This window comes from Equus asinus, chromosome 24 (assembly GCF_041296235.1).
Source record: "Equus asinus isolate D_3611 breed Donkey chromosome 24, EquAss-T2T_v2, whole genome shotgun sequence".
Classification (NCBI taxonomy): Eukaryota; Metazoa; Chordata; class Mammalia; order Perissodactyla; family Equidae; genus Equus; species Equus asinus.
The window spans coordinates 68311578-68383666 of NC_091813.1; the positions used below are offsets into that span (position 1 = coordinate 68311578).

A 72089-nucleotide genomic window follows, 5' to 3' on the forward strand; every position below is an offset into this window, starting at 1 on the left:
AGAATTTTTATCCTTTATGAAATAGCTGTGAGTATGGTTGACATGAACTCTGTAGTCTCAGTTGGCTTTGAAGCAGGAGCAAAAACAAAATAAAACAAGAATCAAATCACACAAGGAAAACCAACGTCCACAAGCACCCCCGAGAGTGTTCGTCCCAGCACATAGACTGCCGAGTCCGTGAGCTCCAATGGCAGGTTCTGTCACTACAAAGCCTCTGGTTCGATGACATTTTGCTGCAAGGCAATGAGTGTTCTGTGTTCTTGGTCCAGGTTATATCTCGCGGTCGGAGGAGCCTTGTTCTTCCTTCCTTCCTCCTGAAGGAGCTGTGACTTTCTGCGAACCTGAACGTTGTTCAGTGACTGTTGCTGGCTAGTTGCCTAGAGAGCCGACCCTGAGGGGGGCCATCCCTATGTCAGCCACCTCTGTGAAGGGAGATCCTCCTGGAAGCATTTAGCTGCAGGGGGCACCAAGGAAGGGGTGCACAGACTAGCTCCTGGGAGCAGAGGGAGGCCGTGGAGGGGCGGGGCGCTCATCACCTCTCCCTGGACTTGCACCCCCGGCCAGGGGCCATGAGGCTGTGAGAAGACTTGGTCAGCCGCCAGTGGACCCTGGGAGCAGGCGTGGCCTAAGATAGGTAGGCACAGGGGGTGTAAGGGGGCAGGATGCGGGTGGGCAGCACTGGGCACAGTGACTAACCCTATTCCATCTCTGAAAGCAAGGCAGGCCACTGATAATGCCATCTCCTGTGCAGCACGGCTCCCTGCCCTTGGGGGAGGGCGATGAAGACGTGACACACTCTCCTCTGGGAAGACTGCGGCATCAGAACGAGCCATTTTTGGATATAAATGTCAGTGGCTTTGCCTGTGGCAGCTCAAGGAAGACATAATTGCCCGAGCTGCCTCCCTCCACCCCTTCCCTGCACTGCACCACCCACCTCCCTGGAGGCTGGTCCGGGGCTGGAGCGGAGGGGCAGATGCAGAGGCTGCATGTGCTCACGCTTCTCCCCCTCCCTCAGCGGGCGTCCCCAGCTCCGACTTCTCGGAATTGGGACCCTGAGAACAGCGAGGGACTCAAGCAGGCCGAGGGGAGACCATCTGCCACGGATGCAAAGGCTCCTTGGGCGGCCCAGGAACCGAGGGCACCATCTGAACAAAACCCAGGAGCCTTCGCTGTCAAAGACACACTCAGTTTATGCATTCTGAGATAAATTCTGGGCTTTTCTAAAATTTTGCTGAGGATTTCAAAATTGAATTCTTAGGCACTGCCTCCTATACTTTCCATGACACAGACGTGACACAGAGGTGTTTATGTTTACCAACCCCCCATCAGATATGCAGGGTCTTTGCTAAATCCTTGTAAACTTTGAAACTTTAATAATAGTTCTTTTCTATCCTACCTACCCCCTACCTCAAATGGTATTTAGAAGGCAGACTTAAATAGAAATACCCTATGACCCAGCCATCCCATTACTGGGTATCTATCCTAAGAACCTGAAATCAGCAATCCCAAGAGTCCCGTGCACCCCTATGTTCATCGCAGCATTATTTACAATAGCCAAGACGTGGAACCAACCTAAGTGCCCAGAAACTGACGACTGGATAAAGAAGATATGGCATATATACACAATGGAATACTACTCAGCCATGAAAAAGGACCAAATTGTTCCATTCGCATCAACATGGATGGACCTTGAGGGTATTATGTTAAGCGAAATAAGCCAGACAAAGACGAACTCTATATGACCCCACTGATAGGTGGAAGTTAACATATAGACATGGAGAACCGATTGGTGGTTACCAGGGAAAAGGGGGTGGGGGGAGGGCACAAAGGGTGAAGTGGTGTGCCCACAACATTGCTAACAATAATGTGCAACTGAAATCTCACAAGGTTGTAATCTATCATAATCTTAATTAAAAAAATAAATAAATAAAATAAATAAATAAAAGGCAGACTTACTGAAGGTTAGGCATCTGCTTATGCCACTGTGTATTTGTTTTTCAGATTCTATGCCAACCAAACACGGCTTCCGTCAGTGAGCACATGTTCTACATTGAGCGGTATTAGGACATTCAGAAAACGCATCCGACTGACAAGTCCAGAGTTTACTCTGGTTCTTTTAAACATTTGAAGTGAAAGTGTCAAGGTTCACAAGGCTGTGTGCCCCCTGTGACCGAGTTGAAGAGCTGTCATTACTCCTACGGTCGTAGACACTGCTGCTTCCTAATTCCAGCCCGATGCGCATCTCACCGGACTGTCCACCTTCCGCTGTGTTCATCTGGTTTTACTTCCTAACTTCAAATACATTTTTGAATGTTGCCATCTGAGCTTGTACACTGTGTCTGTGCTTAGAACACTATAGGAAAGACACCATTCATTTAATTCTCACCACTCCATCCTAAGTACTTTTTCTGCGAGGCTGTGGTCTTTAAAAACGCAGTAGCCCAGAGGCCCTTCTGCTGAGGCTGTGCCCATCACAGAGAGTAAATGTGCTCATAAGAGAACTTCTGCATCGTTCTTTTTAAAATGTCAAAGTAATACATGTCCATGACGAGATCAGAAAACGTGAGCAGAAAGAAAAACCATGCATTTATATGTATAATTTATAAATATGTATTGGTAAAAGTGTACATGTATCTTTATAAAAATGTGATGCATTTTGTCACTTTTTAATATTTTCCTGCCTAACATAACATGAACATGTTCCTTTATTCTTATAGCTGCCTAATTTTGCCTTGTATGGATGTAACAATATTAATTTATCTTTTATTGTTAAAGATTTGAATTATTTAAAAATCTTTATTATGGTAAATGCAGTGATGAACATCTTATAGTTACATTCTTGTGCATTTGCTCAAGTATTTTTGTAGGATCAATTTTCTGGAACCTAATTTCTTTTTGACTGTAGCTCTGCCCATGGCCTCAACCGGCCCCTCTTCCATGGGACCTGGCTTTGCTGACACAGGAGATGGTGTTGCCTCTACCGGATTCTTCACATTAGTTCCTTTGACCTCGAGTCTTCCTTTCAGTTATATCTCCAGAAATTTCTCACTTGGGGTCTCCTATTCCTTTTCTAGAGGTTATATGGGGCTTGGTTAAAGTTATATTTGTCATTTCTCCGTTCCCTCCTCCCTCTCAGCGTTGTTCCTTTGTCCTCTCCTTCAGTGTCTGAATTTCCCGGGATTCTGTCCGTGGCTTCCCTCTGCTGTAGCCCACGCTCTCCCTGAGCTGATCCTCCCTCTGATTCTAATTTATGAGGACAGTTAACTCTTGAGTTGTATCCTTTCCCTCAATCCTTGGACATATATTCCCAACCACCACCTTGGCATCTCCACACGTGCAGGTATCTCAAAGCCAGTAGTCCCCAGACTAAAGTCATGCTTTATTCCAAACTCCCAGCAAAACAGAAACAAATACAAAAATAAAAAGCAAAAGCAACACAATCCCCCCCAAACAAACCAAAACAACTCATTTTCTCCTGGTGTGTTCTCTTTTGTAAAGTGAAGGCGCCCACTATCCACCATCACACAGTCGTCCAAATTTAGAGTCAACTGACATTTATTGATGGCATCAAATGATAGTCTCCTGCATAAAACTCTCTAGTGGCTTCCCATTGTCACTATAGTGTAACCCAAACGCCTTACAGCTGTCACGAGGCTCCTGGTCTTTACCCGCCCCCTGCCTTCATCGTCTTCCGGGCTCCTGCTGGCTCACTACGCCCAGCTGTCTTCTTTCTGACCTCCTCTCAAAGAGCAAGCGCAGGTACATCTCAGAGACTCAGCTTATGCGTGGCCTTCCCTCAGTCAAGAACCCCTTTCTGATGGTGCTTCTGGTGTTGTAACTAAACACTGCCAAACCCAAGGTCACCTACTTGACTCTGTGTTTTCTTCTGGAAGTTTCATAGCTTTACATTTTAAATTTAGGTCCAAGATCCATTTTGAGTTAATTTTTGTGAAAGGTGGAAGGTCTTTGTCTAGAATGATTTTTTTTTTTTTTGCATACGGATGTCCAACCGTTCAATGCCATTTGCCGAATACATTATCCTTTCACCACTGAATAGCCTTTGTGCCGTGATCAAAGGTCAGTTAACTTTGTTTGTGTGGGTCTATTTCTGGGCACCAATTCATATAATTCTTAAGATTCATGTATTGATACATTCCATCAGCAAATGTTTATTGAGCAACTACTATATGATAGACAAAGTTTCAGGTGCTGGGAACCTATTAGTGAAAAAAAACAAGACAAAACCCCTGCCCTCATGGAGTTTACATTTTAGAAGATTCTGGAATAGATTACATATGAGAATGTTTTTAGAGTCATTCCCATTCCTTCCCCATGAAGCACAGTTTGCACGTGAATGCCCGTGTCTTCGCCCGTGTTTCTCGGTGTGTTTGTTAGTTCATCACAAGTTTGGCCCAGGGCTGCCCACTGCCAATAGGAGGAATATGAGGCCGTCCCTCTTCTCTCCCCTCCTTCACTCCATTTTCACTTTTTCTACTGTTGAAAAGCTCATTTTTTAGACTTTTAGACTTTTTACGATTTTTAGTCTTAGGCGTACCGAGACCTTGAGTGCAGTAAGTAATGAGTTATATTTCACAGCTCACTCTGATATGTCCTGCAGAGACATCTCCATTCCAGGGGTAGCTGCCCCAGGGTGGTCTGGAAAACTGGGATGAGAACAGACAGTATTTATTCAGATTGGGGGTGATATAGGCAGTTTTCACAATGCCAGCTGCTCTCACTCCATCCTGTGTCTGTACCTCAGACTGTGGCTGTCTGGTGATGTCCAGCCTGGTCCAGCAGTCAGAAGGGGGTTGATGGAAACAGGATGCCTTCTGAGCCTTGTTTGTGAGCAGTATTCCCAGTCTGACAACCCCAAAACTTCGTTAAGGAAAAACAATAATAAAAGGGACTTTCTTAAAGCAGGATAGCAGCGAGAAGGGGAAATGAAAGAAAGATGCCATTTCTAGACGACTCAGACTCATTTTCTGGCAGGGTGAGAGCTCTGAAGTGCCTGTCGGGGGCGAGTGCCTCGGGGGGAATTTCTAAGCTCCTGTGTGTTACATTCAAGGAGAGGCACTACTTGGCTCCCCTTAGCCACCCGCAAAGGGCAGGCCCATGGCAATTTATGACAACCAGAGCGTGAGTTACTGGCTAGTGAACTGCCTGGAAGAAAAAAGAAAAAAAAGGGAGAAATAAAGAGGATTCCAAATACTGTTTTTTCATACTAGACATTTTGAGGTAGAAATGTCTTCGAGATCATCTATTCCAACCCCGGCCGCATGGAGGAATCCTCTCTGCAAAAGGCTCAGCAGAAACCAGCCTGGACTTGAACCCTCCCTATGACAGGGAACTCAGTACCTCATGGAGTTAAGAATGCAGAGCTGCCAGCTAATATAGAAAGCCCCTCCTTGCTTGGGACTGAGCTCTGCCTTCTAGCAACTCCCAAATATGAGTCCTAATTCCATTCTCTGAAGCAACAAACGCATGTGAGTATCCTCATTCATAGGAAGGCCTTTGCATATGGCGGCTATCAGGACTTCCCTAAATCCTGGATTTCCTCCACACGTCCTGTGTCCTGGCTGTCAGCTCCTCTCTCAGATGTTTTCTGGTTGGTTAAAGCCTTAGTTAAAATGCGATGCTCAGAATGAATGTAGACAGCAGATTTCTGAGACTCAGGTCTCAGATGATGTGGGCTGCTAAGAAGAAATATTAGCAAATGTCCTAATTATGCTTCTGTTAATGCTGTTTTTGGGGGTAAAGTTAAATGTTTGAAGTCCATCACTATGCCTGGATTAAAGGTGTTTCCACCTGAAAGTGTTGTTTAAATCTGTCATTTCACAAATCCTTCATTTTGGAAGCTGGTGGCAACAAACTGGCAGGAAATATGAGACTTAGGAAAAGCAAAGACATCTATTTGCTAATGGTCACTACAAAATGCATTGGTAACCACGGCAAGCTTATTATGAGGGGAACAGTTAGCTGAAGTGTAAAGGCCGGGCACTTAAGACCCTACTCCTTCCTTGGAGATCAGCTATTGGCTGCTGCATGAGGACGGATTTGTCCGCACTATGCAGTTTGGTCGGGGGGCCTGCCTGCCCGATGTCTGATTACTTATTCACTCCTCGGTGACCGTGAGTGGGAGAAGGTGCTTGCATTGCAGAAGCTCGTGCGCATCCCGTGTCCCCTCGTCTCCTGCCGGGGCTCAGGCATTCACTCTTTGAACATCCGCGCTTCTCAGCAAGGCCAAGCTGTCCAGCACATGCCTTTCGCCGTGGAAACCCAACTAACCAACCCATCAATAGTTCTTTCCTGTTCAAAATTTTAAACATAATCGAAACTTTGGAACCTAAGAAGCTTTGTAAACAGAATATAACCCTAAATAGACTTGCTTCTGACTTCCAAGGGAAAATGCCTGTCAGCTCTCATAACTCCAGATGCCTTGACCAGTGGTGCAAAGCTGACAGTGGTAAAGGAACCTGTGAAAATAACACGAAATTCAGGCCTTTAGGGTTCCACTGTTGTTTTTCTCAGTTAAATATACATGTGCTAGGGCATGTGTAATAAACATGCTCAGTTTAAAGAGGAACCATCCAAAGAGCATCCTGCTTCTGCCATAGTTGGGGAACAGCTCCTCTGAAGCCCCAGGGAGCTCCACCTGCTCCCATCCCCTCAGACCACGGGGGAACCACGATCCTCAACTTCCTGTTAATCACTCCCTCTCTTTTCTTTATGGTTTCACCCATATATGATTCATACCATATCCATTCATACCAGTATACGAATAGTGCTTAATTTCATATGTTTTAGGACTTTATATAAATGGAAATATCCTTTGTATATTCTTTTAGGAATCTCCCTTTCTGCTCAATCTGTCTTGGGATTCATCCACGTTGCCATGGAAGGCGTAGTTCATTCATTGTCACAGTTTTCTCCTGCTGATAAACATTAGTGTTCTTTCAAGGTTTTTTTAATGAATAATGCGTCCGTGAAAATTCTCGTCTATGCCGCCTGTGATTTTGTTGCCACTGACATTTATCGAGCATGTATCTCCTGTCAGGCGCTCTTCTAAGCACTTGAGAGGCACTAATTCCTTTAAACCTCCCACACCCTGCGAGGTAGGCGCAGTTATTATCCCATTTCATGGGTGAGCAAATTTGGCCCAAAGAGGTTCAGTGACTTTTCTAAGGTGACAGCCTAAGAAGTGACAGTGCTGGACATTGAACCAAGTGTCTTAGCTTTGGCGTCCGTACGTCCAATCAGGACACCACAATGATCCTTCTTCTGCTAATCGATCACTCAGACAATTTGAAAAATTCTAAGGCTTATTTTCATTTGTCCATATGTCCTTCTGTTAGTCAAATATCCCAAGTTCTTTTAAAAGCACAAAGCCAACAGATTTAATACAGATCCAATATCCTATGCTTCCTTTCGGGCGTTGGGATGAAAATTCCCATTGTTTTTTCCCCCCCTCACATCAAATATTCTGAAGTGTCTGCATTTCAAGTCAATTTCAGGTTGGGGAAGTGGGCACTTCACGAGAAGAAAGAATCCTATGTAAACTCTCTCAACTCTATGAGACATTTAAGAGCAGTGGCTAATTCCTGTGTCCCACAGAAGTCAGTTCCAGGGGCAGGCAAATGGCGGTGGCCTTCATCCCCATCAGTGTTCATCCTCTCAGCGGGCTGGGCATGAAAACATAAGTGTGAGCCATATGTCCATCTTCTGAATTGATGGGGGGCCTGCAAGGACCCCTGGATCCAGAGAATGACAGACTGAGAAATCGAAGGAAATCTGTTGAGGAAGTAAGGGAGCGAATACCTCATGCGCTTCCAAGCTTAGCAAAGTGCCAGAGGCAGAGTTTTAGGGAAACACATGAACAGACAGCCTTTCCTGAGGACAGAAGGAGCCTCCGACAACCGGCATGAACAGAACACGACACACCAACCCTCACCCTCCTGAAGGAGCCTTGGTTGCAGCAGTGTTTTCAGAACCTTAACCCAGCATCCCTTTCAGAAAGGAAAACCAGCTGGAAAACTTGTTACAGATGGAAACTACTCACGTACCAAAGAAACGTGGCAGCCGCCACAGGCAGAGGAGTCGGCAGGAAGGTGAGTGATGGACACGAAGGTTTATGCAGGATGTGCAGCGACCGCCAAGGCTGCCTTCACACACCCGTCGCTGAAGATCCCAGAGACTTCAAGAGGGGAGTTCACAGCAGGGAAGCCCAGGGGCGTCCCACCCCTCAAAGGAAGATAGACGACCACCAACAGTCCCCCAGCCTCTCTGCAGAGGCAGTGATTTTCAGGAAGCAACATTTGGGAGGGGTTCAATTATCTTTAAAGAACACACAGCACTTGGCTCTTAAAAACTCCAACTCTAGGTTGCTGTTTGATGAAAAACATTTTAAAGCATTAAGTTTAGAAAAAAATAATTCGTCATCTGCCATTTCAGTAGTTCTAGTTTGAATGAGGTTGGTGCTTCATAAAGTTAATCTAAGGATAGTTAAAGTAAGATAGTTTGTTATATATTTTTGAGTGAAAAGAGGAAGTTTTAAAAGAATTCAATATGATCCCTCTTTTTGGGAAAAAACTATACAATATATGCATTGAAAGCATCTGGAAATTTCCACACCAGCGTTTATCAGTGTCGGTACCATTGACATTTCGGGCCATAACTCTTTGTTATGGGTGCTACCCTGCTCATGTCGGGACAGTTAACAGCTTTCCTGGCCTCTCTCCACTGGACGCTAGCCGCCCCCTCCCAGGGTTGTGACAATCAAAAATGTCTGCAGACATTGCCAAATGTCCCCCCGGGGGGGACAAGTTCACCCTCAGCTAAGAATCATTTCTCTGCCCTAATATGTTTGTGTGGTTAAACCTGGGTGGGAGTCTTTCAGGTCATTTCCATTTTTCCCCTTTATTTTTAGTTACTCTACAACGAATATGTGTACATTTATCTTCTATAGTGAAAAATGAAGCTACTATCATGTACACAACTATAGCACTATTCATTAAACAATTATAGGCACACGCATTTGAGCAAAGTCTGAAAAAATTGTGGATAGAAGATTTATGGAAGGTATGATACGGGAATCACAAAGGAAATAGAGAAAAACAGTTCTTCGAAGACGATTTAGCAAAAATTCATCTCAAGATGTGGGAATGGTAAAGTGTGGCCCAGAAAGAGCTTGACTGATGACCGGGGGCAGTGACCCTTGCGGATGGAGCCCTGTTTGGTGTTCTCATTAGATTCCGCAGGCTGAGCAGACCTGTGCTCCGGGCTGCATAAGCAGTTCTTCTCCGCACTGATTGCTTTTGAGTTGAGCTGGGCCCAGGGCACCAGACCTCTCCTATGTTGTAGGCTCAGGGAAAAGGGTCCCTCTTCACATACTTCCTTCCATCACAAGGTGTGGCACTAGGTTTCACTCACTTTGTGTGTAGGGGGTTATTTTCATTCACCCAGTTGTTTAGAATTTATGGGGTGTGGAAATAGAGCCACTAATAGATGTTTTCAGGAGGAAAACCTACCTCCTGTGGAAGAGGTGTGTAAAATCCTAGAACTGACGAACAGCCAGGGAGAGGATGACGGTGCCTGTCAAAGGTTCTGATACCTCCGCTGCTCAGCTCCACGTGGACCGCAGCCCTGGGGATGGGGTTGGAGGGGGTCCCAGAGCACGACTCTTAGAGCTGCGGATGCCCTGGCCACAGAGGTGGCAGGAGGCACAGCGGCTGTCACCCCTACAGATACACTGCAGCACCTCAGAACGTGCTCTCGTTCCCCACAAGAGATACCCACCGTACGCTCACGTTTGGTTATGTGTGAGTGTGTATGTATATATGTTGCGAAGTGAGAAGCGACAACATTTAAAAAATGCTCAATCCCTCTGACATGCTTGGAATGACAAGAGATGTGAAAGCAACTCAGAAATAGATTCCCTTTTACGAACCCACTGATGGATTTCAATCGGAAGGCATGAAGTAGGAAGCAAATTACTATTGTACTTTTAGGTGAGAAAAACAAAGGCAGGCAAACTCTGCCTTTGAAGCAAAATACTCATCTGTCTAAAAGGCTTCTCCTTCTGGGGCTAGGCATGCACTCTGCAGTGAATGGTGCCAACACTCGCTCCGCACTCGCTGTGTGCCGGGCTCCGCTCTGAGTGCCTTCTGTATTCCAGCTCTTCATCCTCAGAACCACCCTGGGGACGGTCCCCGTCTCCTGGGGGAGGACACTGTGGGACACAGCAGGTGCTCAGTAAATATTCTGTGAATGGAATGAATAAGCCAAACTACCACCAGTCACTTTATTTTCTCTTTGCTCTTAGTAACAACTCATTCTTTCCCCTCCGAATTTCTTTCACAGTCAGTATTACACATTTGTTCTTCAAAACTGGCAGAGTCATTTCTACAAAGACTCAGAAGAACAGAACACTCTGGTTAATAGAATTATGCTCTAAATTAAACCATTAAATCAGAAACTGTTTGGATTTGTGGACAATCTCAAAAGACCATGACTCCAGAATCCATCTCTCTTACCAGGGATGTCTGCCTGTGCCAAAAACACAAACAAGGAGATACGGATGACATCTGTTTTCCTGAAAGAGCATCGATGGCTTATGAGTTCATGATGAAAACAAACACACATGAAGGTAAATCATAGGAAATTGCTGTTTCTGCAGGTCAAGAACATCAAATAGTAACAATTTTATATGGTTCAACTTAATAGATTCTGTCATATTTTAATGCAGTGTGACGGTACAATTTCATTTTTTAAGTGAACGGTGAAGGAGAGAACAGTTACTGGAATTTAACTCGATGGTGTTGTCTTACGGTGCACTTCCGTTCCCACAGTAAATTATGTCACATTTTTAATACGCTCTCCCTTACATATTAATTTAACTTATTTCTATTGTAAGTCCTTGTTTATCTATTAATTTTAAGATTATGTGGATAAGGGATATTCATTCATACATATTCCAAGGAGCCTTTGAGGCATCGCCCACTCAAATAGAGTATTTAATGTTAGTAACAGGTTTCATGCTGCTAAACATGTTCTACTCTATAGACGATGTAAATATCTTTTTAAAAAACACATTTCCAGAAGTAAATGTAATATTTTATTATAAAATGTGACGCTTTCTTTCAGGTTAGTCCCCTACTAAGCTATTGAGAGGACACTTTCTGACAACAAAATATTAATAACAATTTATGTTTACACTCCAGAACTTCTCATAAAGTCTTAATATGGCCACTTCAAGTAGCCCAAAGTGTGTGATATCAAGAAAACCTGTGCCCAACGTGCTCCCTCTGCCCGTGGACTGCCAGGATTAGCTAGTGAGCCAGGGTCCCTAAGTGTAACCAAGTTACCACCATTTGGTAGTATTTGTATGTTTTAAGTATCTCATCTTTCTGGCAATAAACCAAATTCTAAAAATTATAAAAGGAACGGTCCTCATGAAATGTTTTACAGTATGGTACACTATACCCTGGGTAAACATGCAGAAATTATATCTTCTGCAGAAGTGTGCTTGTCAGGAAATGATAAACAGAGAGGCCATAGGACACCCACCTGAATAAATTCTGCATCCAACCTGGCAAACATTTTTGGATACTAGCTGGGTACAAAGCGATGGGTCCGCCCTGCAAGCTAGGTCCCCCGTTGCTCTAAGAGACCCACATGCATGAACCAACCACCCACAGGAAGCAGAATGACAGCAGGGCTGGAGCCTAGAGAGAAGAAGGAGTTCTCACTGACACAGAAGAATCGGATTCACGTCTGCCATCCCAGGCCTTTGTGGTCCCGGCACTCCTGTGCTCACTCAGGAGCCTCGTAACAGGGATCTGCAGGGGGAAGCTGGGCGTGAGTCCTCCACGTGCATGCACAACCCCCACTCCTCCATGAACTGCGTGAGATAGGCCTCACTTTCCTTTGGTGGCCCCTCTGGAGCCTGGTCTGCATAGAGTCTGGGCAAAAGGCTGTCCTCCAGGAGCTCCCTGTGCTCAGGTCGCTCACGTCTCTCTGGGTCGTGTTCAAAGCTGGATATTGAAGGTATACACAGCCAGCCGGTCCGAGGGTCCCAGTCGGCCAGTGTGGTGGCCGGCTCTTCCTCTGGCCCCTGTTCCCTGTCCACGTGCTCCTGCGGCAGGTGGTCCAAGTCTCTGAGCTGAGGGGCGTATGAATACAGCAGTGTTTGTGGGCCTGCGTCTGCTGAAGCTGTCTGTTGCTCAAATAATTGTCCTCGTTGGGGCCCCTCCTCCTGAAAATTGAGCTCCTGGTCTGCAGGTCCCACACAGATGTCAGCAGGTCTTAGGCTGTATTCATATTCAGCGACTGCCGGATCTGTGGCTGTTGTTCTGCCGAGTGGCTCTTGCTGGGGTAGGGAAGTACCCCTGGCGGTTTCCTCAGAGTCACAGAGAACGCCCATCAAGTGGGAAGAGTACCCCAGGTGTTTCACCTCGACTTCCTCCTGATGGGGCTCCCGGTCCTCGCTGGGCTCTCTCAGGGCCGATGCATCATTGCTCTTTTCCATTACGCGTACATCCTTAAGAGAAATTTTAGCATCCTGCAAAACACTGAGGGTGATAAAGTTAATCATGATTTTTTCAGCAGGCACAAAGAATCTTTTGTCAAATTCATTTCCATAAATCAAAATCTATAAAGAGAGAAGAGAAGAGCTTTTACCTTTTCACTTTAGAGAGACAGTAAAAACAGCTGTTAAGTAGAATTTATACTGTCATCAGCTAGCTTTAAAGACCTATTCTTACCCACTCATGGAAGGGAAAGTGATGTTCGGAATACACAGAAAACTTGCGCATGCAGGTCAGGGACCCAGACACGCAAGACGCAAACGGCAGTAAAAAGTGGCTCCCGCGGGGGCATTTATCGTCCAGGGACGCGGCTCTGACCGCCCTCCTCTAGACGGCTGAGGGAATTCAGGGGAGTTATCTAATTTCTCAAGCCTTGGTTTTTAATTCTGTAAAATCAGAATTTCTGCCACAAGAGGAGTGGCGAGGACTGAGCGTGAGAGAGTTTTTAAATTGCCTTGTTGATTATAGTTTACTCCGTCCTTGTTAATAAGCTGTGGTCATCTGGGCTACCAGCCCTTCCTGGCTGTTCTCTGGACGTGAATGAGGATGGGCATGAAAGCTGACGTAGAAAGGGAGAGAACAGGAGGGTGTGAGTACTCACACCCCTATGTCCCATTCTACGACGCGATAATAAGGCCTAAAAAGGAAAGCCACCTGCCAATTTGTGGCAGATAGAGAAACTCTAAACCATGTTGGGAAAACTCGTTAGAGACTAAATTTGCTGGGGACACGTGGAAGGAGCCCGTGTAGGCTGCCAGTGATGAGGTGGATTACAATTCTCATTGTCCGCCCTGAGCCGTGAGTTCATTTAGCATTGCAAAATATGCAATGCAGCTTTATTCTTCTACAAAAGTTTTGGTTTCAAAAAGTCACATGCGGTCAATTCCTCTGTGAATTTTCCTCCCAGGAGCGGTCTCCACATGCCATCAGAAAACTAACTCTGAAACCTACAGGCAGGCGGAATAAGAGAAACATTTTAAAGCCAAACTAACAGGAATATGTGTGCATGGTGTACATAAGGACATACGTTTTAATAATTCCCAAAGAAATCATTTTTATTGTTAAAATAGGTTCAGCCCTTTGGAAGCCTCAGTGTGTGGTGCAGAGTGTGAGGTTTGTTCCTCCGTCTACTTTCTTGCCTTTCCCTGCTGTGGATGGTTAAGTCCTGGCCATTCTCTTCCTACATGTGTGTCCATTCCACGTGTTTGTCCCCACTCTCCTCTTAGACTGCCTTTCTCTCTCCACTGGACTCCTGCCACTGTCTCCTCGCTACTCTCCTTGTTTCTGGTCCCGCTCCTCCTAAAGTCGTCTTAGACCACCCCCCAGCTGGATCTAAAGCACAACATCACCACACTGCTCCCAGCTCAAGACCCCACAGAGAGTTCTCTTTGTCAGCCGAATAAAGCCCGAGCTCTCTGGAATAACACCCCAATTCTTCGGTCACCTGGCCGTGCCACCCACGCTCCCATCCTGGCTTTCCCAGCTCCGCATCAGGACCTCACGGTTTAGCAACCCTAGGTGGCTTCCCGAGGGTCCGCCCACCTTCATCCTGCTGCTTCCTCTGCCTGCAGCAGCTGCCCCGACTCCTGCTCACCTTTCCTGACCAAGCCCAGGCGTGAAGCTTCTCCTGATCCAAGTGGGGCTCCCACGCCATCCCCGCCCGCCCCCCCCCAAGAGGCCCCAGTGCTGGCTTTCATCTTAGCCTTCATGAGTCCTTTTGAAATCCTAGCCCCTAGCTAGACTTGAACTCTGGAAGGGCAAAGATCACGACTTAATCCATCTGTGTACCCAAGACCTAGTCTAATCTGGTCCTTGCATATAGAATTTTTGTTGAAGATAAGGAGTCTTTGTCTTTGCTTATGTTACTGAGTTAATCTCATATAGAAGTGTTTTTTAATTCAACTCTTTAACTTTAAGCCACTCTGCCCATGAAGCGCCTCCATGTCTGTCCTCCTGGACGTGTGTTGCTGTCCAGACTCCTGCCACCCGAGGACTCACCAGATTTGCTGGGTGTTTCTCTTTGCCGATGCGGGTGTATCTGTACAGGGAGTAGCCCATCACAGAAAAAAGCGACACGGTAACAGATGCGGGCAAAACATACCAGAAGAGGATTTTAACCTTCAGCGCTGATGCTGGATCTGTGAGAAAAGGAGAGGGGGCGTAGACAGTTGTGATTGGGAGAACACTGGCCATGTCAAGAGGCTCTGGGCACGTCCCCTACATTTAGGAATTCAGTTTCCTCGTTTATAAATTGACAAGCTTGAGCTAATTGTTATGAAAGGTTTCAGAATTCTTACTCTCTCCGACAGTAGATGGTCTAAAGACTCATCTCAACCGGTCCAGTAAGGATGCACCAGCAACCAAGTCAGCAGATAGCCCAGCGTTCCACGTCTGGCTGTGAGATTCATGCTGGTCCTTCTATTGGAAGGTGAGTGTGTCTGATATTCAGGCAACTCACAGCACTTCAACCCAGACAGCAAAAGCCGCTGTGAAGATCCCATTATGCTGCCCCCCTTTCCAGCCCACTCATCAGACTCGGTCTCTCCGTACTCAGCAGAGGACGGAATGTAGGTGTCACCTGCTACGCGACTAACAGAACCCTCCTCGTGTGGGTCGGCCAGACTGTCTGGGTGGGTCTGGAGCGTGGGGACGTGTGTCGGGGGTGGCTGAGCTGGTGTGTGCTGAGAATGGCAGTAACTCCCTTCGAGCTCTTGCTGCTGTAGTTTCGTGGCAAGTAAGAGTGCACAGAGGAGGGGGACACCTGGTGACCAGGTCTAACGAGAGCAGCCCATGCCCACCATGGGTCAGACTGCGTAGCTGATACATAGGGCTCAGTGCCACCAACTCGTACTTGTTAAGTCCTGCGGGCTACTTGGAAGTTGTGATGGTTAATTTATCTGTCAATTTGGCTAGGCCATGGGACCCAGCTATTTGGTCAAACGTTATTCTAGATGTTTCTGAGAAGGCATTTTTTAGATGAAATTAGCATTTAAATTAGCAGACTTGAATAAAGCAGATTACTCTCTAATGTGGCTGGGCCTCATCTAATCAGCTGAAGGCTTTAATAGAAAAAAGACTGGCCACTCTGAGGAAGAGAGAATTCTGCCAGCAGACTGCCTTCAGACCAGCACCCCAACATCAGCTCTTCCCTGGGTCCAGCCCGTGGCCTGCCCTGCAGGGTGTGAACTTAGCTGCCCCCGCCATCACGTGAGCCACCTTCTTGAAATCACTCTCTACCTCGATGGATAGACAGATAGATGTGAAGATTACATATTTACTGGTTCTGATCTCTGGAGAACCCTAACACAGCAGGAGAGAAAGAAGCAGCCTTAGCACAAATTACAAAATTTCGGGCACTTTCCTTACAGACTAATAAAATCAGCAAGAGTGTCACGGGAGCATTCTAACCACGCAGACGTCGGATTCTCTTGATGCCCAGGCCCAAGAGAAAGCGGCAAAGTCACTGTCCCTTTAACTGCTTAGTTAAAGACTGGAAATAGAAGTGTCACGGCCAGTGAGGGTGGCCAAGAACAGCCGGGGGAGAAGTCCAGGTACGGGGGTCCGACCGCAGGCTCGTCTCCCCCAACGACTCCTGCAAGCGCATCTGTGACCAGGCCCCATGTGGAAAGGAGCCAACACCACAGTGTAGACGCTGCAGGCACTGAGGGTTCCCGGCCCCGACTTCAGGCTCCAGCTCGGTCCAGTCCTCTCACTACAGCCCCGGCCTCTGGACTGAACCTGCCCTAATTAAAAAGAGCCCTCACAACCATGACTGGTGTCACTTAGTGTGCGCAGCACGTCTGTTGTCATAAACCAATAAGCTGTATTGGCGTTTTTGGGACTGAGGGACTGTGGGAAGCAGAAATGTTCTTTCAATAAATAGACCCCAGGGGCTGGCCCCGTGGCCAAGTGGTTAAGTTCGCACGCTCCGCTGCAGGCGGCCCAGTGGTTCGTTGGTTCGAATCCTGGGCGCGGACATGGCACTGCTCATCAGACCACGCTGAGGCAGCGTCCCACATGCCACAACTAGAAGGACCCACAATGAAATATACAACTATGTACCGGGGGGCTTTGGGGAGAAAAAGGAGAAAAATAAAATCTTAAAAAAAAAAAAAATAGACCCCAAAGAGGCAAGTGATTTTTTGAAAGAGTAGGCCCTCAGACAGTGTCTTGGGCAGGTGGCGGGAGCCATGGAAGAGCTGGGCTACTGTGGAAAGGGCAGCACCTGAGGTGGAGAGTGGCCAGGCTCCTGCAGCTGCAGCTCCGGCAGCTCCTGGGAAGTGATCAGCGTCATCTGCTCATCGGCTGCTTCAGCTCTGCCAACCGCTTAATGGTTTCCACGGGAAATTCATTCCCACCATTTGGCCACTGATCAGGCTGTTAGTACACAGAGCACTCTTCCAAATACAAAAATGGTTTCTTCAGTCTGCTTTGTTCTGCCTTTTGCTTGTAGCCTTTTAGTTTTATTTGACATCTGGCAGAGAACTTTCATTTGAAAGGGCAAGGTGTGATTAGGATTGAGATTCAGAAAGAGAGCTTTTGACTCTGGATATGTACTCACAGAATTCTCTTTTTATTGCTTGGGACAGTTTCATGTTGGAATGTGGGAGGCGTGAGGGAAGCGGAAAATGGGTTCTGTCCCCACTCCCCTCCCAGGGCAGGTGATGGAACTGAGGCTGTGCACCTGCCCTAGGCCAGCACATTTGGAGGAGAGAAGCCGAAGAACCGCGGATGAAGAGCTGGTCAGTGAAGGTAAATGTGAGGATTTATTTTCAACTTTCAGGTTTTGAATTCAAGGTCCTCTCACTCTGGGGAAGAACATTAAACGAGTGCCGGGCTCCTAACTGTCTCCTAACAGGAACAAGACTCTCAGTCACAGACCCCTAGCAGCCGCATTCAGAAGACACGAGAAGGAGACAAATGAAAGGAAGGAGAGAGAAGCGAGTGTGGGAGGGAGGGGTTAATTACTGATCTGCGGATTCCAGAGCTCGTATGGCCAGCGAGCAACATCTGGACACTGCCTGCAGAGCCCGGAATTTGTGTTCCCAAGGGAACGAAAGATTCTGTTTCAAAGGGTAAGAGATCTGAACAGACATTTTTCTGGACAAGATTTACAGATGGCCAACAGGCACATGAAAAGATGTTGAACATCACTAATTATTAGGGAGATGCAAATCAAAACTACGAGATATCACTTCATGCCGTTAGAACGGCTATCACTGAGAAGACAGGAAATAGCAAGTGTTGGAGAGGATGTGGAGAGAAGGGGAACCTCATACACTGCTGGTGGGAGTGCGAACTGGGAGCCACTATGGAAAACAGTATGGAGATTCCTCAAAAAATTAAGAATAGAACTACCATACGATCCAGCTATTCCACTGCTGGGTATTTATCCAAAGAACTTGAAATCAATAATTCAAAAAGGTATCTGCACCCCTATGTTCATCACAGCATTATTCACAATAGCCAAGATTAGAAGCAGCCCAAGTGCCCGTCAATGGATGAATAGATCCATTCACACACAATGAAATACTGCTCAGCCATAAAAAGGAAGAAACCATCGCTTTTGAGACAACATGGATGGACCTTGAGGGTATTATGCTAAGCAACAGAAGTCAGAGAAAGACAAATACATGATTTCACTCATAAGTGGAAGATAAAAACAACACACATAGATACAAGAATTGGTTGGTGGTTACCACAGGGGAAGCGGGGAGGGAAGAGGGAGAAAGCCGTGACAGGACACATGTGTATGGTGAAGGATGGTAATCAGTCTTGAGTGGTGAACATGATGTAGTCTACACAGAAACTGAAATACAAAAACGTACACCTGAAATTTCTATAATGTTATAAACCAATATTAACACAATTTAAAAAAAGTATTTTTAGGATAATGTTTTGTTTCTAGCAATAAAATTGTCTGATGTTCATGAAGACCACAGAACTTCTACTGAGCAGAGTGATTATAATTTTAAAGAAGAAAAAACATGTGTGTACAAATTCCTAATTGTTATTTTCCAAGGCGGAGGCTTCTTGGCGGCGTGCTCTGGGACAGCAGCTGGGAGTTCCCTGTGGGGTGAGAGACCCCTGACGTTGGCCCAGCTCAGGCAGAGTCCCAGGCCGCTCAGAGCATTCCTGGTGATGGTCGTTTCTGTCTCCACCTGTTTCTGGTAGACACGAATCTGCCAAAACCTTGTCTACACTGCCATACTTCCTTCCAGATTTATTCGAGTTCCTTCCTCAGACCAGCCGGGACTTTTTAAGCTTACCTTTCAAAGTACTGACACACTGCTTCTCAGAGGGCTGAGCAAGGCGAGGAGGCCCCGGGACGAAGGACGCCACGTGGACACAGTACAGAGTGTCTGGCTCCAGCCAGCTGAGCACCAGCATCTGGTTGGTCACACACTGGGACCACTAGGATAGGGAATTGCAAACAGCAGTTAGAGCCAAGGATTTCCAGCACCACCCCAGACAAATGACTCCAGGAGGAAAGAAGAGACTGGGATACCGTTAAATCCTTTACTGTCACTACAAGCTTTCTTTCCAGCAACAGCTTTAAAATACCCTTTCCTCTGGGTCACAGAGTGTGGGCAGGACTGGAACAATTCTAAATAATAACACAAGGATGGATTTCTTATTCAGCTTTGTCCTGTGTTCTTGCTAACATTTTTTCCTTTCTTGGGGAGTGACTGACAGATGTCATGCAAGTAAAAGTTCTCCACCAAAGTGGGGTGGACGATCGCCCTACACTCCAACAGCAACCTCACACCCATTAACAGAGCATTTCTGTAAAGGAACTCTGCAGGAAGTTCTCTGAATTTCTACACATCAGCTTCAACGGCATCCTGATGGCATCTCTTTCCAACTTCACATCTTCCCAGGTTCTCATGCAGAGAATGGAAACATCAGGGCTGCTTGCTCCAGTATTGGCTGTGAAAAGCGACACGGATTCATTCTATTTCAGACTTACCGTTTTATTTGCTTTAGTGTTATATATGGACACGTTAGACTTCAGATTAGAATAGATTTGTTGCATGGAAATAGAACTTTCTTCTGGATCTTTCTTCCACTTCTCTGGAGCCGTCAGAACAATAGAAATGGATTTCTTGTCAGTAGTCAAAGCAACCTCTGGTGGGCCAATTCATGCTTAAAGGGGAGGGGAGAGGGAATTATCATGTTCAGACGTAGAAATCACCTTGGATAAAGTTTCAGTACAATCCTACTGGGGTCAGCGCTCTGAAGCCCACCCGCTTATTCGAGATGCCTCAGAGCGCTCCAAGAGGGGCCCAAGTCATGCCTAATCTTGAAATAGTCGTTTCACACGCCCTGACACAATGTTCAAACAGCACACGCAAGTGTTGTATGGCTTAGTTCCTAGTCACAGGGATAAACAGTGCTGGATGGTGGAAATACGATTGAAAGTGTCTACAACACTCGCGTGACTTGAAAAGTTGATGATAAATAAACTTCACATGATTTGGTAAGTGGTAAAAATCAGACATGGAGAAATGAACTGCTAAAGACCTTCGGAGACATGATTGGAATGATCTAGAACAGAGGTTAGCAGACTTTTACCATAAAGGTCCAGACAGTAAACATTTTAGGCTCTGCAGGCCATGCGATCTCTGTTGCAACTATTATTTACATAAATCTAAAAACTTTTCATAGCTCTTGGCCTCTAGGAAAACGGAAGGGGAGTTTGCTGCATTTGGTCTGAGGGCACAGTTTGCTGACTTCTGACCTGGAAGGGCACCGGGAATGGCACAAGGCTCCAGCTCCAGGACCGAGGAGAGCTTGTAATTTCCTTATGGCCCCTCTGAGTGGGTCCTGCATGGCTGCTTCGACCACGGACCAGGGAACGGAAACATTTAAAAAGCAAATGCCAGGGAGCTGTTGCCTTAATTCTGAGCTTCACCTAGAAATTATGTCATCCTACTAACGAGTTTATAGCAAGACGAGCCTTTGTTTGGTGACCAGAACAATCTTTAATCAATCTTGTGGACATATATCAATGGTTTATAAACCCAAAACATTTAAAAACAAATCTGTCAGTTCCCCAAATTGCACAGTCTCCAGTGAATAATAAAACAAAATCAAGATTTGATAATATTGACATCTAGTGTCAGTTTCAGATCTGGGAGAGATCTCAGAGATCACTAGGCTAAACCTTTCGCTCTGAAGACGAGCCTCTAAGATCCAGTTGGGGGGAAGCACGAGGCTGTCCACTCCCCCAGCTGATGGGTACAGGGCAGGACAGAACCACGCGGCCCCCTGGCCTCCTGGCGAGGGCGGCTCTGAGGCTGAGACCGTTACACGGAGAGGTCGGATGAACTTGATGTTAATACGTGTTTAACAGACAATTGTGTTACTTACTTTCTAAAAAAGGATAGAATCGTCCAGTTTGTGCCCCTTTGGAACAATTCGTTCCCCAAACGGCCTTAACTCTGGCGTAATACTGATGTTCGTAGTCAGAGGTTTCAGCAGAGAGGTTGCAGTAGGTCCTGAGGATATTTCTGCATTCGGATTTACTCAGCCACTTCTTTTGCCCGTATCTGCTGAGGAGGAAATTAAATTGATAATGAGCTGCCCTCTGCTTTACAACAGGAGAAAACCAGTCATGACACAAAACTGAGTGGAACTTAGGGCCTCCTCTTGAGAACAACAGAAGTGCCTGTCATGGAAATAAAATGGAAGCTCCTTTTGCTGCTGGCAATTTTTTCATTAGCTGTCAGGAACATGAGTCAGACTTTCTGTAATTACCTTTTCTGTGAATTATAACGTGGATGGTACATTTTGAAAGCATGTATTTCATTATTATTCTTGGGCTACAGTAAAAATTTTACATATTCTGTGGTCAATTCTTCCAGTAATTGTCCATGTGAGTTTTTAGTCCACCAAGCATACTAGGGTAAGTTTGATGGTTGTTTTAAGAAAAATTAGTCATTTTTTTTCTTGGAAGAAAAATTATCTTGACATTCTCATAAAATGTAAAAGGCGACTCGCCATCAAGTGTTCTGGGGAAAATTCGCTAGGTTGGAGTGCGTATCAGAATCTCTATTTTCAGTAATGATAGTGATGATGATGATGATATGAACTAGGATGTTCATATCGATTTTCCCTCTCCTTTAATGAAAACACAACACCCATAGCAAATAGGGAGGGGGAAATACTCTTAGCACTTCTCAGGTGGGAGAGACTGAGGTACAGAGAGTTTAAGCAACATCTGGTGAGTCAGTAAAGAGACAGGGTCACCCGGGAGGCTGCTGAAGGGATGGGAGCAGGTGTGCTGGGTTTCAGGAAGCTAACTCTGGTGGCAGCGTGGAGGACGGACTGGGTTAGGAGAGGCACCCCGGGAGCAGGTTAGAGGCTCCTGCGGATCCAGGGGGCAGGTGCAGGAGGCTTGGACAAGGATGGTGGCAGTAGAATGAACGATAGGACAAAAGGAAGACATATTCGGAGTCAGGACTTGGTGATCGAGTGCACGTGAGAGATGAGGGAAATGAAGGTATTGAGGACAACGTGTCTTTCTGTCTGAGACAAACGTGTGGAAGAGTGGTAACATTTACCAAGGAAAGGAATACCGAAGAGGAGTGGGTTTGGGAAGGGGGTATGGGGGTAGAGAAGGAAAGATAATGAGTTCCATTTGGGACATGCTGAACTCAAGGCGTGTAAAAGATGTGGGCCCTGGGGCTCAGGAGAGTGTGAGAAGGAGGCAGCAATTTTGAAATCAGTGGCATAAAACTGCTCATTGAAGGCACAGGCGTGAATGAAATGATGAACGCAGACAAAGCAAAGCCTAAGATAGGCTCTCAGAAGCATCGAGATTTCAAGGTTGAACACAAAGTGCACTTAGTAACAGCAGCTACAGAGGGAGCAGAAAAACAGACATCACAAAAGTCAGGGAGACAGCGTGTCTTGAGAAGGAAATGACTTTTTCAAGAGTTGCCAAAGCTTGAGAGTGTCTTCCCTTCTCAGAATACGGCAACAGATTCTTGAAAGTAAAGACTCCTGTTTCGTAAGTGCCACACCTGCCAGAAGACGTTAGAAACAGAGTTCGATCTTGTTGACCAACTTGACCATCCTAGTGGTCACCACTGCCTAGGGGCTTTCAAACTTTTTCTGACTGTGAGCCACAGAAAGAAATACATTTTACATTGTGACCCAGCTCCCCAAAACATCCCTATATCTAACATACTAGAACACAGCTTTTACAGGATAATGCCTAAGCGTTATTACGTGCCATGTCTTCGGTTGTTTTCCATCCAATCCACTCCACGCCATTCCAATCCTTTCCATGAAAAATAATGCTCGTTACGTCCCTCTAAATTGACTTCATGGCCCACCAACAGGTCTTGACTTGTGGTTCGAAAAATATTGCCATTGCCTGTGTGACTCTCCCTCCTCAAACTTCCTTACTCTGCCGAGGGCAGGTTGCTTCCCGCGACAGATGTTGATGAAGGAGAAAATGCTCTTTACTAAATTCTGGACAAAATGCTTTGCAAGTCTGACAAGCTGATAGACATGAATCAGTCAACAAATACTCTAGTAATGATGCTGATGCACAGCAAAGAGTCATGTGGGGCCTCAGAGGTCTGATTGTTTTCTGGTGATGGCAGGAAACATTCATGGAGTGCCTACTGTGTGCCGGGCCTGGTGCTTAGGATTTGCACGTTTTATCTCATCTAATTATCATAACGACCTTAGACTTATGTGCCATTATTTTCATCCCATTTTACAGATGAGGAAACTGAGGCTTGGCGAGGTTAAGGGAGCCCTCCTGGTCACATGACTGGTAACAGGCACATCCAGGATTGGAACCACTTTTCCCTAAAGCCAAAGCTTGTGCTTTCAGTGCAACGCTGTATTTTCTTCATTGAATTCTTTTGGCAGATATAACTTAAACTTTTGTCAAAATTTCATCTTTTAAGATGTGGTATATATACACAATGAAATACTACTCAGCCATAAGAAATGATGAAATCCAGCCATTTGTGACAAAATGGATGGACCTTGAGGGTGTTATGCTGAATGAAATAAGTCGGAGGGAGAAAGTCAAATACCGTATGATCTCACTCATAAGTAGAAGATAAAAACAACGACAAACAAACACATAGCAATGGAGATTGGATTGCTGGTTACCAGAGGGGAAGGGGGGAGGGGGGAGGGCAAAAGGGGTGCTTAGGCTCACGTGTGAGGGGATGGACTATAATTAGTTTTTGGGTGGTGAACATGATGTAATCTGCACAAAATTCAAAATATATTACGATGTACATCTGAAAGCTATATAATGTTGTAATCCAATGTTACTGCAATCAAACAAAAAAAGAAAATAGAAAAAAGAGACCAGAAGACTCACAAAAGTATTCTTGTATGTCTGGGTGGTAAGATTACAACTAATTTAGATTTTCTTTCTTATAAATTTAAATATGTTACTTTCAATACCCAGTATGCCTTTGTATGATAAATATATGTACATATGTATGTAATAAAAAAAAATTTCATATTTACTTGGAAACAAACTTCACTGAAAAGTATAAAAGTATAATACATAAGCTGTCGGAGGTTACCCGGCTGGATTCCGGCCTGCTGATGGACCCGGACTGTCTGACTTGGCACTGAGCATGGACCCTGTCCGTGAGATGTGGCCCTGTGTACTGTGCGCCTTCCACTTGCATGCGCATGTATGAACTCCAGCACGGCAAGTTTCTTTCCCAATATTCTTTTTTGAAGGTTGCACAATTTAAATAATCTGTTCTCATAGAGCAGTGACGACTCTCCCTATTTTTTTTTTGTCCTTTTCTGAATCACATAAACGTGAAGGACAGAGCAAGCTCTTTGCTCCACCTAATGGAAGAGGAGGCCAAGGCACCTCAGGAGCCGTTTCTCTTCGCAGAGGGACGTCTGCTATCCTAACACACCAGCTCCTGAGAAAGTCCTTGGAAATGAGAACAGGGTTCTAGATAAATGAAGTCAGTCTGAGGAGCAGCTGAAGTCTGTCACTGTCGTTAGGGGTCAGAATTTTCTTTTCAAAGACCAAAACGACATTATTCTTCTTTTTGTAAATATGGCGCGTGTTTTTTCTTAACTCAAACAATCAGAAAAGTATAATCAGAGAGAAACAAATCACCCTGACACCCATCACCCTGAAACGTCTGGTCCACACGCAGCTGGACATCTTGTTATGCTCACAGATACACAGAAGAGGGATCAGACAGCTGAACACATAGCCAAAAACAAAATCATCCCGTACCTGTGGTTTTAGTCAAAGTGGTACATTTAACTTGATTTGAACTTTAATAGAAAAAGAAGTTGATGTGAAATCAAAGGAACTGGTGCAGTTCAAACGTCTGATCACCACAAAAGATAATAGTTCTAAAAGATCTTTTACATTGAGAAAATGATTTATGAAAAATATTGAGAGTTTAGTTATCAAAATGAAATTTTTTCATTTTATATCACATTTAATGGCTTCCTACTATGAAAGTCAGTACACCTCCAGTTTTTCCTCACCTTCTGATTTGTTTATTATTGTTTAGGTTCAAACATTTTCAAGGGGCTTCGATAGCCGTATCCCCCATCACTCTTCGGTCCTAGTTTGGCACTGAGATGGTCTCGGGGCACGATGCCGGTCTCTCGGCCCTCATCCCGCCCTTACTGAGCTCTTTGTCGAGGCTCATCCTTCTCTCTTGGTCAGCCAGATGTTATCTTTAGTTAGTGGTTTGCTCCCCTTAAGAAGGTCTTGGGGAAGTGTATCCCGATTTTCTACCTGCTTGAAAATACATCTTGACTTGATAAGAGGCTCAGGCCAGACCTATTTCTCCTTCAGAAGATGCATCACTGTCTTCCGTTGAGTGTGGCCAGACAGAAATCACCCCATCCTTCGCCACTTGAGTCCTGCTTTTGGTGGGATGACCATGAGTCATTTCATTTTCTTAGAGTTCAATAACTTCACCAGGATGTCCTTCTTTCCTAGACACAGCATGCATTTATCAGTTCCAGATAGTCATTATTACCTGTTCAGCTGTTACCATCACTTAGCTGTGACAGGATTTTCATCTCTATATAACGTTTTTTATTTTCCTTTTCCTAAGCTCTGCCCACTTGCTTAAAAAAAGTTCTTCCTCTTGTCTTAGAATCCCTTCTTTGATTGTTATTTCTTCTTTGAGCTTTACCATTAGAGATCATGTTGTTTATGGACTCAACCGATGGACAATTATTTGTCTGAACTTTTCTCCTATTTCTACGAGAAAGCTTTCAGAAACTTTTAATTTGTGCTCCTTTTTTGGCTTTCCCTTCTGGTAATTATGGCTAGATGTTGTGCGGGACTTTCTGAATGGGGCCAGCTGCTTACTGGATATCAGGTGAATGAGTATGAGAGTGAGGATCTGTCACACACCTGCTCACCGAATCTTACTCCCTCTGTCAGGGAGCCTGCCCCCCTCAGGGTTTGGACTGCAGAGGCTGATGTGGCTCCGACACATCTGTAAGGCCATGGCCTCTCTGAGCTGCCTCCCAGCCATCGCCACCAGCCCTCCCTCCTGCTCCCGTCTCACGCGGGGCTCCTCCCTGGGCTGCGACTGAGTCTCTACAATGGAGACGTCACTTGAAACTGATTTCCCCTTCAGCTCCTCCTTCTCTGACATTTCGTGGCACCAAACTGGGCTGTCCCAGTGGGGACCTTTCCTCAGTTTCTGATGGTGGAAATCCTTGGATTCCACATCCTTAGATTGTTAGGTGAGCCTCTTAGCACTGGGACATTTCTTGCCGTGAAATTATTTTCTACTGTTGGAGTTTGAGAAAGTATAGGTTTACTTTCAGCCTCTGCAGTGTTTTCTTTCAGATTTCACAATATTTGGCTGGTATGCTTCATAGTTTGTGGCTTGGGGTTGTGGCCAATTCTTTCCTTTCTGTGAAGATGGGCATTGTCAACTGTTTTGCAATCCTTCTCGCTTGCAATGAGTTTTGAGGGGGAGGTGAGGAGTGAAAATGTCTATTCGTGACTCTCTTTAACAGGAGCAGCCAGTTGCACAGAATGCTGCACTGAGTTCCACTTTAAAATGTCTAAAATTCCAATATGTTTGGGCATTTCAGAGAAGAAGGATTTTCTTGTTTGCTCAGCCACAGAATCACATTTTGACCAACTTCTTTTCTCCATTTAACTAACTTCCCCTTCCCTGAGCACCCCCCGATGCTTCTGTCTCCATGAAGAAACTCTTTTCTAATTTAATCTAACAAAACATAAAAAGAAAATCTAACATGAAATCTCTAAAACTTTCTTTGCTTCAAACATATTTAATAAGTAGATGGTTTCTCTTTGCACATTAACAGGAGCCTGAATCTCGTGTTTGTAAATTCACCAAAAGGAAGAGAAACAACTCACATGAAATACCGCACAGTGTCAGTAACTTCGGCTCCTTGTAGGCCCTCTGGCGGACTCCACTGCAGGATATTCTCCATGTTTATGGAGGAGAAGGTGATATTTGTAGGCTTAGGCAGACCAGCATGGACACAGGGAACTGGAAAGGAAGAGAGTGGATTCGGAGTCTCAGCGGAGAAAAGAAAAACATAACCGCTGTGGCAGCTGGTCTCCAGACGTGGGCCCCATGACCTGCGCCTTCCCGGACTCGTGCCTGCTACTCCTCCCAGACTGAACTGAGCTGACCCCATGATGCCCTCCAACCACCAGAACATGGCAGAAGCCACCCTGGGACTAAGCCTCAGGAACGCCTGGCAACTCCCACTTTCACCCCCTGGGGACTCCTGAGCTGCCGTGTGAAAAGTTGGGCTATCCTGCTGGAGAAACCATGTCAAGAGGCCACGTGAGGAGGGAGAGGTTCAGCGGTCTCAGCTGAGCCCGGCCTTCCAACCAAGGGGCCAGAATGAAGCCCCTGGAACATTCCAGCTGCCCCAACGTAGGCTGAAACTCCAGGAGAGACTCACAATGAGGCCTGCAGAGGAACCATCCACGAGCCCCGTGAACCCTCGGAGTTGTGAGAAATAATCAAACGATTGTTCTAAACCACAGAGTTTTGGGGTAGTTTATTGCGTATCAGCAGATAACTGAAACAATCCCTTTATTAGATATAGAAGTAAAATTTAGGATTGGTGCCCCTGAAAGGCCAGAGTTTTGGAGGTAGGAGTTGGGGTTAGTTTACTAAAGTATATAATAAAGCAATAATTAGAAAAGAAACCAGTGAAAGAAGATAATTTTTTAAATTAAACACAGATATGTTCACAACACTGTGCTCTAAGAAAAACTGTATCCTAGAGGGTTAATTTGTAGAAATCCTCCATAGAGAAATGACAAAGAATTGAGAAACTACCAAAAAATTAGAAGAGGACAAAAGGAAAGTGAAGGATAGTACTTTATAAATGAAAACAAGGATGATTCCTGAATTAAAACGAATGAGAAAATTCGGTGGTAACACGTAAGAAGCAAAATATGAATTTAAACTGTTGGAGAGACCACAGAGTACTCGCTGATAAACAGATTTGACGAAGAACTTAGCCTGTCACACACATGCACGTTCCAGTCAATGAACTTGGAAAACATCAAATGTTGATATTGCAAATCAAATTTAGGAATAAAATTTAGCTAAGTCACTGAAGGCTGGTCCAATGTTGGCTAACGTCCCATAATTCTTGTGTAAATTAGCTGGGACTAATGTGAGAGAAAGGAGTTAGCCTTATGCTTGTGCTAATCCTTGGCTAAGATCAGCTCTAGACAATGTATTGCAATTCCACGAGCCAAATGAAAAGAAAGAAAAAATTCTTTACTTTAGAATTAAACTTTGTAACATGACCCTGATCTTAAGCCTAAATAATCTCTTTAACACGAGGCAGAGACACCAAAATATTGGTGGGTGAGTGTGTGTTTGTGTGTGTGTATATGTTCTGTATTTGTAATGACTCCCACTTTTAACCTTCATCATTTTTTTCATATCTCAGTCTTATGTTTAAGAAGAAAGTTAAAAACCCAAAGAGAAGCACTACCAACTGATCACTGTGTGGGTGTGCGTGGGAGGAGGAGCGAGGCTCTCAGACGGACACCCGCCCGACGCCCGTCTCATTTCTGTTCTGCCATCTCTTTGGAACCACTGTATTTCATCTGGCATTGGCTTTTTTGGGAGGTTATATGCAGTGAGTAATTATCAATGATTTAATACTGCTCTGTGCTATCACTGGGTTCTAAATTTTAATCAAATTTTTGAGGACAAAACAGAGAACATGGGGAAGCAATGCCATGAAGTATAGTATTTCCCAACCCTTCAAAAGTGAGGAACGCTTGTAACAAAAAACTCCAAGCATCTTTCCACATCTAAAATGCTGTGTTCTGCGTGTTTAGATGACACAACACAAGAAGAGTGGTTAGTATCCTGCAAGAACTAACACTAAAATAGACCGTTTATTATAATATTATGGATGGAAGACATTACCAAATATGGCTCCTCAGAACTAGCTGATAAGGAAGTAGGATGTTCTGGTTGTGGCAACTTGTGGTTAGAGCTGTAAAACACAAGTTATCTTAGACACTATAGTCCAGGCATACTTTTTTTTTTGGAGGAAGATTAGCCCTCAGCTAACTGCTGTCAATCCTCCTCTTTTTGCTGCGGAAGACTGGCCCTGAGCTAACATCCATGCCCATCTTCCTCTACTTTACATGTGGGATGCCTACCACAGCATAGTGTGCCAGGCAATGCCATGTCCACACCCAGGATCCAAATGGGGGAACCTCGGGCCGCCAAAGCGGAATGTGCGAACTTAACCGCTGCGCCACCAGGGCGGCCCCCAGGCGTACTTTTTCAAGGTTTAATCCACAAATCTCTATCTTCTACAATATTGGCTTCTGCTCATCTTTTTTTTTTTTTTTTTTTTGAGGAAGATTAGCCCTCAGCTAACTTCTGCCAGTCCTCCTCTTTTTGCTGAGGAAGCCTGGCTCTGAGCTAACATCCGTGCCCATCCTCCTCTAGTTTATACGCGGGACGCCTACCACAGCATGGCTGCCAAGCAGTGCCGTGTCCGCACCGGGGATCCGAACCAGCGAACCCTGGGCCTCCGAGAAGCGGAACGTGCGAACCCAACCGCTGCGCCACCGGGCCGGCCCCTGCTCATCTTTTAATAGAAGAAAAAACTGACAGAACTCTCAAGATGCCTAAAACATACCCAAAGAAGTTTTAAGAAATAACTTGGAATAAAAAAAATAGATTTCTCATTTTAATTTAATTTAATTTTCTTGGTCACTGTCACAAGGAAACAAAGCAATTTTGCTCTTCTGCAGTGAACTCTGCTTTGGAATGTGCTGTCAATCATTAATGCCCATGGAGTCACGGGACATTTTGATTAATGTTTTGTAATTGTCTAAAGCCTCTAGAAATGCTGTGCCCATTATCAAAACGCTACCAAACTCTGGTAATAATAGGTTAAATAAAAGCAATTAATAACGTGACAATAACATTAAAAGTTTTTCATCATACCATTCTATTCCTTGAAAAGAAAACATGTTTTATCATGAATGCTGTGAAATGTGTCTCTACCTCCTCTGCAAGACTACATTACGGGGAAATCACACCACAGTTTTGTTGACTGTGGAGTGTTAATGATTTGTCACCATGGTGAGTCTCGACCTTTCTGCACGGAGACTCACAAGGGCTGCCTGCTCTTGCACAGTTCTGGCTCCAGTAGGACATGAACGGTCTTTAGTACGATTAAAGGTAATGCTGAGAGTGGGACCCATTCACAACAGCCTAAGAGATTCTACTTTAATAGTAGACACAGTATGTGAATAAAATTCAGTTTGCATAAGATTTAAAAAACACAACAAATATTGTGAAAACCTTTATGTTACGGTATTTAGTTGAAATGAGGTAAATTGACCAGCACATAATACAAACAGTAGCTGACGTTTGTGGACTCCTCACCCTGCAACTGACCCTGACGTGCTTTATACATCTGAATCATCCAATCCTCATAACAGCCCTGGGGAAGGTACTTTTATTGCCATCTCCATTATAGAGATGAAGAAACTGAGGCACAGAGACGTTAGGTAACTTGCACAAGTTTGCACAGCTAGGGGATGAAGGAACTGGGTTCAGAACCCACACTCTTAGCCTTCTCACTCACCTGCTACCCTTGCAAACTAATCCTTAACTGAATTGAAACAAAGGCAAGGCAATCTGACCGGGCAAGGGAAACAAAAGAAAAAAAATGAACAAATGGGACTACATCAAACTAAAAAGCTTTGCACAGCAAAGGAAACCGTGAACAAAACGAAAAGACAACCTAAGAATTGGGAGAAGATATTTGCAAACCATATATCAGATAAGGGGTTAATATCCAAAATATACAAAGAACTCGTACAGCTCAACAACAAAAAAACCCAACAATCCAATTAGAAAATGGGCAAAAGACCTGAAGAGAGATTTCTCCAAAGAAGATATACAGATGGCCAACAGGCATATGAAAAGATGCTCAGCATCATTAGCTATCAGGGAAATGCAAATCAAAACTACAATGAGGTATCACCTCTCTCCGGTCAGAATGGCTATAATTAACAAGACAGGAAACAACAAATGTTGGAGAGGATGTGGTGAGAAGGGAACCCTAGTACACTGCTGGTGGGAGTGCAAACTGGTGCAGCCACTATGGAAAGCAGTATGGAGTATCCTCAGAAAATTAAGAATAGATCTACCATAAGCTATCCCCCTGCTGGGTATTTATCCAAAGAACATGAAAATGCAAAGGCATAAAGATACTTGCACCCCTATGATCACTGCAGCATTATACACAGTAGCCAAGATTTGGAAGCAACCTAGGTGCCCATCAAGGGACGAATGGATAAAGAAGATGTGGTATTTATACACAATGGAATACTACTCAGCCATAAGAAACGACGAAATCCAGCCATTTGTGACAACATGGATGGACCTTGACGGTATTATGCTGAGTGAAATAAGTCAGAGGGAGAAAGTCAAATACCCTATGATCTCACTCATAAGTAGAAGATAAAAACGACAAAAAAAAAAAAAAACACATAGCATTGGAGATTGGACTGGTGGTTACCATTGGGGAAGGGGTGGGGGGAGGGCAAAAGGGGTGATTAGGGTCACATGTGAGGGGATGCACTATAATTAGTGTTCGGGTGGTGAACATGATGTAATCTACACAGAATCTGAAATATGATGTACATCCAAAAAAAATAAAAATTAAAAAAACAAGCAAGGCAAGACTGATGAGAAAACATGTATTATTCTAAGATTAAATATAAAATAATTTAAATATTAAAAAAAATTATACATTGATCTGGTCAGTACATTTTTTTGGATCCCACCACATCTTGCAGCAGGAAGCTCTTTCTTTTTCCTTCCAGAATATTTTCTTTTATTTCCGCCTAGAATGCTCTCCTGCTTTAACACGTCCCCCAGACAGTGGATGGTGACTACGAAGGTGGGGACTCCTGGAGGCTGTGCTGGGTCTGTGCTGGTGCCTCTTTAGTGCTGAGGACAGGCCCCCTGTCAATGAGAAACCACAGTAAAACGTAAGGATGTGGAGATGTATTTGCCTTGGCCTTCAGTTCTTCGTCTCCTGCACAGAATGCACCACGGCAACCTCACCTGCATTGACGGGGAATATCACTTCATGAGTCTTCATGTTTATTCATTCAACTAATATTTATTAGGTGCTGTTATGTCTCCCTAAAAAGATGTATTGAAGTCCTAGCCCCCATTACTTCCGAATGCAACCTTATTAGGAAATAGGGTTTCTGCAGACGGAACTAGCTCAGATGAGACCCTCCTGCAGCGAGGCCCCTGACCCGGTACCACTGGTGTCCTTGTAAGCAGGAAGCCGTGTGAAGACTCACTGACCCAGGGGAACACCACTGCGGGTGGGAGATCGGAGTGATGCATCTACAAGCCAAGGACTGCCTGGGACACCCAGGAGCTGCAAGAAGCAAGGAGAACCCTCCAGAGCTTCAGAGAGGGCGCGGCCCTGCCCACGCCTGGTTTCCTACTTCCAGCTTCCAGAACTGGGAGAGAACAAATTTCTGTGGTTCTAAGCCATCCGGTTTGTGGTGCTTTGTTAGGGCAGCTCCAGGAAACTGAGACAGGTGCTACGATGTGGCTGTCTAAGGGCGAACAAAGAGATACGCTCCTGCCCTTAGGGAGCTCCCAACTAGCGGGAGAGAGACACCATCAACAGGGCAACAAAGAAACCAAGATGTACCTACAGATTTGGTGATGAGGCTCTGGAAAGGAATGAGGTTGGAGCAGCAGGTCACAGAACCTACTAAGACAGGCTCTGAGGAGTCAGCTGTGGGGTGGGAGGGCAGAGACCCCCAGATGGGAAAGAGCCCATCAAAAGAGACAATGTCCTTGGACTGTCGAATGATCAGTGTAACTGGAAAAAGTGAGGAGAGGAGAGTGGCCACGATGAAACAGAAGGACAAAGTGGCTTGGTCCCCAGTCTTCATAAACCCTGGGAAGGAATTTGGATTATAACTGAAATTCAGCGGGAACATATTGGAGTCTTTGAAGCAGGGGAAGCCATGAACCTACTTATATTTCAAATGGATTACTTCACTACTGAGGGGAGAAAAGATTGGATGGGGCAAGAATAGGACTGAGACACCAGCAAGACCATTTGCAGCAGCCCCAGTGAGGAGGCTGAGCTTTCCCAGCTGCTGGCTGTGGGGACGGGGTGGGCGGGCGGCTCCGAGCTCTGTATTCCTGTGTTTGCGGCGGAAACACCAGGTGCTCCTGACGAGGCACAGCTGCAGGGCTCTCACTGGTCAGAGGGCTGCGGGGCTGTGAAGCCGAGTGAACAGACGAGGATTTCTCAAGGAATGCTTGCCCTGTCATCTGTTTGGTGATGCAAAGAAGTGGTAAAAAACAGAATTAGCGCTTTTCTTAAAGGAGGAGAAATGGTACATTTAAAAAAACCACAATCGATAACTAATATTTTCTTGGTTTTTTGTTCTTTGCAAAGTTTTTAGGCACTCTTTCTAGTTTAGAAAACATAAAGACACTCCTGAATAAACATTCCGATGAGATAAGTCATTTTTCTAACCTGCCAGGCCTGATAAGATAATTTAACCAATGCCAAAGTGAAAATATGTCACACCTACGTGGCTATCAGGAGTCGAGTGCCAATTTATGGTAACAAAAGCATTTTTGTTCATGTAGATTTATGGCCTGGAAGTACAGTTCCTTTTCTCTGATGGTCCTTTGATTGCACATCCCAAATCATAAAGCTGTCAGCTTGGTGCACAGTTTCATTTCCGGGAGTGCTGCACCATCACAGCTTCGGTTGGTACACAAGGTTCTTCATGGTCTGGCCTGGCCTCTCCTATCGCAATTCTGCCAAATGCACCGTGTTCACCAGCCACGCCAAATTACCTGCAACACCCTGAGTGGCTCTGCTGTTTCCTGCCCTCCTCCTATAGTATCTCTTGGAACTAAAAGACTCCTTGTTCCTCCGTGTGTGTGTCCATTTAATGTATATTGGATTGTACTATTTTAACGACATGATGATGCTGTGATGTCCTGACAACAGTCATCTGGCTGGGAGGCTGGTCTTTGAAGAGAAAATGGAACTCAGAATACCTCAGAAAGGGGCAAGACTTCTGGGTTCCCTTCGTCCTTTCCTGACCAGGGTGTGGCCTTTGAGCAATGGAGGGAGATGATGATGCCCCCTTGAGCTGCGAGCATTTAAGATGGCTTCTGCCCTAACATAACTGAGATGGGCTGGCAAGGTGTCCACTTAATGAACTTCCGAGCGACGATTGGTCAGTTATCTCTTGTAAGCCACATCCTTTAGATTAGTGTCCCCTCTCAGGATTTATTTTCCTTTTGTTATATCTTACTCTTTGGGAAAGTGTTCTGGCCCAGCCTCCCCTACATTACACATCATAAGGAGGAAGTCGTGTGTGCAGTCTTGGGTCCTTCTAGTAAGAAGAGAGTAGATAACTGACATTTGAAATGGGTAAATCTGTGACAACTTCAATAGTGGAGTTTTATAAAATGTGGCTGCTACACTAGTTCCAAGTTACCTTGTATACAGGTCCCTAGGTGTAGTGAAATGGCAAGTGACATCTTCCTAATTGCCTCAAAGCTAATACTAAGGTCTTCATCTAAGTAGGCTGCAGTTTTAATTATATGCCTGTCAGTAAACGGTATTTCCATTTCATCATACTGTGGGAAGAGCTGATGCATACATTAGTGCCTGCTGAGCACTAGCAAAGTGGTGAGGAGCCCGCCCTGACGGCCTGGTGGTTAAAGTTCGGCACTCTCATCCTTTGGTGGCCTGGGTTCATTTCCCACCACTCGCCTGTCGGTTGCCATGCTGTGGCGGCATCCCACGTAGAAGAACTAGAAGGACCTACAACTAGGATATACAACTATGCTCTGGGGCTTTGGGGAGAAAAAAAAAAGAGGAAGATTGGCAACAGATGTCAGCTCAGGGCCAATCTTTCCCTGCAAAACAAGGGGTGAGGTTTTCACAGCGAGCTCACAAAGAGCCAGGTGCTCAGTCTGTGGGTACCCAAACCTCCCTCTTTTGGGGCTGAGACGTTCCCACCTTCTCGCTGTGGGCCACACATTCATCCACGGTGAGGAAAGCAACCAGACTGCAAGCGGCTGGACAGTCAAGGTGTCCACTCCTGGGGATGTCCCCTTTGAGGCTGTCCCAGTTTCTCAAGCTCATGACTAAGGGAACCTCAGCACTGAGGAAGTCCTGCCTCGCCCTGTCCAGAGAAAGCCTCCAGGCCCCCAGCCCCTCTGTCCCCCTGAAGCTGGAGCAGAGCAAAGGACTCACGAGGCTCTGAGCCGTTTGATGTTGGCACTGTGCTTTATAAAGAGGCTTTGTATCCCCAGTGCCTGGCAAATAAATGCTTTTGAACAGAACTAGCCAGGGACAGTGGGGCTCACACAAATCATGGCGACAGGGCAGGACCCAGATTCACGTGAGCACCAGAATGAGGAGGAACAGCCTGAACCGCCAAATCTGGATAGCTTGGACCACCTCGGTAAACTCTCACTATACACAGAGATTAGCACGGTCAGAAGATACTCAACAGATGTTTTCTAGTGAAGGAATAGTAGTCCATGGCAAGTGGTTGTGACATATCTCAAGAGTCTTTTGAAATAAGAAAATACCTTAATATGCTTCTAAGACCAAAAAGAGACTTTACCTCCTGAATGAATTTTCTGTCATGGGGAATGAGGTTAAAAAATGTTGACGTGAAAAAGGCACCTGAAGGCAATTAACCAACTCCAGGAAGCAAAAGTTGTAAATAATTCATCCTACCCACAAGCAAAGGGGAGCCAAGCACTATGGCAGCCTCCAAATGGACCATCTGAGCATTGTTCGACATCACCATGCTGACAGGGACAGCACATTTTCTTTTGTCTCAAGTAATCAACTATTTCTCTTGAAAAATATTAACTCCTCTCTCCTCCTCTGCCCCTGAATTATATATCAAGTGCCTTTAAAAAGTCAGTTGCCTAAACAGCACTTAAACGTGATTCCGGGACAATTTACCGGAGAACAGACACACAGCTGTCTTCTCTAAGGGAGAGAGCATGATTGGGTGTTAACATCAGTTCCTTCAAACTCATTCTCTTCCCCTGGCCACCCACCCCACTAAGATTCCCCTATTCTTTGCCCGCTTACTGCCGTAGGTGTGTGCTGCTCAGTTTTCCCTGTAATAATGTTGCACATTGTACTGGGTGCTGCCACCTGCCCCATCTCATTGCTTCTAACTGTTTGCGTGAGTAGATCAAAGAGAAGTTCTGAGAACAAAGGCTCTAAGGCACACTGGGACCCGCTCCCTGCTCCATCACTAACCAGCTGTTTGCCTTTAATAAGTTATTTAGCTGCTGGGCCTCAATTTCCTAATTTGAAGAATGAAAGAATACTCTCTGCCTCCTAGGCTTGTCGGGATGATTACATGAGATTCTCTATAGAGAGCTCGTAGAACAGCGGCGGGCACAAAGAGAGAGCTCAATATCACTAGCTCAGTATTGTCTTCCATGGCTACTATTCTCATTTTAGCACTGAATAGACAGAGGCCCAGAGAGGCTGAATGACTTGCCCGCGGTTATTCAGCTATTCAGTGGATGCTGATGCCCAAGACTCTCTCTACTAGGATACACCTGCTGCCTTTAGGAAACGCTCCAAAGAGCAGTGTTGTGGGAAGAAGGGATTGTCTACTTGTTATAAATTTTGCATGTTACAGATGATAGCTTCTAAGGAGAGAGAAAAGAAATACAATGAGGAAAACCCGAGTATTTCTTCTTCTCTGAAGCTTTTCCTGGTGGACCTGTACACAGTCATACCATTCATTCAACATGGGTGCTGGGCACGTCCTGTGTGCTAGAAATAGAAACTGATACACAGTGGAGGGCAGAAACACACAGCCCTGGAGCAGACAGTTTCGAATCTGAGACACAATCCATCAATACATGATCTCCCTACCAGGAATGTGAAGGTTTACACGGATGAGGGATGCACACGTCAAACAGTGGTGTTATTTCTTTATAACACTCGAATAAGTAAATCAATGTCCTTAAACATGTGTCTGAATATTACTGTTGGTACTTGATAGCAAGTAGGAATTTAGAGTAGAGACTACTTTTTAAAATAAATACATTGGAGTTTACCCATCAAAGAGAGCGTGCATCTTCCAAGAATCCCCCAGGAGGGTTTACAGTTATTCCCAGGGTGCTGCTCAGCTCATGGCACTGGGGCATGCTTTCTTTCAACTGCAAGTGTCTTCTGAGGTAGTCTCTAAACATGCAAAAAATTCCATCTCATCTTTTGTATAGGCTCACCTTATTTTTGCCCAACATAGCATTTCCCAGCTTGATTACCAAGCAGCTTTGAATGCTTCTGAAAATTACGCCACACCTCCACTTAATGGGTCATTCTGACTCGTGTGCAGTCTATCTGGAACTCTGAAAAAAGGAGTTTAAGAAATAAATCACTGTGAGATTTTTGTGTATAGCCTTCAAAAATGCCTATTTTGAAGATACCATTATGAGTGTGTGCATGTCAGCCTCACTGTTTTTTAGAAAACCAGTCCCACTACCTCGTGAATGTCTTCCCTTCCCGTCCTTTTTAGAAATTAGCTTTTGGAAAGTCAGGACTTGATTTCCCCCACGTTTTTTAGTCTCCAAAGTGTCTTGATTGGTAATAACAAATATCACAGTAACTGTGGAAAAGTAGATCGAACGTGTGTTGGAGTCTCTACTACTTGATAACTTGCCTCCGAAAGGAAAAGATGAAAGAAAGAACAGAATCGAAGACAAACCATTTGGGACCAAGGAGGTATGGGAAAGAGCAGCTGGTGGGAACTCTAAGTCCAATCAATAGGTATTTATTAAATATCAACACACATCATCCACTTTGTTTTCCAAATCACCTTCACAACTAGTTCTTTTTATCCTCACAGAAGCAATGCCGTTCTTCCATTAGTATCTCCATCACTTGAAATTTTCAGAGAGAAAATCAGTAAGATAAAAATGTGAGAAAAACATTAACAGAAAAAGTAAGAGAGCCTTAAAAATCAGTAGGTAGTGGGGATGTGGAAGTAATTAATGGTGTTTACTTCTGCTCATTGTTAGTTGGGATTTTGAGGCAAATGAGGTTGACAGTGTGATCTCAGATTCCCAGTTGAGCACGATGGAGACGGGAGTGTGCAGGAGTCATGGACAACGCTGCCCGAAAGGCCAGGTATGTTTCAGTAGGCGAATTCTCCTCCCTAGTGACAAGTAGATGCTTCAATGTTTTTGAGAGTGACCGGGGCTAGGATCAGACCTCTTCAGGGTGGAGTTATGCCTTGATAAAGCTGGGCAACTAAATGCAATAAAATGCAGGGTGTTCCACACGGTGCATAGACCCTGCTGAAGATCAGCCCTTCGAGGTACTTATCCCTCCGGAAAGATGTAAAAACAAACACTGGTCAGGATAAAAGCTGAGCAACAATGAAGAGGCCACCCAAAAAGAAGAGTCAAAGGCATCGTGGCACTGATAACACTGGAATGTCTCCAGGAACCACCCAGAGAACCAATCAGTTAGGACATTCTCTTTGCTTTTGCAGTACAGCTGACAGCCTTTAGAGCACTGCTGATTCAGGAAGTGGGAAATAGCACCTAGCACACCAGCCCTGTCTCAGAAAACCACACGGTAACAACTATGCCTTTGATAACTGCCTGTGGTTTGACTCAGTATTGCCAAGAGCCGCAGACCACAGTGACTTCTTGATGCTACAAACCTCCCGACTCCCACCCACTTGGAAAAACCACCCTCAGAAAAATCCTCCTTTCCAGGGGCCTGTGTTATTCGCTGTTGGGTTTTGTTTGCTGATTGGTAGTTTTCTAAGAAAGAAATGTAGGTGTGAAAAAGGAATATGAACTACCTGGTAATTTATAGATAGAATATGATTACAGCAGAATAGCTTTATTTTCTTGCCATTATTATAAATGGAAAAGATCTGGATTTATAGTGAATGACAATTATTTTACATAGTATTGATGGCAGCCTACCTATGACTATTTATTGAACTTTTCTGTTTTTTCCTAAAAGTGTTTGAAGTATTTATTCATAGTAAGACATTTACTTGGACATCTCATTTCTTTTATAATGCATCTTTTCTTCTCAAGTAGAGTAGATGTGATGTGATATATATATCACATTTATAATATATATAATACAATATATATAATATAATATAGTCATGTACTGCATGATGTTTTGGTCAATGACGGACTGCATATACTATGGTGGTCCCATAAGATTAGCCCCATAGAGCCTAGGTATGTAGTGGGCTATACTACCTAGCTTTGTGTAAGTACATGCTATGATGTTCGCACAATCACGAAATCAGCTCATGATGCATTTCTCGGAGGGCATCCCTGTCTTTAGTTGACTCACGACGGTGTGTGTGTGTGTGTGCGTGTGTGTACTCTCGTAAGTCTCAGTTTAAAGGGCCCTTTTAGTAGGAAGTCTTGCCTGACTTCTGGATTAGTTCAGTTGCCTTGTTCTGAGCTTCTAAAGAAGCTCGGTTTCCTCAATTGTGGCACTTATACCTTAATCACCTGAGACTAAAAGCTCCATGAAGAAACAGACTTTGTTTTCTTGTTCACCTCAACACCTTGGACAGTTCCTGATATGTATGAATGAATGACACTGAATGAATGAATGAATGAAAAGTGCTCAAAGGAAGATTATTTAAAAGTCACGTTGTGTCACGTTACATTTTAACTTTTTCTTTTTAAAGATTGGCTTCTGAGCCAACATCTGTTGCCAGTCCGTTGTGTCTGAATTCCCCCTTTGTATAAGGATACCAGGCTTACTGGATTAGAGCCAATCCTCACGCCCTCTTTTGTATCTTGATTACCTCTGTAAAGGCCTTCTATCTAATTAAGATTACTTTCTGAGGTCCTGGGGGTTAGGATTTCAACATATTTCTTTCAGAGGACACAGCTGAGTCCGGGACGCCCACCACGCCCTCAGAGACTTGTAGGGCGGTGAGCAGGATCCGTGGGCTTGGCTTGTTGAGTGGGGAAAGCTACCGTTTCAGCCCGTGAAGCAGTTCTCCTCAACACGTTGATTGGTCCGTGTCCACTGCCAAAGGGAAACTTTTGCTGAAGTGTCGCCCCTGAAAGGCTCCCCTGAGAATGTTGAGGGCTGGGAAGAGGTCTTCTCTTGTACTTTGCATGATCTGAACATGAGAGAGAGCCACCATTTTGCAATATATGCAAATACCAAATCATTATGTTGTACACCTGAAACTAATGTAATGTTACATATCAATTAGACCTCAACATAAACAAAGGGGAGGGAGCCATCCATGGGTCTGTAATAAAGCCGGTGAGGTTTACATTTCTTCAGCGGAGGGGCTCACTCTCCTCAGACCCCTGCCTGCTGCCTCCACTTCCCCAAGGGGCACAATGAAGACGTGCACAAAGGGAAGGTTTGGAGAAGAGACGGAGAACACCATGTGGAGGCCGAGGACTGGAGTGATGATCAACCAGCCAAGGAACGCCACCGACTGCCAGCAACCCGCAGAAGCTAACACAGGCCTGGAACAGATGCTCCCTCCCAGCCTTCAGAAGGAATCAACCCTGCCAACACCTTCATTTCAGACTTCTAGCTTCCAAAACTGTGAGATCATATTTACGTTATTTATGGCAGCCTTAGGAAACCAATGCAGTAGGTATCGTTCCTCAGAAATGAACACAATGTTTAGGGAAGAGAAGAATGAATGCTTTAAGGGCTGCCAAGTCACTGAAAGTAAAGCTGAGGGGATTGATATAGGGGAAAAAATATCTGCAAAGTTGAGGAGAAGGCAATGGAAATGGGGGAAATAATACAAACAAGTGCTTTACCCAGGTGGATGCAGTTGACGAAATATCTCACATCCTCAAAACAGAAATGTAGCTCTATGGAACGGAACTTTGCAGACACGTCGAGAATCAAGAAGTACAAGGAAAACTTACTGACACATCTGTGTAGGACACAGTGTGCCCGTTCTCTGTGCTGGACGTGAGCTGGCATTGGTCAAGCAGTGGACAAGGTGACTGAAGTGGCTGTGTGGACATCGTTTTGGCGGCTCAACATGCAACGCAGTGATCGCCACATTCAAAAAACAGAACCAATTTTGAATGGATAATATTTATAATCAATATGAATTTTCTTTCCAGAAAAGAGTGGTCTTAATTGCATTAAAGACCACCATCTCAGACATCACAAGTTCTAGATAAAACATGCCATACTTCCGTTTCCTAAGTTCTGAGGAGCCAATAGAAAGAAAACCACCTCCACAAGGTGAAATTGTGTTAACATGAAATTCTGAGTTTCGGTGAGGGGTCAGGCCCTGCATTCCCCAGGAACCTGATGCTGAATCGTTTAAGGACAAACGCCCTTTTTAAATGTGGCAGGTGTGGTGTTTAAATGTGGCAGGCCAGCCATCTCAGCGTGACCTACAGTGAGTCAGCCTGAGTGCTCATGGACAAACCGGACACACACATAGCGAAGAGACCGGGAGAGACAGGGACCTGGTGTGACATAACTGAGAGCAAAGAAGACACACAGGAAATGTGACGGATGCATTCAGCGATGCAAATAGCTTGCTCTGTGCGTTCCATCAGCTTCGAGTGAGGACCAGCATTAAAGAGATCAGGACTTAGCTCATCACGTGGAAGAGCAGTGGAATAGCTCGAGTCTATGATGACAGGGCATCCTGCCTTGGGGCTGGGTAGAGAGTTTTCTGGGATGAGAGGAGCTCAAACGGCAGACAGGTAACGACGTGGAAGGAACGCTGCAGAGGAGAATCAAGAGAGAGCTGCTCACAGGATTTTAAGGTCCTGGCAACCCGGCTCCTATAGCAAAGGAATTCTGAAAGATTGAAGGCAGAGGCATTGGATTTAATGTCTTCAGCCAGCATTTTTTTCCCAAATGCTGTGTTCTCCAATTTTATATGTAATTGACACATCTGAGAATTGATTATAGTGATTTGATTCACTTTTCTGATGTCAGCTTTTGTGTCAAATAATTATGAATTTATAACTTATAATTTAATATAATATATAATATATAATTTAATATAATATAATTTATAATTATAAAGGACCAAGAAAAAGTAATAATGCTGTCAGAACATTACAATTATAGTGTGTGTAATTTTATAAGTAAGATCAATAAAATGATTTCACTTATTAAAATGTGTGCTACCTTAGGCTACAGTTAATTCCTAAATGTCTTTTTTTAAATCATCATAGAGGTAAACGTGTCAATGATGCCTGGTAAAATCGTACATTGAAGAAAAAATGCAAGTGGAAAGTCATTTAAAAAATATTATGTAAATAATGAAAAGCGCTTTTAATCAAAGGATAAATATTTACTAGATAATATTTTGTGAAAAGTACTATGCCAAGCACTAAAAAAGGCAACACATAGATATGCTGTTCTATTAAAGTGTTATAAAAATAGGTAATGTTTTCTGTGGAAATGTTTTATGTGGAAAAGTATTAATTTTATAGCACTGATAGTTCCATCTGGCTATTGTCTTTATCTTTGTGCAAAGTTCAGGCTTAAATGGAGAATGTGTTCCACCTATGGCTCTGAGAGTCAGGGCTACCCAAAGGGACACAGCACTCAGAGAAGCCTCGCTCCCACCTCGTCCTTACTCCCTCGTTCCGGAACCACACCCCCTCCCGCAGGCAGCCCGTCCCCTCAGTTGCTCTCTGGGGAGCCAACACTGCCTCTCCTGAGTGGAGTTTGTTCTACAGGAAGCTGAACGGTTCTTGCCGTGGAAGCACACACTGTGAAGAGTGTGGCTGGTGAGACCTGCAGCCACACGCTGGGGCCTCGGGTGCGTGACGCCCCCCAGAGAGGCTGGGGCCGGGCCTCCAGCTGGTAACTGAGGAGGCCGTGCAAATGTACGAGAAATCACCTCCTGTCTGCTCCAGAGGCAAGGGGAGAGAAGCTGGAAAAGGAGACCAGCCTGTTGGAAGAAAAGGACCCTTGAGTGGGCAAATCCTGAGTGAGCTGCACAAGGGAACCCAGATTCAGACCTGGCTCTTAGCCATCAGCATGTAACATGTTTAAAACAAGGGGTTGTCATGCTGTGTTGAAATAAATCTGGAAATTATTTAGCTTTGAAATGAATTTGTCCGGTATGGTCAGGTCTATTTGAGGATGAGTGCTCCGTGAAGCAGAAAACAACTATCTTGGTAAGTCAAAAAAAGCAAAGTGTAGAAGAGTGTGTCTAGGATGCCACATGTTATGAGAAAGGAGGGGTATGAGAAAGTACACACGCATCTGCTGCCTGGTGCAAAAGACACACCGGAAGGGTAAGGCAGGAGCTAGGGAGACAGCTACCTGCAGCAGGTGCGCAGAAGGGGAACCAGGGCGGAGGGATGAGGAGGGAGCGTCCCGTTTGTGCAGCTCTGACTCAAACCACAGCAACGTTTCACATACCCTACAAATACCCAGAAATCAACAGACAAGACCGGTTAGCATCTGGAGGAACCCGAACTGAAATGCACACAGTAACAAATGAACCTAACCCTATTATAAGTGGATAGCAACACCCACCATAAAGGAGGTGAAGAAAACACCGGCTGCTCTGAGGGACTTTGGATGTTACAAAGCTGAAGAGCCAAGAACTGTACGTGTGGGCTACAATTCAGTGAGGGAATGCGCATCTCACAGGAGCACAGGTTAGCAATTCCAAAACTACTCTATGCCAGAGTTCAACAAATAAGAAAATCCATTACAGATAATGACATCTGGTTTTCTCACTGTTGGAGAAAGAAGCTACGAATAAGGAAGGACACAATGAGCCTTGTGCTGTTGGATCAGAATCAGAGGTACCAGTGTAAGAGCATCGTCTTGTATACACACACACACACACACATAAGAGAGAAAGAGACAGAAATTTAGGTGTGTGAGGAGGACTGGGTTAGTGAGCATATTTATCATCCCCAGCTCTGTCTGCTGAGAGAGTCTAGAAACGACATTCTAGCAGCAATGAACACGACTGGCACCCAGATCTTGGTTTCTAACCACCCTTCCCCAGTAGAAGCAGCTGGAGCTCCCTGGGGAAGTGGTGGGTTCCAGGCCTGGGGGAGGGGAAATCCAAGATGAGCCCGGAACATTCTGTGGTGCTGGACAGTAAGAAAGTGCTCAAAAGGAACGAGGCTTACTGAAAGGACATGGGCGCCAAACTAAAAGAGACTTTGATGGCCAAAGCTGGAACAATTTAAGCAAGAAAGTTAATAATGATAGTGTTGGATTATAACTCAAAAAATTAACTGAATATTTGTGAGTCCATATTGATGTATTTAAACAAATAAATGAATAAATAAATGGGGGAGAAAGACAGCTCTTCCTTGCAGTAGAATTCCAGTTAATAAATGGAGACTGTTGGGGCCGGCCCGGTGGTGTAGTGGTTAAGTTTTCATGCTCCGCTTTGGCAGCCCAGGGTTTGCCAGTTCAGATCAGTTTGGATCCTGGGCGCGGACCTGTGCACCACTTACCAAGCCATGCTGTGGCAGGCATCCCACTTATAAAGTAGAGGAAGATGGGTATGGATGTTAGCTCAGGGCCGGTCTTCCTCAGCAAAAAGAGGATGATTGGCAGTTGATGTTAGCTCAGGGCTAATCTTCCTCAAAAATTAAATAAATAAAATAAATGGAGAAGGAAAGAGTGAAATAAAAATCACCATTGGGTATAATAGTTGTTGCAGTCAATACCCACTGCTGGATACTGAAATAAGTGGATGTAAGTTTGAGGAGAAACAAGGTATTCGCATGATCTCATAGTGCCTTCCCACAAGATATTCATTATTCACAAAGTGAAAAGTCATGACTGCACCTGTGAGAGACCCTGCAGACACCACCTTCACCAAGTGATCAGGGTTATCATCTCCAAAGGAAGACACACTGGCCTCAGAAACCCTTTGATCTGAGGCACTGAGACAGGCAACACGATTTGCATGGTATTCTTGCTCAAAAGGAATAACCTCGCTCTGATTATGAGGAAACTTCAAATGAACCCAAATTAGGGGCATTCTAAGGAAGAGCTAACCAGAACTCTTCAAAAGTGTCAAGGTCATGAAGGCAAAGAAAGGCTGAGGAACTATCATAGTTTGGGGAGTTGAAGGAGATGTGACAACTTCATGTAACGTGCAATCCTGAACTGGAACCTGGGACCGAGAAAGGACATGACAGACGGTCCTCAACTTAACATGGTTCGCCTTAGGATTTCTTGACTTTATGACGATGCAAAAGCCGTACGCATTCAGTAGGAACCATACTTGGAATTGTGAATTGTGCTCTTTTCCCGGGCTAGCGATGTGTGTGTGATCCTCTGTTAGGATGCTGGGCAGCGGCAGCCTGTGCAGCTCCCTGTCAGCCCTGCGGTCATGAGGATGAACCACCGGCACACTGACAACGTTCTGTACCCATCCAGGCATTCCGTTTTCACTTTCAGTACAGTGAAATTTACAGGAGATAGTCAACACTTTATTATAAAATGGGCTTTGTGTTGGATGATTTTGCCCAACTGTAGGCTCGTGAAAGTGTTCTGAGCACGCAGGAGGCAGGCCAGGCTAGGCTAGGATGTTCCTTGGGTTAAGGGGACGAACTAGGAACTCTGTACTATTTCTGCAACTTTTCTGCAAGACTCAAATTAGTTCAAAGTCAAAGTTAAAAAAGAAAATAACGAAAGTTTAATTAGTTCACCTGAATCATGTGTGTGTATGAAGTATGTCCTGGAACAACTTCTCAGTGAAATAAAACACCCAATGCCGCTATGTTTAAATCAAGGAGGACACTTGAACAAATGTCCTCACCGTGGTAATCATAGCACATGGGTTCTAGCATGAGACCTACGCATAGAGGTCTAGTAATACTGAGATGGCGTTCTAAAGCTTCAAAACTAAAGTTAGGCTCATTGTTGACAGACATAATAAACTCTCTACTTTTTCCCTATTTGTGGAAGATCTCCTTGAGGGAGGCACACTGGAGGTGAGATGGCACATCCCAGCAGGAGTCAGCTGGGGACAGGGGGTAGCAGACGGCTGGGGGCCTTCTGGAGGAGGGAAGTGCCAGCACGAAGTCCCTGAGGTGGGAAGCGGGTCGGCTTGCTCTGGGAGCTGGAAACGGCCAGGACAGCAGACCCGCAGGGGTGTGGGTAAGGCTGGAGGGACAGGCAGGCGCGGGCCACGTGGGACCTGGTAGCAGAATTCAGAAGTATTCTGTGAGCAGCGGAGGCCGCTGAAGGGCTTGAGGAGAGGGACACATGACCTTGGGAAGCCATCTTCTCCCACTCTCTTGTTGGCTTGGAATGCCTGTTTCTACAACGCTGACGGCGGTTCTTTATCTTCACCGAGGAATTAGACCTGGGAAGGGGCCAACAGGGTAGAGTTTGACAAGCGACAGGGATGCACTTCCAGTGAAACTTCTGTGCCTGGAGAGTTTACAGAGCGGAGGTGAGAGTGTGTGTCGTGTCTGCCCTGAGGGAGCATCAAAGATGTTCTGAATTTCATGGATCAGACAAGTTTCTTCTTTTCCCAAATTTTGCTTTGAAGCCAAGAATATCACTACCTTCTAATGTCAGCCTCCAAACCCAATTATTTCTCTCTTTGATTAAAAATAGAGCAAGCAAATTCACATCTGTTGGTTGAAGGCTTGATATGTGCATAAGACAGGAGTCGTTTCTTCCCATCCAGCTTACGCAGGAATAGTAAAAGACAAAACTAAAGCTTCCGGTAAATCTAGGAGTTAGAAGAGAAACATTTTTGTGAATAATATCTATTGTTCAAAGATCTCTCCAAAATCCATACGCACACTTTCCTTGCCTTTGTAACCGAACTGAACTAAACACCCTTTGTTCTGAGCACTGAGCCGCGGCCCTTTGGCGGACACCTGGCACTCCGCACTCGCTGCTGGTCAGCTCTGGGTTAAAAAGCAAAGAGGGCTGAACCAAGGCTCTGCAAAGTACAGGATTCTGGGCAGCTTTGCTGTCGTTTTTGTTTTCTTTTGTTTTTTGAGGAAGATTAGTCCTGAGCTAACATCTGCTGCCAATCCTCCTCTTTTTGCTGAGGAAGACTGGCCCTGAGCTAACATCTGTGCCCATCTTGCTCTACTTTGTATGTGAGACGCCTACCACAGCATGGCTTGCCAAGTGGTGCCATGTCCACACGCGGGGTCGAAACCAGTGAAACGCCGGCCACCGAAGCAGAATGTGCGAACTTAACCCCTGTGCCACCGGGCCGGTCCCATTGCTGTCGTTTAAAAAAAAAATTCCAGATATCTTGTTTTTAAAAAAATCTTTTTCTCGTATACCAGAAATGCAGAAGGTAAAAAGCAATCAGGTTAACAAATCACTCTGGTTTACTGGATTCCAGTTGGTGCAGTTTAAACATAAAACACATTACCTTCTGTCATGGATCAGCTGAAAGTTTTATTTCCGAGGAACCAGAGAGCACCTCTCTGTACCTGACCGTCAGTGCCCGTGGCGCGCCCAGGCCGGGGGACGCCCTGCGGAAGGCCGCCTCTCTCGGGCCGCGTTCCAGCCGATGCCCCCGGGTCCCCGGGAGGCGGCAGGTGCGCCCCGCGGATCCGACCCCTGGGCGCGGGGCTGCGCAGCCGGCTGGGGCGTCGCGCGCGGTCACTGTCGCCACCGCCGTCCAGCCACCTCCTCCCGCCGCCACCTGAGACCCCCGCGCTGGGAAGTGCGACCGCGGATCCGGCAGGCTGACCGCGAGCCACCGCGCTCCCCACGCCCGCCCCCCAGAAACCCTCTGCGTCCCCCAACCGCGCCATCCGCGCGCCCCGTCCGCGCCCCCGCCGTCCCCTACCTGCGCGTCCCGACCGCGCGGCCGCGAGCAGCAGCACCAGCGGCGGCGGCAGCAGCGCCCGGGCCCTCGGTCCGCCCTGGCGGGGGCGCAGGGTTTCCCCATGGGCGGGGGCTTCACACGGTGGGTGCGCCCCGTCCTCGGGCCGGCTGGGGCGGCGCAGGGAGGCCGGTCTCAGCTTGGGCACCGTCCGGGCGGAGGGGCGATGCGGCCCCCAGGCCTGGGGTCGCTCCCGAGGCTTGGGGGGAAGGAGACCCCTCGGGGACCGTGGGCGCTCCCCACGCGCCGTGCGGGATTCCCCGATCCCCCTGCGGTCTGGGGTCGCCCGGTGTCGCAGACCGGGACACGGGCGCAGAGCCGAGGGGCGGCGTCCACGCAGGCCGGGACGTGCCGCCTCCTCCCCGGAGGGCGGGGCGCTGTTGAGAAAGGTGGGAACGGTGGAAGGAAGCGAGCGGGCTCGGCCTGGTCCTCGGGAGGCAGGCAGAGGCTGGGCAGGCCTGAGGACGGAAACCAACGCCTACCGCGGAGGGCTGCCCGCTCTTTCCCTCGGGAACACCAACACCTGTCTCCAAATATGCAAATGGAGAGACACGACCCGAAAATAGGTCAACTACCTTTATCTTAGAAAAAAGAATCTTCGCGAAATGAAAAAGAGAAGCGATTTTGGTGGGAGGGGGTGAGAGGATGGGCAGGATTTTCAGAGTCCCCTCAGAAGGCTTCTTCCTCCTCGCCGGAAAGACTGCGGACAGGGTGAGTCCAGGCCAGCTTGTCCCTCTGGCTGCGACTCGGCTCAGCGAGGCAGAACCCGGGACCCCACAAACCACACGTCTGGTGTGTCGCCGGTCCCGTAGATTCCCCCACGGGGGGTGAGGGGCGCTGGAGGACTGAGGGCTGGCGGAGGGAAGGACCTGCTGCGCCCCGACTGTCACAGTGGCCCTCCTGGCAGGGGCAGCTGCTCTGGTGCTGGTTTCCCGCCTCCTCAACCCCCAGAATCGGCCTCATCGCACCCCTCAGGGGCACAGCCGGGCTGCCTGCCCCGTTCTCACAGGCTGCTGTTCCAGGTCCCTGGGTTCCTCTTCCCGGATGAAGCCCGCCTTCCTTTGGTTTCTCCAGCCCCAGGGCTGGCAGCTGCTTCCTGCAGTTGCTTGCTTTGTCTCCTTCTCAGAATCCCTTTTTACTTTTTTAGTTCTCCAACATCTGTTTAACCAATTCCTTATAGCCAGTTCTTTCTGTTAAAATAACTGGTATGTTTTCTGTTCTCCTGGCTGGACTCCTGCTGATTCAGTAAGAGTTTAGGAAGGACTGAACATTTTCCAAGGACCGTGTGTTATCAGGACATCATCAGTGTTATCTTGAGTTACTGTTGTTCTTACTAAATGTAAATTACGTTAGTTTAGCTCCATCACTATCATTTTAAGTCTGGTGGGTTAAATATGATGTATATTTGCCACAAAAATATTTGGGGCCAATAGTTTTTTGGTATCTAAACTTTGGGACTTGTATGTATTTCCGTTCAAAGAGGAACTGTTCACCGCCCTCGAGGGGCTAAGCAGACAGATCCGCGGCCCTCCTTCCCTGTCCCCTGAGCCTTCGTGACTTGGCAGGAGCAGTTCATCCTTTCCTCCTAACAGCAGGTGCCAGTGGGTGGGTACTTGGGCTTTGGAGTCCTTTCTCCTTGTTTGTGAGCCAGTCCTCTTCTGTAATCGTCTTCCCTCTCTCCCTTCCTCTCAGGTTCCCCTTTGCACTTGTCAGACACCAAGTCAGAACTTCACTGGGCTGGTGCCTGTTAAGAAACTCACCCGTCCGTCCTCAGGGTGCCTGTGGTTTTGTAGGAGGCGTGTGACTGAGAAGTGGCTCCGTGTTCAGCTGATGTTTCCCATGCACTAAGAGCACAGTCATGACTTTTCTTTTGTTTTTACCTGTGACCCGGAACTCGCCCTAGGGAGTTCCCTTTGTTCCTTTAAATTCTGCGTGCTTACCCGCCCCTGTGAACCTCAGGAGGAGGCAGTCCGAGCCCCTCCCAGCCTAAACCTTCACCGGACAAAATAAGCCGAACTGTGTCCTTCAGAAGAGTTTTGAAATGACTCGACCCATTCAAATTGGTGTTTTCCTCTGCCCATAAAGATTGCAACTCTTCTTGTCATGGTTTACCACACTGAGATCCTAATTTTGTGGAGCCTGATGTACGGATTCCTGGTCTTTCTGATCAGGAAGGCCATAAACCAATGCCCCCACCCCAACCCCAGCACTAATACCACCAACAAAAAGTACAGACGTTTCCTTTTCCAGTTTAACTCCTGAAGAGTTTCAGGGAGGATACACTGTCATCATTGTCATCACCGTCATCACCATCATGTGAAGTTACTGAAGTCTTACTCTGAGCCAAGTGCGATGCTGAGAATGTTGCATTTACTGCCTCCTTAGGTCCTTCCAGCAGTTCTGCGAGTTAATCGCATTACCCCGAGTTACAAAATGAGGAAGCAGGCTTGGACGGGCCATTCACTAAATAAGGGGCAGAACTGGGAAATGAATCCTGGTTAATCTAATTCCAACACCTGTGTCTTCAATGACGTCCTTATATGACTCTTGCACTCGAGAAAATAAAGCAAATACATTTGAGGGTTGAACTGTCAAATAACACACACATTGAGATGTATACTTATTAATTTATGAAAAAAGCAGCATTTTTGTGACTTCCATATCGTAAATTACAAGTGAGTGGGACAGAGGCGCATTCCTGGATGCTCAGCTATGCTGGGGGGCGGGTTCAGAATGTCCTAAGGAGACTGCTTCAAAAGTCAACCTGAAGATTAGGCTGAACCGGCAAAACCCTGGGCGGACCAAGCAGAGTGTGCTAACTTAACCACTTGGCCTCGAGCCGGCCCCTATTCATCCCATTTTTGACGACATTTTGACTTTTTCCCGTGTGGAGCTATTAGCAATAGTGCCACCTTGAACATTCCTGTATGTGTCTCCTCTTAGGTGCACATGTTTTTATCAGCGATGTACCCAGAAGTGTGATTGCTGGATCATAGGACAGATGTGATTTCAACTGAAGTCAAGAATGCCAAACCTGTTTCCAAAGTAGTCGTAACAACTTTCACTCCCTTCACCTCTAATGGGGGTTCTTCTTCCATATTCTTCCAACACTTGGTATTTTCAGGCTTCATAACTTTGGCCATTTTCGAGGCTAGGTAGTGATATCTCACTGTGGTTTTCATTTGCATTTTTCTGATCATTAATGACATTGAGAACCTTTTCATAACTTTATTAGCCATTTAGATATATTCTTGTGTCATGAGTCTGCTCATTTCTTGTTTATTTTTTGTGTTAGATTGTCTTTTTATTTTACTTTTAGTTTTTTGAAGGAATTTGTTACATATGCTGAATATGAGGCCTTTAGCAGTTATATATTGCAAATTATTCTTTTTATGGGCATTGTTTCTTGAGTCCTGTTTAAAAAGTGTTATCCCATGCTAAGGTCATGAAGAGCTTCTTCTCAGTTATCTTCTGAAAGCTTTTTTGTTTTGTTTTCCACATTTCAAATTATGATCTACCTGGCATTGATTTTTATTTTGACGTAAAGTAGGGGTTCAAGTTTTCCTTTTTTATATGAGCCAAACTGACCCAGCACTATTCACTGAAAAATCAACTTTCCCTGTAGCTCTTCAAATCCGCCTTCCTCCTTGACTGTGTCTTTAACGATGGCTCTGATTAAAGAATGTACTCTGTTCCATTGGTCGATTTGTCTATCGTTACGCCAATACCACACTATTTTGATTACTTTATCATTTTGCTGGTAGAGTGAGACCCTCTACTTGGCTCTTATTTGAGAATCTTGGCTATTTTTGCCCTTTGCGTTTCCATATAAATTTTAGAATCACTTGTCAATTCCCACAAAACAACTGGCTGAGGTTTTTCTTAAAGTTTTTCTATTAAGTCATAACATGCATCAAATAAGGCACCTAAAGCACATTAATCTTAAGTTTTTCATATACACACAATGATGGTGCCAACGTCAGATCACAGTAGAGAAGCTCTCCAGCACTCTGAGGACCCAGGTGCCTTCTCACATCCTTCTAACAGGAAGTCACTATTTGACTTCCGTTACCATTTGACTAGTCTTGACTCTTCTTGACCTTTCTATCAGTGGAAACATACAATATGTATTCTTTTATATCTGGCTTCTTTTGTTCAACATCACTCCTTTGAGGCTCACTCACGTTGCTACATGCATCAGTAGCGTTTATCTTTTTTAGGGCTAGGAGTGTTCCATGGTAAGTTTTTAACATCTGCGTCTGTTCATCTTTATCCTGAAAGCACACGTGAGGTTTCAGTGTTGCTACTATCACTGCAGCAATAAATGCACCCGGTCCCCGTGCTCCATTCTTCTCTCTCTTCTGGGGTGACGTGATGAGAGCCAGGTGGATGCTGTGCTCACACCTCGAGAGAAGAAGCCCAGAATTATGGATCTGGAAGCGTATAGAGGCTGCACACTGCTCACCTGCTGCTCTTTCTGAGGAGAGAGAGAAACCCTGCTCCCTGGTGTAAACAAGTGGAAAGTGGGTGATCCTCCCAGGAAGCGAAGCGGAGGGTCCCGACCCTGCATGCAAACGTGTGGCTCTGGGGAGATGAGTTTTACTATCCTTTGACCGGGAACACATGGCTCCAGGTCTGACACCCTTGCAGTGTGAGAAACAGGTGACTCTGTGGAAGAGGAGACATTCCGAGATGCGCCGACTGGCTTTGCTCAGGAGACCAGCTGTCCAGATGTGTGGAAATATTCGTGCAGCCTTGTTTCCCTGACGTTCTGCTGTGTGAATGCAGGCATTTGGTTCTCCCATTCTCCTGTTGTTGGACATTCAGGTTGTTGCTTACGACTGAGTTGTAAGAGGCCCCGTTGTATTCGGGACACAAATCCCTTGTCACATACGTGTGCTGCAAATATTTTCTCTGAGTTCTTGGCTTGCCTTTTAATTTTTCAATGATGTCTGCAAGAGCAAAAGTTTTTAATTTTGACAAAGTCTCATTTTTCAATATTTTTCCTTTGTGGTTGTGTTTTGGTGTCCCATCTAAGAAATTTTTGTGTATCCCAAAGTTGAAAATGTTTTCTCCTAGAAATTTTCTTGTTTTAGCTTTTACAATTAAATCCATAATACATTGAAAGTTAGTTTTTGTGTATGGTATAAGGAAAAATTAGAGATTATTTTTCCCATGCAAATTTCTTGTTGTTTCTGTGCCATTTATTGAAAAGACTTTCAGTCCACATTAAATTGCTTTAGCCATTTTGTTGAAAAATTGTTGACCACATCTGTATAGGTTTATTTCTGGGTCTCTATTCTTCTCATTGGTTATGGATTGAGAACTCAATACCTGTTAAAATTAGGCTGTAGATTCAGTGCAATTCCAATCAAAATTTTAACAGATTTTTGTGAAACTTGACAAGGTGATTATAAAATTTGTGTGGAATTGCAAAGGTCCAGAAATAAGACTTTTTTTAAAAAGTTCAGATGAGAAGACTTTCCCTTCCATGTATCGAGACTTGTTATACAGTCTCAGTGAGATGAAGTGGTGGACTGAAGGATCAATGAGACAGTAGGCGGACACAGACATTTATGGACATTTGATAAGTGACAAGGCGGGTATTTTAGACTAGTAGGGAAGAAGGGGGTTATTAGTGAATGCTTCTGGAAAAATTGGGTATTTACCTTATTTCACACCACTTACAAAAGTAATTTGAGGTGCATAGTTAAAGGGTTGTTATGTGTTAAATGATGTCCCTTCCCCCTCAAATTCACATGTTGAGGTCCTAACCCCTGGTACCTCCGTAAGTGACCTATTTGGAAATAGGGTTGTTGCAGACGTAATTGGGTAAGTTAGGATGAGGTCATACTGGAGTAGGATGGGCTCCTAATCCAATGTGGTTGGTTTCCTGACAAAAAGGAGAAATTTGGACTCCAACATGCACACGGGGATAATGCCATGTGAACAGAAAGGCAGAGATTGGAGTCATGTGTCTACAAGCCAAGGAACACCACACACTGCCAGAAAACCACCAGAAGCTAGAGGAGAGGCCTGGAACGGAGTCTTCCCGACAGCCCTCAGGAGGAAGAAACCCTGCTGTCACCTTGGTCTCAGACTGGTAGCCTCCAGAACTGAGACGACAAATCTCCATCGTTTGAGCCAGCTTTGTTAACGGCAGCCCCGGAAAACCGCTCCAAGGCTCAACGTGGAGGCACAACTAGAACACCGTGTAGTAGAAAATCTGTGTGGCCCTCGGTAGAAAACATTTCTTAAACATAAACAACACTAGCCAGAAATAAAAAGGTTGATAAATTTAACTGCATTGAAAGTAAGAATTTCTGCTCATCGAGAGACACTAAAAGAGAGTTAGAAGACAAGCCACAAACTGAAAAACTATATATGCATCACATATAAATATAACATGTATTATGCCGAATATTATGTTATATATACATATTCTCTGGATGTGTGTATGTATTCTGCAGATATATTTATACATATATATTCTGGATACTAGGCAACTTTCATTTAATTTTAAAGAACATTTTCACCTAAGGGATTTGTGATGTTGTTTTGGTCATTTCTTTTCTATTTTGAGTTTGAGAACTACTATGGAAAATGGAAACAATATTCCTAACAAAAACAATGGCTTCTGGAAGGGTTTATAGATAGCCACAGAGGTTACTTCAGTCAGTAGCATAAAGAACGATGGCAGTAAAGAAGATGGAAATCCTTGCAAAGGTTGGGTGACTTTGGCATTCATGATCACCAAAAAAGTTCTCAACTGTTAGTGTAACAATTCAGCTGGTGGTTGCACCTGCCAGGCATGTTAATTAGCCGGAGTATGTGAAAAGAAACTAACGATTCCTCTTTTTCCAGATGGAAAGACAAAGCACGACATCAATAATTTGCTCTGGTCCAAAGCCAGAGGTAGTGTGGCTTTACCTAGTGCTAGCATAGTTCCCTCTGCTGGGTAATTTAACTTAGCTCTGAAGAGTTTCGAAAATGCTGGGTTAGCATGTAAGTCAATTCAGAGTTTTTATTTCAAAAGGGCCCAGAGTAGCAAGGATAATCTCGAAGAAGAACAAAATTGGGCAACTTACACCAAGATATCATGGTTTACTATAAAGCTACACATTGAGAAATTAGAATTCATTAAAATTAACAACTGCTATTCATCAAAAAATGCCATTAAGAGAGTGAAAGAGGAAGTACAGAGCAGAAGAAGAAATCTGCTATATATATGAAAGAAAGCAGAAGATATGAATAACTCCTACAAATCACCAGAAAAAGATACACAACTCAATACAAAGATGAGCGAAAGTTTTAACAGGCGCTTCGCAAAACAAGATATCAATGAGACAAGAGGCCTCTCAACATCCTCCATCATCATGGAAACGCAAATTAAAGCCACAATGAAATGCTGGTACACCCACCACAGTGGTTACACAGCGTCGAGTGTCGGTGAGGAGTCAGAACAACTGCAGCGCTCGTATGTTGCTGGTGGGAGTCTTCAGTTGGGTTAGCAGTTTTCCAAAGAGGGTCAGGTTCATGGACAGGCGAGCTGGGTAGTTGTTCAGGGCCCCAAACTCACAAGGGCTCTATGCATGGTTTAATGCCCTGCTGGACACCTCTCGAAATTCCTAAAGGTTTTCTCTTTAAATTTGTTTTTTGTAAGTAAAGTCTTGTGAGACAATGGAGCACTCACCTGAGAACAAGCGAAGTGCAATTCGTGTGTCTGTTGCTGTTCCTTGCTACCATATTCACCATGCCCGTGAGCACAGAATTCTGGTGAAACCATCGTGCCTGGGAATTCAAGGAGACTCAAAGGAGTACCAGGTCAGTGGGGGATGCTGATATCCCCGAGAAGCCTGTTTCCGCCAGAACTGGAACTTGCACGGAACACAGAAAGAAGGCAGTGGTGTTCTAGGAAATGTGGCAAACTGAAGAATCTTATCAGATCTGTTCTGACTCATGTTACTTCCCTGCATTAGCCAAACACACATGCTGGAAATGAAGACAGAGAAGGAAAGGAAGGGTAGGACAACCCACTGTTCTTTCTCCTTTTAGTCCCTCTTTCTCACCATAAACTGAGGGTAGAAAGTGTTGCTATAATGGGCACATACCAGGAAGCGAAATAAAAATATTTGACTTAATTCAGTGCCGCATTTTCACTGTTCTGTTAAGAATGAAATACATATGCACGTAGCAGCTGTGAAATATGAGTTGTGTAATTTCAGTGATTCTGCATACAGGTTAAATGCTGCCACATTTGCATTTAAAATTGCCATTGCACAATATAAAGGCAAATGGTGAAATTCATGCTGCTATTTAAACATTTTAGTTTTTTTCACTTACAGTCACCTGAAATATCAAATCAAAGAACAACATAATAAGTTGAGAGAGATCATGGAAAAAAGGAAACATTTATATTTTAGTACCTTTGATGGCACATTGCCTCACTTTTTGAACAATAGACCTTGCATTTCATTTTGTGCTGGACCTGCAAATATGTAGCCTGCCCAGTTTTTGAACCAAGAATTTTAACCCTGGATACATACTCAACAAAAACGAATGCTCATTTTTGGAATCTTTCATTTTTTCAAATATTGAACATTAACATCTATTAAACTTTATGATGCAACTTAAGACACTGCAACTCTAGGCTCCAGCCCCATGGCTGAGTGGTTAAAGTTCTGTGCTCTGCTGCGGCAGCTGGGTTCACAGGTTCGGATCCTGGGCGTGGACCCACTCCACTCACCAGCCACACTGTGGAGGTGTCCCACATACAAAAAAATAGATGAGGATTGGCACGGATGTTAGCTGAGGGCGAATCTTCTTCAGCAAAAAAACCCAAAAACAACAACAACAAAAAACAATTGCAACTCTAGAGAGAGAAGTGTGCTTATCCTGAAAGTAAAAAAACCCAGGAGAGAATAGGAAAGGACAAATATTTTTGGTAGAACCTGGTTGATCTGAACTCAGAATCTCCTGGAGATTCACGGGGTTCCCCAGCTTGGAAGGACAAAGGGAGAAGCCAGCACCTGGAGCAGAGTGACCGTCCTTTGTGATCTGTGTGCACCACGCGTCAGAAATGTACCCAGCCAGCCACCGGATGTCACTGTTCTCTCGTGCTCCTCGTCTGGGCATCCCACAACGTCTCTGCGTGAATATTCGGTGTCCTGCTTTGCAGCCTGACAGTGGCGCAGGCTCACCCGCACGGGCCTCGCAATGTGGGATCCCTGACTATCCCCACATAACCATGATTTTCGTTCCTGAGCAGCACAGAAAGGTTTAGAAGCTATGAGCAATCTCAAGTGCGGCTCTCAGCTGGTCTCAGCCCTGAAACAGAGCTTGGGGGATGGAACACAGCAGCTGTTTACCTTTCCGTCAAGTGACTGGCTCTTCTATGCGCCCCGGCCTGGAAATCGTTGTGTTTCACAGGTGGTTTAGATTACGTTCAAAGATAACACCCAAATCCTTCCATTAAAATAACAAAAACCAAAAACCAGGAAATGAAAAACAAGGCTTAATGATCAGTTGGTGTCAAAACGTGACAGCAGGTCTCCAGAACTTCCTACCAGCACCAGGCTGCAGCTGGCTCAGGCGTCTGTCCTCAGCCTTCCGTCCATGTGCGTCTCAAGGACAGGCCGTGGCTGTTGGCCTCCCACACTTCCCACCCTGTGAACGGAGTGGGGGAGCAGCCCGGGCTCCTCCTGCCCCACGGGCGTGCTCACATTCATCATCCAGACCAAGGGATGGGTGATCCACAGCACCTTCCTGCCCTTCCCCCAGGAGAGTTTCCCTTAAATTCACTTACTCACTTCTTCAACAAGTACTGCCTTCTAAGTGCTGACTGCTGTATTAGGAGCTGGGGACACAGCAGCGACACACAGAAAAGTCCCTGTCACTGTGGCGCCCATATTCTAGTGTTTAAGTAGAGATTAAAATCGCAAACTAAAGGGAAATTGCCCAGGTGGTTTCTGCAGACGTCAACCAGCGAGTGGAGGTGCAGCTCGCCTTCCTACCACCAAGGAGGGGGATGGCTAGCTCAGCGGGTGAGAGCAACCACGTCCCAAACCGGCCACTGTGACAGCCTGCAAGAGGCCACTGTCCTCACATCCGCCCTCGCTCTCTCCAATCGGTTCACAAACAGCCAGAGGCTTATTTTCAAGGCAAATCTTACCTTGTAGCTTTCTTGTTTCAAACCCTTCAACGGTTTGTCCCTGCTCTTCAGTTGGCAACAGCAGTCTTTACCGCGGCTGCGATGGCCCCCGCCTGTTTCGCCAGCCTCATGGGGCCCATCCTTGGCCCTGTCTCATTCCCACTCTCTTGAGATCTATCGGCCATTTCTCAGTCCCTCTCGTTGCCAGGCACTTTTCTGCATCAGAGCTTCTGCAGATGTGTCTCCTTTGGCTGGCAGGCTCTTTTGTAACCGTCTCTCCCTCCCCAGCACATACACACCACCCTTCACTGTCTGCCTGAACTCTGGTCACTTCTGCAGCAACGTCAGTCCCCTGGATGGATCAGGTTTCCCCTGGGCCACAGCCCTGATGATGATGATGCCCCTGTACCTCTCGCATGTGGGAGTCCGCGCGTTGCCTTTCCTGGTCATCCCATCCCAGGTCTCCAGTTTGGACAATTGACCCTACAACATGAGAAGGTATCAGTTCTCCACGTACCAACCTTTGTGGGGTCCCCACTGCCAGCTGGCCAACAGGCAAGCAATCTCCAAAATTCCTCATTGGAGCCTGTTTCCTAGGACCATTGGTTGGGTCCCCTGAAGACAGCTCTGAAATGGAGATTTGTGGGCAGTTGTCAGTAGGCGAGAGCTCCAGGCCTCAGCACTGTGATGGAGGAGGGAAGCAGTGCTGGTGGAGGGAGCTCGAGCTGCCATGTAGTTGCAATAGAAGCTTTGGCCAATCCCACAAGGGGCTTCCGAGCTGGGACTGCCCTTGAGAGTTGCCCCACTTCAGGCAGGGGGATGCTGGCCCTGTAACCCTGCATCCGTCTGCCACTGGGTGCTGGCTGCCCTAGGAGGGTGAGCGTGCCCTTGGATAGGGTGGCTCCCTTCAGCCAAGGGCAGTCCCCTGGAGGGGACACAGCTACGACAGCCACCACTTCCAGCAGCTGGGGAAGGAACATCTCAGTCTGCAGTGGGATCTAGGGGGAGCAGCGGAGCATCCATCCCGGCAACCCCAGGCTTTTCAAAACACAGTGAGGTTTGCGGAAATAATTGGTGGGTTCTCTTATCTCTACAAAACCCGCACCTGCTGCCCTCAGCTGCTCCTACTTTGCTGCTCTCTCTGCTCTCAGATTTCGTCTTTGTTGGCCCCTTAGCTCTGCCTTTTACTCTTCTGACCCTAAAACACGTGTTCCCGTGGGAGGAAAGGAGAACTGACTGAAAAGCTCCCGGTCTCCCGGAGGTGGTGCTGGGTGCTTCATGCGTGCTCTCTTCAAACATTAACCTTATTTCTCTTCTCTTCCAAAGTTTGTTGAACTCTGTTTCCCCTTTTTATTTCTGAGATTTTCAGAATTTTTTCTAAAGATTCAATTTTAAGTGAAGATTTCTAGTGATAGTGAGTATGCCAGTGCTGTAATAAAACGAGAAATAGACAAAAAACAAAAATGATACTTTACCAGTAGTATTTAACTATATTATGAATTATTTTATTATTTTTTAAGTTGCTAAAACTGATGCCTCCTTACTATTTAACATTTAACATTAACTTTGCAATGGCAAGAACTTTTAATGACTGTCTTATATATTTATATGTGTGTATCTTGTCTGTAGATTTCTGCAAACAACAATCACCAGTAAGAATGGATTCTTAAATGATGGATTTCACAGCTCTCCACAAGCCTGCTCTGTCCTATATCGTGCACCCTGTAATTCTTAATGAGAGGTTTCTTTCTAGTCCCCTGTTGCCTCAGCTATGTAGTAAAAATGAAATGGACATCACCTGAATGGCCACAATATTCTTTTGTCTATTTGACCTAATACAATCTTTAAAAGCCTTAGATGATTATGTTTTTTTTAAAGATTTTATTTTTTTCCTTTTTCTCCCCAAAGCCCCCCAAGTACATAGTTGTATATTTGTTGTGGGTCCTTCTAGTTGTGGCATGTGGGACACCGCCTCAGCGTGGCTTGACAAGCAGTGCCATGTCCGTGCCCAGGATTACGAACCAACGAAACACTGGGCCCCCTGCAGCGGAGCGCGCGAACTTAACCACTCGGCCACGGGGCCAGCTCCAGGTGATTATGTTTTGGTCTTAGAGTCTCTTCACTGTTTTGAGCTCCTTCTTGGCATGACTCAGCTCTCCCAGTATTCCTTCTCGTGGGATGGGCACAGGACCAGAAGGAGCCTGGGTTCTAAATGAGCCTCTGTTTTCTCATATGTGGAACAGAATTAATGTTTATATCCTATATTGCTGTGAGATCAGTTAAGGAAATCTGTGGAAGGGCTTTGAAAACAGCGTTTTAAAAATGAAAGTATTATTGGGTCTGGCCCGGTGGCACAGCAAAGTTCACATGTTCTGCTTCTCGGCGGCCCGCAGTTCGCCCGTTCAGATCCCGGGTGCCGACACGGCACCGCTTGGCAGATGCCATGCTGTGGCAGGTGTCCCACATATAAAGTAGAGGAAGATGGGCACAGATGTTAGCTCAAGGCCCGTCTTCCTCAGCAAAAAGAGGAGGATTAGCAGTAGATGTTAGCTCAGGGCTAATCTTCCTCAAAAAAAAAAAAAAAGAAAGTGTTATTAACGAGAGGAAAGGAAAGACGTGAATGGTTGTGTCCTGCGTCCCAGATGCTTTTACTAGTTATTTCTCTGGCAGTGTCCCCTGACATCTTAGGGAGGCCATGGATTATAATTTAAAATCTCTTGCTTTTGGCAATGAATTTACCTTGTTTCCCATGTTTGTTTTAATCTAGAAATCTGAACCAGAAAATGCATGTTATCACTGTTAATTAAGTGTATTTCTCTGTATCTAACTTCAGTCCTTAAAAGGAAGAAATCGGTTTCAGGATGCAACTCACAGGTCCATTCCAGAAGGTCAGGAGGTGCAGACGAGTTGAGCTGTTGACTCAGCTGAGGTAATCTTGATGAGCATGTGCGTGTGTGTGGGTCTATAATGTGGTTCATCTCCATAAAACCCCAAGCTTTATGGGTTTGAAAGCATTAACTCATGTCTCAGGGACGTCCCCTACAGATTATTAGAATTCTTGGTGTGCTGTCTGGCCATCTGCTTACCTACAGGAGTTACAACCAGATGGAACGGCCCCGCTCACATCCATGCTCAGAGAAGAAATATGAGAACACCTGAGTCCTTTTCTGTTCTGTTGAAGCAGCACCATTTTTTACACCTGTATCAGCATAGTAACAAAGGGTTGATTAATTTGTGACTTTTCTGGCTTCAGATTGATCAAACTAGGAAAATAAACAGTTATCTTTTTTTCCCTCTTCCTGTTCTATGAGAATATATCAATGATCTTCTACAGCAGGCCTATAAGTGGATATTTACATGTTCACTGCCTGTGTCCTGTCAGGGAGGGGAGTCTACTTAATTTCAGTTTTCAGGTTTAGCCAAACGACAAGGAAAGATATCCGGCAGCTCTGTTAGGTCACCCGGTCATGGTTTTAATGGAAGAAAGGGCGAGTGTGACAGAATGACCAGACTCCCTTTATTTTCGTCCTCCCCTGATAATCGAATATTAATTTCTTAGTTGCATACAAACAATATGAAAATACCAGATTTCAACTCCCCTTATCCCATTCCTTTCCTCACATGACCTCATATGACCGTATGACTCTATCCAGGTACAAGATCCGGATGGAGTCTACCTAGGACGCATAAGAACTACATTTTTTTCTTCTTCTTCTTCTTCTTTTTTTTTTTTTGTGGAAGATTAGCCCTGAGCTAACATCTGCTGTCAAGCCTCCTCTTTTTGCTGCAGAAGACTGGCCGTGAGCTAACATCCATGCCCATCTTCCTCTACTTTATATGTGGGACGACTACCACAGCCGGGCTTGCCAAGCGGTGCCATGTCCGCACGTGAGATTTAAACCGGCGAACCCTGGGCCGCCGAAGCGGAACGTGCGAACTTAACCGCTGTGCCACCAGGCCGGCCCCCACTTTTTTCTCCTTTGTAACTGTTAGCGTACTATTGCGAAGACTGATTAGAATACAGTGCAAATGGAAGTAATGTCATGATGTCAGGCCTATGTGGGTTAATTATCTCCTATTTCTATTTCACGGCCACAGATTACACCCTGGAAGACCAGGCAAGACTGTGTCACTCTATCGTCACTCTGGCAAAGCAACCAAACCTCAGAAAGACCCCTCCCTTGTTTCTTCCCTCCTTTTCTAACCTGCACAAATGTTTACTGATGCTTTCTGGGTGCTGGCACTGTGCTGGTCCTGAGGACACGGAGGTGAACAAGCAGACACAGCACTCTCTCTTAGGAAGATGGCACTCCAGCGGCTGACACAGGCATTAAACTGACAATTTCACACAGAACCTTGGGATTACAATCGTGGTACTAATGCCATTGCTCAGTCTAAAAACCTTCATATACCCCCTCAAAAATGACATTTTAAAAATCGCTGTTTATGTTTTTATTCTATTTTTCTTAGACATGCTCCTAACATCGTCCTGCTTAAGTGCACGCATCTTTTCAAGTGCAGCTAACTTACAGCCCAAGACAGAGGTCTGATTTTTACAGAAGCTCCAAGAACTTCATGGAGTTTTGTCCTCAAAGCAGACAGGGACGTGGGGCAGCTGCAGGAGAACGGGAGGAGGAGAGGCCGACGGCGCCGGGCGCGTGCGGAACGAGCGGGTGCCCACCCCAGGGCCCCGCCTTGTGTCTGTGACTCTGCTCTCTAAAGGCTGGCTGTGGAGTGAGACCACGTCATTCATTATCAGCTGGCTTATCTCCCTCTTGGTTTATTTGTAGAAAGTTTCCGAAGCGTATCTGTGAACCCTTATTCCATGGGATGTCAACAAGTGTTACACACACACACACACACACACACACAAACAGAAAAAACAACTATCCACAGTCAAATAAGCTTCTTTACTGCAGAATTCTCAGGAATTCTAGGATCCCAGGCACACTGCGAATCAGCACGAGAGGAACCCTGAGTGGACACGCTCATGTTTACTGGTGATGACGCTTTTTTCTGCAGAACATCTGACAGGAACAGCACTGCCTGGAAGGAAGCTCAGGAAACACAGGCTTAGCTTCCTCTCTAAATCAGTTTATTCTCTTGTGGATACCAGGGATGGCAAGGAAGATGCTTCATCACGTAGAACAGAGAAGAAAGTGGTTCTGGGATTAAACTGTTGTTATAGGGAACTCACAGAACGGCCAATTCACGCGGACAAAATCTCTGAGAACTGACAGTTACCGTTGTGTAACTTCATAATGGGATGGCGAGGATGGGCCCTGGGCTCGTTTTTATATACACTGTGAAAGTTGGCAATAGCAATCTATCCCTCGGTATTTTAGATCAATTATGTAAAGTTAGAATCATTTCGATTTCATTTCTCTCAATCCACCAGACCTGATTTTTAAAAATTCAAGATTCACTCATTTGATTTAAGTATCACTAGTGTGAAGTATTTCCATCCTCCTTCTACTGGAAGCGAATTTCCCGGTTAGGACACGGCTTCACTAGAGACGAGTAACAGCGGCTGTAACTGGATGCTGTGTGATTTCATCACGCTGTGAAAACACTTCGACCAGTCCAAATTGGTCTATGAAGGTTTCTCTCTCTTTATTCCAGTTCCAGCTCTCCTAATCACTCCAGCTCCTGTGTTTGCTGGGATTTTGTGATATCTCTGGATTCTGACACATGCTATGATTCAGTGCCAAATCCCATTTCCTAAGTTATTGATAGAGGTACAAAGTACACCTGTGCTTTTCTTTCTCCCTGACATCTGAAAAAGAAGTTTGCTTTCTTTCCTGAAACTACATTCTTAAATTTATCTTCTTTATCATCCTTTAACTTATCGGCCATATAGTAAGAAACTATACTTAACAGATTAAGTAGAAACACGTTTCAGATGGGTCCTATTTGAAGTTAAAAAGGGGGTTCCAGCTCACACTCCCGAGGGGAAGTGAGTGGTTTCTGAGGCAGGAGAATCGAGAGGAATGGGTTCTCAGCCAGTCCAAAAATTGAACTTCTTCCTTTTCTTTCTTCTTTCCTTTCTTTCTTTTTCAAAAAACAAACAATTGTCTATCATAGGATATAGTTCTGATTATAATATGTTGACTTTTAAGATATGGAGAAAGTCCAGCATCCATTCAACAATTACGGCCAGTTGAGTATCCTATATCCACAGTGTTCTCTTTGTTTCTTCTCCATTCCCTGAGCCGGGGAAACATCTCCACACATGGGAAGGGCATCCTCTTGGTGTTGGGATGGGCAGGTGGCTGACCAAGCACGTGGTTCGGGTGTGTGGCTTGGGAGAGCTGCGGTTCTCAGACGGTGAGGGCTCAGCCAATTGGATACAACCATTCATTCATTCAGTGTGGACTGAGCACCTACTGAATGCCACGCAGTGTATTCGCATGGTCAGAGCCCTGAACAGTTCTAAGTTGAGCTGAGGTTGAAATTGCTAGCCAGTGCCAGGAGGCCTGGACATAGCCTTGGGAGCGGCTTAGAACACACAGAGGGTTTAGAATGATAGCGTGGACCTGTGTCAGTTCTCCCGCGCTCTTGGGGCCTCCAGGTGTTTAAAGAGCTGGTACTTTCCTCTCTGGGTAGAGGTTTTAATTAAACTGGGATTGTCGTGGGCGATTCAGGATAATGTTAGCGATTTCTTATGATTGCTGAAACTTTATACTTAAGGAAGAGCTCTCATAGGAATTAATTAATTTAACCCATGCAAGCCAGTAAGGTAGAATGCTGTGATCTGCTATGTTGCACACACAGTAAAGACCAGGCCTGTCCAACCACGTGGCCATTCTCATTTCTCTCCCTACTGGCTGCCCCAGGCTTAGAGAAACTGCAGTTTGTGAGCCAAACTCAGCTGGTTTTGAACAGCCCAAGAACTAAGAGTGATTTTTATATTTTTAAAAGATTGTAAAAATGAAGAGGAATATGTGACAGAGACAGTGTGTGGCCTGCAAAGCCTGAAATACTTACCGTCTGGCTGTCTCAGTCCATTCGGGCTGCTCTAACAAAATACCACGGGCTGGTGGCTTGTAAACTACAGAAATTTATTTCTCAGGAATTCCGTGTCAGCACGGTTGGGGAAGGCCCTCTTCCCAGTGACAGATGTCCCCTTATGTCCTCACATGGGGGCAGGGGCCAGGGCGCTCTCAGAGCCTCTTCTGTAGGGGCCATAACCACCTCCTAATGCCACCACCCTGGGCGTTAGGTATCCAATGTATGAATTTGGGGGGACACAAACATGCAGGCCATAGCATTGGGCCTTGACAAAAAACGTTTGCCAACCCTTGGCTTAGCGGCTTATGTACAGGTCTTCATGCTGTCTAGAGACTATCAGCAAAATTCACTCTGGAAAAACATTTGGAAAAATTAACAATAATTCAAAAACTCGTCAAAATTCTTATAATATATTTTAAAAAACAAAGCAGTTGGGGCTTACTCAAGAGTATGTGGAATGCCAGCTTAAACACAGGTTATCCACGGCCCAGGACCAATAACGTGTCAGAAGCAGCTTGCAAGAGCTGATTGTGCAATGTCTTCCCAGCTCCAAGTTTAATGACTCAACTGTGACGGGAATAATTACCCCACAGAAACTGGCACTATCTGCAATCAGGCCCTTTCTTCCCCAGAAAGGTGGTTTTGAGACATTTAGCGTACATCCCTGAATGTACGTCATTTGATGTCTGAAGTTGTTTATAACTCAAACTCATGTATTTAGTCTAGTAATAAGGAGAGAAATAAGTTTTGTTTCATAGAGGCTAATTTTTTACAAGATATTGATAAATTTTCTTAGACCTCAAAGCCATATGTAGATATATAAGGGGAATAAAAAAATTAGCTACATTATTTGGTTGTGGTGAGAATTAAACGTGTGAATGCCAGTAAATTTTCAGTACAAAGGTAAAGCATTTAAAGCAGTGGAACACAGGCTAATTATTCTATCAACGTTCATCTTAAATACCCATCCCCAGATTCTAGCCTGTGGACCAGAGCACATTCAGATGAACCCCATCTAGGTCCCATCTGGAGAAAACATCGGGCTGGAGTGAGAAGAAGGGACTGTCCATCTGGTTCTGCCCTTTACTGCTCTGCGTCTCAGGCAAGTCAACCTCAGCCTGCCTGTCTCTCCTCATCTGTAGAAAAGCTAGTGTCACCCACCTTGTCAGTTAGTGGGAGGACAAGACAAGATAATTCCTGGGAAGGCACCCTGTTAATGGTAGCACATCGCACAAATGTAAAGTATTATTATCCTATACCAGTATGATTGTGAATGTGTGCAGTAAGACTCAGGCTGACATTCTGTTGAAGAGAAGAAATAATGAGTCACATCTTCCTCTGCCTCTTATTTCTTCTGTCAAAAGTGGTGAATCACTGGGCAAAAATGTAAGCAGCCTGTGATAAAGACTCACATGGAGGTTTTCATTCCACTTAGAGGAACTCTGCCGGCCCTCTGTGTTACAGAAAAACTGAACTACTGGCTGGAAACCAAGTACAGAATTCTACTGATGTAGGAAATAAACAGGAATATGTTCAATATATTTCATTTATTTTTCAATTTTGTAAAATCTAATTTTTGCCAAAATATTTTCATTTTAACCTCCTTTTAAAATGTAAGTTGTGCTATGTGCTTGCAAAAATGGTTTTACGTTGATACAATCTTATTACTGTTGCAAAAGTTTGTGAAGAAATTTGTTGTAAGGTGCTATCTTAAAGATAACTGATGAGTTAATTAAAGTGATAAAAAATGAAGTAACTGCAAATTAAACTTGTAATGTAAGCTATTTGTAATAGCTTCAAACTGGAAACAATCCAAGTGCCCATCAATAGGTGAATGGATGTTTAAGAGACTGATCTATTTAAAAGAGATATTAGTTTAAATTTGGGGGATAATGTATAAAGACATAATTTTGTGACATCAACAATCTAAAGGGGTGGGGATGGAGCTGTAAAGGAATAGAGATTTTGTATGTTATTGAAGTTAAGCTGGCGTAGATTTGAATTAGAGTTTTCTAATTTTAAGATGTTAAGTGTAATCCCCATGGTAACCACAAAAAAATAGTTATAGAATATACACAAAATGAAATGAGAAAAGAACTTAAATGTTTCACTTTAAAAAATCAACTAAGTGTGAAAGAAGACAGTAATGCAGGAAATGAGGGACAAAAACCCTATAATGTATATAGTAAACAAACAGCAAAATGACAGAATTCCTTATCAGTAGTTCCTTTAAATGTAAACGGATTAAAACTGCCAATCAAAAGTCAGAGATTGGCAGAATGAATAAAGACACAAGATCCAACTGCATGCTAGCTACAAGTGACTCACTGAAGATCCAAAGACACAAATAGATTGAAAATGAAAGGATAAAAGAAGATATTCTGCGCAAATAGCAATCAAAAGAGAGCAGGGGTGGCTGTACCAATATCAGACAAAATAGACTTTAAATCAAAACCCTTCACAGGAGACAAAGAAGGACATTATACGTTAATAAAAGAGTCAATACAGTAAGAAGATAAAGCAATTGTAAACATTTATGTACCTAATAACAAAAACATCAAAATATACGAAGCAAAAACTAACAAAATTGAAGGGAGAAATAGACAGTTCTACATTAACAGTTGGAGACTTCAGTGTCCTGCTCTCAGTAATGGATGGAACAACCAGACAGAAGATGAGTAAGGAAACAGAGGACTTACACAGCACAATACACCAGTAGATCTAACAGCCATATCCAGAACACTCCACCCAACAACAGCAGACATTCTTCTCAAGTGCACATGGGACATTTTCCAAGATAGACCATATTGTGGACCACAAATTAAGTCTCAACAGATTTAAAAGCTAACTATTATACAAAATACCTTCTCTGATCACGGCAGGGTGAAGTTAGAAATCAATAACAGAAGTAAAACTGGAAAATTAAAAATTCTGTGGAAATTAAACAACATGTTCTTAAACAACCAATGGATCAAAGAAGTAATCACAAAGGAAATTAGAAAATACTTAGAGATGAATGAAATGAAAACACAACTTGCCAAAACTTATGGGACACAGCAAAAGCAGCACTAAGGAGGAAATGTATAGCTATACATGCTTGTTGTAAAAAACAAGAAAGATCTCAAATCAACAACATAATTTTATAATTTAAGGAACTAGAAAGAGAAGAAAAAACTAAACCCAAAGCTAGCAGAAGGAAGGAAATACTAAAGACTAGAGCAGAAATAAATGAAATAGAGAATAGCAAAACAATAGAGAAAATCAATGCAATCAAAAGTTGGTTCTTTTGAAAGATCAACAAAATTGACAACCTTTAGCTAGATGGACTAAGAGAAAAAAAGACTCAAATCACTACAATCAGAAATGAAATGGGGACGTTACTACCAGTTCTTACAGAAATAAAAAGGGTGAGAGAGTACTATGCATAATTGTACACCAATGAATTGGATAACCTAGATGAAATCAACAAATTCCTAAAAACACAAAACTTATCAAGAGTAAATCACAAAGAAATAGACAATCTGAATAGACCTATATCTAGCAAGAAGATTGAATCAGTAATCAAAAATCTCTGGACAAAGAAAAGCCCTGGACCTGACCGCTTCACCAGTGGGTTCCACCAAACATTTAAAGATGAGTTAACATCAGTCCTTCTCAAATTTTTCAAAAAAACCCTGAAGAGCAGGGAACACTTACTAACATTCTATGAAGTCAGCATTACCCTGATGCCAAAGCCAAAGACACTCCAAGAAAGAAAACTACAGGCCAATATCTCTTATGAACATTGATGCAAAATTCCTCGACAAAATGCCAGCAAACTGAATTCAGCAGCAGAGTAAAAAGATTAAATGACCAAGTAGGATTTATTTCTGGAATGAAAGGATGTTTCAACATATGAAACTCTATCAACGTAATGCACTACATTAATAGAATGAAGGGAAAAAAAACACATGATCATTTCAATTGATGCAGAAAAAGCATTTAACAAAATTCAACACCCTTTAATGATAAAAAAGCCTCAGCAAGCTAGGAATAGAAAGAAACTACCTCAACATAATAAAAGATAATAAAAGCCATAAAAAAAACCCATAGCAAACATCATACTCAATGGTGAAAGACTGAAAGATTTTCCTCTAAGATCAGGAACAAGACAAGGATGCCACTCTCACCACTTTTATTCAATAAGGGCTGGAAGTTCTATCCAGAACAATTAGGCAGAAAAAGAAATAAAAGGTATGCGAATGGGAAAGGAGCAGTAGAATTATCTCTGTTCAAGGTGATATAATCTCATATGAACAAAACCCTAAGGACTCCACAAATAAACAGGCAGAACTAATAAATGAACCCAGCAAAGTAGCAGGATACAAAACCAACACACAAAAATCAGTTGCACTTCTCTATACTAACAATGAGCAATTTAGAAAGGTAATTATGAAACAATTCCATATATAATACCATCAAAAAAAAGAATAAAATACTTAGGAAATTAACTTAACCAAGGAGGTGAAAGATTTGTACAATAAAAACTGCAAAACATTGCTGAAAGAAATGAAAGAAAACATAAATAAATGGAAACACATCCCATGTGCATGGATTGGAAGATTAGTAGTGTTAAGATGTTAATATTACCCAAAGCAATCGACAGATTCAATACGATCCCTATCAAAATCCTAATGATGTTTTTTGCAGAAATAAAAAAACCCATCCTAAAATTCACGTGGAATCTCAAAGGACCCTGAACAGCTTACACAATCTTTAAAAAAAGGAAAAAAAAGAATGAAGCTGGAGGACTTGCATTTCCTGATTTCAAAATTTACTACAAAGCCACAGTAATCAAAACAGTGTAGTAGTGACAGAAAGACAGACATAGACCAGTGGAATAGAACAGAGAGCCCAGAAATAAACCCTTACATAAGTGATTAAACGGTTTTTGACAGTGGTGCCAAGACTATTCAATGGGGAAAGGACAGTCTTTTCAACAAATGTTATTGGGAAAACTGAACATCCACATGCAAAAGAATGAAGCTGGACCCTTACCTTAGACTACATACAAAAATTAGCTAAATATGGATCAAAGATCTAAACGTAAGACCAAAACTATGAAGCTCTTAGAAGAAAACACAGAGAAAAAACTATGGCAATGATTTTCTCGATATGACACCAAAGGCACAGGCAACAAAAGAAAAAATAGACAAATAGACTTCAGAAAAATTTCATGCATCAAAAGACAATGTTAACAAAGTAAAAAGGCAACCCACAGAATGGGAGGAACTATTTGCAAACTATGTCTCTTATGAGGTATTAATATGCAGAATATATAGAGAACATCTAAAACTCAACAACAGCAAAACAAACAACCCAGTTCAAAAATGGACAAAGGACTTGAATAGACATTTCTTTATAGAAGATGTACAAATAGCCAATAAGCCTATGAAAAGATGCTCAACATCACTGATCATTAGGGAAATGCAAATCAAAACTACAACGACAGAGCACCTCACATCCATGAGGACGGCTGCTCTCAAAAACACAGAAAATAACAAGTATTGGCAAGGAAGTGGAGAAATTTGAACCCTTATGCACTATCGGTGGGAATATAAAATGATACAGCCACTGTGAAAAACAGTTTGGCAGATCCTCAAAAAATTGAACATACAATTACCACATGATCCAGCAATTCCATTTCTGGGTACATACCCCAAAGAATTGAAAGCAGAGTCTCAAAGAGATATTTGTACACCCATGTTCATAGCAGCATTATGCACAACAGCTAAAACATGGAAGCAACACAAGTGTCCATAGATGGATAAGTAAAATACGGTATAAACATACAATAGGATATTATTCAGCCTTGAAAAGGAAGGAAATTCTAATGTATGTTACAACATGGATGAACCTTGAGAACAGATCATGATTGAAATGAAATAAGCCAGTCACAAGAAGACAAATACTGTGTAACTGCACTTATATGAGGTACTTAGAGTAGAGAGATTCAGAGACAGACAGCGGGGGGAGGCTGCCAGGGGCTGGGGGAGGGGAGGGGAAGTTACTGTTTGACGGGCACAGAGTTTTGGTGTTACAAGATGAAAAGATTTCTGGAGATTGATGATGGTGATGGTTGCATTTACAAATGTCTGTAACACCACTGAAGTGCATGCTTGAAAATGGTAAAGATGATAAACTTTACGTTGTGTGTATTTTACCACAATGAAAAATTTGGAGAAAACTCCCAGGTGAATGGATAAACAAATTGCAGTATGCCCATAGAGTGGGATTCTACTCAGCAGTAAAAAGGAATGAACTGTTGACACACACAACTACCTGGATGAATAATTATGCTGAATGAGAGAAACCAAGCAAAAATACTACATACTATTTGATTCTATTTATATAAAATTCTATAAAATGCAAGCTAATGTTTAGTGAAAGAGAGCTGATCAGTGATTGTGTGGGGACAGAGAGGGGGCAGGGTGCGTGGATGGAGATAATACCAAGGGGCGTGATGCGACCTCTGCAGATGATGGATATGCTCAGCATCTTAATTGTGCTGATGGCGTCACAGGTGTATACTTTCTCGTAACCCAGCACATTGTACACTGCACATATGCACAGTTTACTGTATGTCAACAAAGCTATTAAGGTTAAGAAACCCTCTAACGTTTTCGGGACATCCTGTTTACAGCTGTGGGTGTCCAACAGCTGGTAAGCAGGCCTAACTTAAAGGTCAAAGGTCATCATTGCCACCATTGCTGATGGCATGGCTCCAATGACCACCGAGAGCTCTCGGGGGATAAGTACCGACAAGGGACTGGGGACTGTGTTACTACCTCTGCAGCATGGGTTCTCTATCAAGCCCCTTTCTCGCCTGGTCCTAGGTGCTGGCTGCTCTGCCAAAGGCCTGAGGAACTTCTGTCACGTCCTACCTCCTTCCTCCTCCCCATCT

General features: G+C 44.6%; 1 protein-coding gene across 1 annotated transcript; it reads right to left on the reverse strand.

Annotated features, from left to right (window-relative positions):
- Positions 1-2902: 2902 nt before the first annotated feature.
- IL20RA (interleukin 20 receptor subunit alpha) lies at positions 2903-48089 on the reverse strand. Its single transcript, XM_070496375.1, is given in 10 exon segments — positions 2903-10228; positions 10533-12649; positions 14583-14722; positions 18854-18998; positions 19555-19730; positions 20958-21136; positions 26965-27100; positions 31895-33439; positions 37412-37534; positions 47950-48089. Coding segments are annotated over 7 exon segments (1632 nt in total). The 5' UTR covers positions 31917-33439; positions 37412-37534; positions 47950-48089; the 3' UTR covers positions 2903-10228; positions 10533-11815.
- Positions 48090-72089: the final 24000 nt, after the last annotated feature.